This window comes from Coregonus clupeaformis, chromosome 6, assembly GCF_020615455.1.
Source record: "Coregonus clupeaformis isolate EN_2021a chromosome 6, ASM2061545v1, whole genome shotgun sequence".
NCBI classification, from domain to species: Eukaryota; Metazoa; Chordata; class Actinopteri; order Salmoniformes; family Salmonidae; genus Coregonus; species Coregonus clupeaformis.
This window is the reverse complement of record NC_059197.1, coordinates 40,577,447-40,649,535: the sequence shown is the minus strand read 5'-3', so window position 1 is coordinate 40,649,535 and position 72,089 is coordinate 40,577,447. Positions and strand designations below refer to the sequence as shown.

Below are 72,089 nucleotides of genomic sequence, written 5' to 3'. Positions count from 1 at the left end.
AGAACTACACGGCAGGACCTGGTAAATGACCTGAAGAGAGCTGGGACCACAGTCTCAAAGAAAACCATTAGTAACACACTACGCCATCATGGATTAAAATCCTGCAGCACACGCAAGGTCCCCCTGCTCAAGCCAGCGCATGTCCAGGCCCGTCTGAAGTTTGCCAATGACCATCTGGATGATCCAGAGGAGGAATGGGAGAAGGTCATGTGGTCTGATGAGAAAAAAATTGAACTTTTTGGTCTAAACTCCACTCACCGTGTTTGGAGGAAGAAGAAGGATGAGTACAACCCCAAGAACATCATCCCAACCGTGAAGCATGGAGGTGGAAACATAATTATTTGGGGATGCTTTTCTGCAAAGGGAACAGGACGACTGCACCGTATTGAGGGGAGGATGGATGGGGCCATGTATCGCGAGATCTTGGCCAACAACCACCTTCCCTCAGTAAGAGCATTGAAGATGGGTCGTGGTTGGGTCTTCCAGCATGACAACGACACGAAACACACAGCCAGGGCAACTAAGGAGTGGCTCCGTAAGAAGCATCTCAAGGTCCTGGAGTGGCCTAGCCAGTCTCCAGACCTGAACCCAATAGAAAATCTTTGGAGGGAGCTGAAAGTCCGTATTGCCCAGCGACAGCCCCGAAACCTGAAGGATCTGGAGAAGGTCTGTATGGAGGAGTGGGCCAAAATCCCTGCTGCAGTGTGTGCAAACCTGGTCAAGACCTACAGGAAACGTATGATCTCTGTAATTGCAAACAAAGGTTTCTGTACCAAATATTAAGTTCTGCTTTTCTGATGTATCAAATACTTATGTCATGCAATAAAATGCAAATTAATTACTTAAAAATCATACAATGTGATTTTCTGGATTTTTGTTTTAAATTCCGTCTCTCACAGTTGAAGTGTACCTATGATAAAAATTACAGACCTCTACATGCTTTGTAAGTAGGAAAACCTGCAAAATCGGCAGTGTATCAAATACTTGTTCTCCCCACTGTATAATGTAGCGTTTGACTGGCACCACTGTACTGTGTGGCGGCCTGCTTTCTGCTCCCTACAGAATGGAAAGCCTGAACCTCTGTGTGCAATTTACATGCATAGTTTTCTGAGAAGTCCATGTGAACAACTACCTCATTGTCACCAATGTTTTCCTTAAGATTTTGGCACTTCTCAACTTGATGAAGCCATATGAAATGGTGCTTGGCAAGCAGGTTGAGTTTTTAATTCAGGATTCTGTTCAGATCCTGCCATGTTCCTGTCTTAGTTCTTTATTTTTTATTATTTCCTTCATCGCTGGTCTTCTCTCTTTCCCATTGGTGCCATGTGGTGTTCACTTCAGGCAGAGCTAGTTATACCTCACTGTAACAACAACTTTGAGAAGGACTCCTCTCTGAACTTTCTCTTTGTGCCTCGTTACGGTGTCTTTCTTCCCAGGCAGAAGTCTGCTATTTTCATCCCTACACAGGAATTGAGTGACCTGTGCCTTCTTTTCTGCTGCCAGTTTCTTTCTCCCTCTTTGCTTGTATTTCTTACTGACAGTTCTCTTTTTCCCTTCTTTGCATATTCTCTCATTTTCTCACATTTTCTTTTTGACTGTGCAAGTTGCATTTTAAGTCTGATAATTTGTTGCTTCAACTGTGCCTTTTCTTTACCCAACTGCGTGCATCGCCTGGATATCTTCTCTACATCACTTATCTTTGGGGTTGATTAAGTACAGTGGGGGAAAAAAGTATTTAGTCAGCCACCAATTGTGCAAGTTCTCCCACTTAAAAAGATGAGAGGCCTGTAATTGTCATCATAGGTACACGTCAACTATGACAGACAAAATGAGGAAAAAAAATCCAGAAATTCACATTGTAGGATTTTTATTGAATTTATTTGCAAATTATGGTGGAAAATAAGTATTTGGTCAATAACAAAAGTTTCTCAATACTGTGTTATATACCCTTTGTTGGCAATGACACAGGTCAAACGTTTTCTGTAAGTCTTCACAAGGTTTTCACACACTGTTGCTGGTATTTTGGCCCATTCCTCCATGCAGATCTCCTCTAGAGCAGTGATGTTTTGGGGCTGTCGCTGGGCAACACGGACTTTCAACTCCCTCCAAAGATTTTCTATGGGGTTGAGATCTGGAGACTGGCTAGGCCAATCCAGGACCTTGAAATGCTTCTTACGAAGCCACTCCTTCTTTGCCTGGGCGGTGTGTTTGGGATCATTGTCATGCTGAAAGACCCAGCCACGTTTCATCTTCAATGCTCTTGCTGATGGAAGGAGGTTTTCACTCAAAATCTCACGATACATGGCCCCATTCATTCTTTCCTTTACACGGATCAGTCGTCCTGGTCCCTTTGCCGAAAAACAGCCCCAAAGCATGATGTTTCCACCCCCATGCTTCACAGTAGGTATGGTGTTCTTTGGATGCAACTCAGCATTCTTTGTCCTCCAAACACGACGAGTTGAGTTTTTACCAAAAACTTATATTTTGGTTTCATCTGACCATATGACATTCTCCCAATCCTCTTCTGGATCATCCAAATGCACTCTAGCAAACTTCAGACGGGCCTGGACATGTACTGGCTTAAGCAGGGGGACACGTCTTGCACTGCAGGATTTGAGTCCCTGGCGGCGTAGTGTGTTACTGATGGTAGGCTTTGTTACTTTGGTCCCAGCTCTCTGCAGGTCATTCACTAGGTCCCCCCGTGTGGTTCTGGGATTTTTGCTCACCGTTCTTGTGATCATTTTGACCCCACGGGGTGAGATCTTGCGTGGAGCCCCAGATCGAGGGAGATTATCAGTGGTCTTGTATGTCATCCATTTCCTAATAATTGCTCCCACAGTTGATTTCTTCAAACCAAGCTGCTTACCTATTGCAGATTCAGTCTTCCCAGCCTGGTGCAGGTCTACAATTTTGTTTCTGGTGTCCTTTGACAGCTCTTTGGTCTTGGCCATAGTGGAGTTTGGAGTGTGACTGTTTGAGGTTGTGGACAGGTGTCTTTTTGTCACGCCCTGGCTCTGGGGACTCTTAATTGTTGAGCCAGGGTGTGGATTTTCTATGTTTAGTTTTCATTGGTTTTTGTTCTAGATCGTTTATATCTATGTTTGGCCAGGGTGGTTCCCAATCAGAGACGGCTGTAGCTCGTTGTCTCTGATTGGGGACCATACTTAGGCAGCCTTTTGGCAGGTTAGGAGGAAACCCAGTCCCGCTCCTCGCACCAAGCAAGTGGTGTGTGTCACCAGTCCGGTCCGGCCCGTTCCTGATTCCCGCACAAGGCCAGTGGTGTGTGTTCCCAGTACGGTCCGGCCCGTTCCAGCTCCCCGCACCAAGCCAGTGGTGCGCGTCGTCAGCCCAGTCCGGCCCGTTCCTGCTCCCCGCACCAAGCCAGTGGTGCGCATCGTCAGCCCAGTCCGGCCCGTTCCTGCTCCCCGCACCAAGCCAGTTGTGCGGCGTCGTCAGCCCAGTCCGGCCCGTTCCTGCTCCCCGCACCAGGCCAGTGGTGCGGCGTCGTCAGCCCAGTCCGGCCGTTCCTGCTCCCCGCGCAAGCCAGTGGTGCGCGTCGTCAGCCCGGTCCGGCCCGTTCCTGCTCCCCGCACCAGGCCAGTGGTGCGCGTCGTCAGCCCAATCCGGCCCGTTCCTGCTCCCGCACCAAGCCAGTGGTGCATGTCGTCAGCCCGGTCCGGCCCGTTCCTGCGTCCCGCACCAAGCCAGTGGTGCGCGTCGTCAGCCCAGTCCGGCCCGTTTCTGCTCCCCGCACCAAGCCAGTGGTGCGCGTCGTCAGCCCGGCACGCGCCATGCCTGTTCCACCGGTGTCTGGTCCGCACCGGTCAGCTGCTCCACTCCGGCGCCAGAGCAATCCGCTCCACCGGTGTCCAGTCCAGCTCCGGCCAGCGGGGCCAGACCAGACCAGGGGCGCAACGGGGGGGTAGAGAGAGAGTGGTGGTCACGCCCGGAGCCGGATCCGCCTCCGAGGCGGAATGCCCACCCGGCCCCTACTCTGTTGTGTTGGTGTGGCGCGGTCGCAGTCCGCGCCTTTGGGGGGGGGGTACTGTCACGCCCTGGCTCTGGGGACTCTTAATTGTTGAGCCAGGGTGTGGATTTTCTATGTTTAGTTTTAATTGGTTTTTGTTCTAGATCGTTTATATCTATGTTTGACCAGGGTGGTTCCCAATCAGAGACGGCTGTAGCTCGTTGTCTCTGATTGGGGACCATACTTAGGCAGCCTTTTGGCAGGTTAGGTTGTGGGATCTTGTTCCGTTAAGGTTTGTGTTATTAACCTAGGACTTCACGTATCGTTTGTTGATTGTTTTGGTTCGTGGGTGTACGCAATAAAGAATGTACGCTTATCACGCTGCGCCTTGGTCCGCTTCATCTCATAACGATCGTGACAGAAGATCCCACCTCGACTGGATCAAGCAGCGTGACGAGGAGAGAGGATGGACTTGGGAGGAGAGGAGAGAGAGTCTGGCGAGAGGGATGGAGGCTATGATCACGGGGGAGAGACAAGCCCAATAATTTTTTAGGGGGGGGCTCACGCCGTGGACGACGAGGCAGCAGGAGGCCGCGATAGAGCGGTTCAGCCGGTTAGCAGAGGAGGCCGCCAGATTAAGGGGTTCATTGGTGCAGAGGGAGCAGAAGGAGAGTGTAGAGGCACGGCGAGAGGAACTGGTTAGGCAGCAGAGGGAGCGGAGGTTTAGAAGGAAACCCAGTCCCGCTCCTCGCACCAAGCAAGTGGTGTGTGTCACCAGTCCGGTCCGGCCCGTTCCTGATTCCCGCACAAGGCCAGTGGTGTGTGTTCCCAGTACGGTCCGGCCCGTTCCAGCTCCCCGCACCAAGCCAGTGGTGCGCGTCGTCAGCCCAGTCCGGCCCGTTCCTGCTCCCCGCACCAAGCCAGTGGTGCGCGTCGTCAGCCCAGTCCGGCCCGTTCCTGCTCCCCGCACCAAGCCAGTTGTGCGCGTCTTCAGCCCAGTCAGGCCCGTTCCTGCTCCCCGCACCAGGCCAGTGGTGCGCGTCGTCAGCCCAGTCCGGCCGTTCCTGCTCCCCGCACCAAGCCAGTGGTGCGCGTCGTCAGCCCGGTCCGGCCCGTTCCTGCTCCCCGCACCAGGCCAGTGGTGCGCGTCGTCAGCCCAATCCGGCCCGTTCCTGCTCCCCGCACCAAGCCAGTGGTGCACGTCGTCAGCCCGGTCCGGCCCGTTCCTGCGTCCCGCACCAAGCCAGTGGTGCGCGTCGTCAGCCCAGTCCGGCCCGTTTCTGCTCCCCGCACCAAGCCAGTGGTGCGCGTCGTCAGCCCGGCACGGCCCATGCCTGTTCCACCGGTGTCTGGTCCGGCACCAGTCAGCTGCTCCACTCCGGCGCCAGAGCAATCCGCTCCACCGGTGTCCAGTCCAGCTCCGGCCAGCGGGACCAGACCAGGGGCGCAACGGGGGGGTAGAGAGAGAGTGGTGGTCACGCCCGGAGCCGGATCCGCCTCCGAGGCGGAATGCCCACCCGGCCCCTACTCTGTTGTGTTGGTGTGGCGCGGTCGCAGTCCGCGCCTTTGGGGGGGGGGGTACTGTCACGCCCTGGCTCTGGGGACTCTTAATTGTTGAGCCAGGGTGTGGATTTTCTATGTTTAGTTTTCATTGGTTTTTGTTCTAGATCGTTTATATCTATGTTTGGCCAGGGTGGTTCCCAATCAGAGACGGCTGTAGCTCGTTGTCTCTGATTGGGGACCATACTTAGGCAGCCTTTTGGCAGGTTAGGTTGTGGGATCTTGTTCCGTTAAGGTTTGTGTTATTAACCTAGGACTTCACGTATCGTTTGTGTATTGTTTTGGTTCGTGGGTGTACGCAATAAAGAATGTACGCTTATCACGCTGCGCCTTGGTCTGCTTCATCTCATAACGATCGTGACAGAAGATCCCACCTCGACTGGATCAAGCAGCGTGACGAGGAGAGAGGATGGACTTGGGAGGAGAGGAGAGAGAGTCTGGCGAGAGGGATGGAGGCTATGATCACGGGGGAGAGACAAGCCCAATAATTTTTTAGGGGGGGGCTCACGCCGTGGACGACGAGGCAGCAGGAGGCCGCGATAGAGCGGTTCAGCCGGTTAGCAGAGGAGGCCGCCAGATTAAGGGGTTCATTGGTGCAGAGGGAGCAGAAGGAGAGTGTAGAGGCACGGCGAGAGGAACTGGTTAGGCAGCAGAGGGAGCGGAGGTTTAGAAGGAAACCCAGTCCCGCTCCTCGCACCAAACAAGTGGTGTGTGTCACCAGTCCGGTCCGGCCCGTTCCTGATTCCCGCACAAGGCCAGTGGTGTGTGTTCCCAGTACGGTCCGGCCCGTTCCAGCTCCCCGCACCAAGCCAGTGGTGCGCGTCGTCAGCCCAGTCCGGCCCGTTCCTGCTCCCCGCACCAAGCCAGTGGTGCGCGTCGTCAGCCCAGTCCGGCCCGTTCCTGCTCCCCGCACCAAGCCAGTTGTGCGCGTCGTCAGCCCAGTCCGGCCCGTTCCTGCTCCCCGCACCAGGCCAGTGGTGCGCGTCGTCAGCCCAGTCCGGCTGTTCCTGCTCCCCGCACCAAGCCAGTGGTGCGCGTCGTCAGCCCGGTCCGGCCCGTTCCTGCTCCCCGCACCAGGCCAGTGGTGCGCGTCGTCAGCCCAATCCGGCCCGTTCCTGCTCCCCGCACCAAGCCAGTGGTGCACGTCGTCAGCCCGGTCCGGCCCGTTCCTGCTCCCCGCACCAAGCCAGTGGTGCGCGTCGTCAGCCCGGCACGGCCCATGCCTGTTCCACCGGTGTCTGGTCCGGCACCGGTCAGCTGCTCCACTCCGGCGCCAGAGCAATCCGCTCCACCGGTGTCCAGTCCAGCTCCGGCCAGCGGGGCCAGACCAGACCAGGGGCGCAACGGGGGGGTAGAGAGAGAGTGGTGGTCACGCCCGGAGCCGGATCCGCCTCCGAGGCGGAATGCCCACCCGGCCCCTACTCTGTTGTGTTGGTGTGGCGCGGTCGCAGTCCGCGCCTTTGGGGGGGGTACTGTCACGCCCTGGCTCTGGGGACTCTTAATTGTTGAGCCAGGGTGTGGATTTTCTATGTTTAGTTTTCATTGGTTTTTGTTCTAGATCGTTTATATCTATGTTTGGCCAGGGTGGTTCCCAATCAGAGACGGCTGTAGCTCGTTGTCTCTGATTGGGGACCATACTTAGGCAGCCTTTTGGCAGGTTAGGTTGTGGGATCTTGTTCCGTTAAGGTTTGTGTTATTAACCTAGGACTTCACGTATCGTTTGTTTATTGTTTTGGTTCATGGGTGTACGCAATAAAGAATGTACGCTTATCACGCTGCGCCTTGGTCCGCTTCATCTCATAATGATCGTGACACTTTTATACTGATAACAAGTTCAAACAGGTGCCATTAATACAGGTAACGAGTGGAGGACAGAGGAGCCTCTTAAAGAAGAAGTTACAGGTCTGTGAGAGCCAGAAATCTTGTTTGTAGGTGACCAAATACTTATTTTCCACCATAATTTGCAAATAAATTCATTAAAAATCCTACAATGTGATTTTCTGGATTTTTTTTTCTCAATTTGTCTGTCATAGTTGACGTGTACCTATGATAAAAATTACAGGCCTCTCTCATATTTTTAAGTGGGAGAACTTGCACAATTGGTGGCTGACTAAATACTTTTTTCCCAACTAAGTGGTTGTCCCTGCTCTGTTGGTGGCTTCTCAGGTGGGTGCTGTGAAGGTTGTTGGCTTTGCTGTGGAGTTGAGGAATGAGGTGGGTGCTGTGAAGGTTGTTGGCTTGGCTGTGGAGTTAAGGGCTGAGGTGGGTGCTGCTGTTGAGCTTGTGGCTCTTGTAGATGTTGCTCAGGGTGCTCCTCAAGATGGTCACCATCCATGGACACTGGAGTGAGGTTCATCACAGCATGCATCTGCCTCAATTTTTCCCTCCGACTCCTCTGGTTTTCCCTCCATTTATCCCTTCTCTTTTCAGCTGCAGAGGTCGTCATCTCCCTAACTGGGCGATGGTCTATATGCCCATCCTCCTTAAGTCTGTGGTAGCTAAACACAAGACTAATATAATTATAGAGATATAGTGCAGGCTATAGTCAAAATTACTTCCATTACATGAATATTTCCTAAATGCTATTGAAACAAACTTTGAGTAAATCGCCCACAGCTTAGCCTGACACTCATACATTGTATTGATTACCTAAAAGATCTAGCCTTCTGAAAATGAGTGTGCACCTAATTGAACTTAGTCTTAATTCAGGTTTGCTGGTTACTGAACTGCACTTGTCACTTAGCTAACTGAATGACCACTATAATTCCTTGCTTTTCTGCTCAGAAGCCACTCTTCCCTAACTAGAGGATCTGAGTTCTTCTGGGCCCTGAACCTTGCAGCCCTCTCTTTGTTGGATAGAGGCATCTATAAGGACAGATATTCCCTCAACATCAAAACTGTACTGATAAAGCATTAATAAAACATTATGATAATAACTATGTGCTTATGACTTGAATAATCACAAATAGGTTGTAATATGGCTTTTTGTTTCTGGCTTGGCTTCCCAAGTGATTTTACACACACAACACTACTGATAATCCATGCTTTCTGGGAATGCTATAAAGTCCAAAAGTTATGGGCAGAGCTAGAAAGTTGGCTGTCAGAAGTATTACAATATAAACGTACTTTTAATCCATCTGTCTGCATATTTCAAGACATGGCATATGGGGGTGTAGTGAGATACCCAATGAGCTGGACGATTCTCTTCTCATCACTCATCTTTAAAAAATGTATACTAAAAACGTGGATATCAATCAATCTGCCATCATTAACACAATGGAAAAATCTAATGAGTTATTATTGAAATAGCATAGGCAACCAAGAAAAACTAATTGGTACAATTTAAGGCCAAGGGCCAAGTCAAGCACTTCCAACATCTTTCATGCCCCTTGGAGCACTGGGCCAGTTGCTCTTAAAAACGAACGACTGACTAACGAGGTGACAATCAGGGCAAGCCCACCCAAACAGCACCAACCTTGAAATCAAAAGCAAAAAACGAAATCGAGCAAAACCCCAAAGCCTATAACAAACTAGAAAATGACATTTCCACAAGCTGTAGTGGTAGTGACTGCAGTAGTAAAGGCAGTAGTAGCAGTAATGGCAGTAATAGGGTTTTCATAGTTAGGGTTAGTGACCTATGTTGGGGTGGTTTGTAGGAGTTATCATACTGGGTTATAGTGGGATAATAGTAATGTATGGTAGCAGTCAGTCCCTCCAGGATTCCGCGATTTTTGTAAAATCAACAATTCCCCGTATGTTATGTGAGGGCTTGCAAATTTGACCAATCACCACACTATTTCCACATAAAACAGTCAAATCATTACAATATCGCATGAAACTGATCCATCACCACAGTACAAAAAGAGGGCTGCAAAATCACCGCACCTTTACCGCATAAATCAAACCTTTTCCCTCTTCAATGCATTTTCATGACAAAATCATCACATATTGCCATGCATAATGTTAGAATTGCCTCAGCAAATCAAGCATTTTTGCCAAGCTGGATCAAAGATAGTGCAGACCCGAACTAGTGCAGACCAGATTTAGCCAGTTACTAGCTATGCCCTGGACTAGAGCTTGTTAGTGCGGACCAGAGCTAGACCAGAGCTAATGTGCACCAGAGCTAAATAGCTAGATACTAGCTACACCCTGGACCAGAGCTAGCTACTAGGTACGCCCTTGACAAGAGCTAGACAAATGCTAGCATTATCAGATCTAACTAGCTACTAGCTACACCCTGTACCAGAGCTAGTTAGTGCAGATCAGAGCTTGACCACAGTTAGTGCAGACCAGAGCTAGCTAGCTATTATATACGCCCTGGACCAGAGCTAGTTAGTGCAGACCAGAGCTAGACCGCACTAGTGCGGATCAGAGCTAGTTAGACACGCCCAGGATCAGAGCTGGAACAGAGCTAGTGCAGTGGTCAGTAGTTGTGGTCAGTAGTTGTGTGGTTGTGGTCTGTAGTTGTGGTCAGTAGTTGTTGTGGTCAGTGGTTGTGGTCAGTAGTTGTGGTCAGTAGTTGTGTGGTTGTGGTCAGTAGTTGTGGTCAGTAGTTGTGGACGATAGTTGTGGTCAGTAGTTGTTGTGGTCAGTGGTTGTGGTCAGTAGTTGTGGTCGATAGTTGTGGTCAGTAGTTGTGTGGTTGTGGTCAGTAGTTGTGGTCAGTAGTTGTGTGGTTGTGGTCAGTAGTTGTGTGGTTGTGGTCAGTAGTTATGGTCAGTAGTTTTGGTCAGTAGTTGTGGTCAATAGTTTTGTGCTTGTGTTGCAGGCTCTTTGGGCCCTACAGTATGGACATGGTCAATAATTGTGGTTGTTGTTGTAGTAGTGTGAAAAGTATAAGTAGTATCCAAAATAATTTCTAGCAACCTGTGGATGGTCAGCCTGCACGTTTTAAAGTTGTTTTGGTCTTGGTAGCTTTTACAGTTTTGGTCCTACAGGTGGCAGCGGAAGGCAAATAATAATAATAATAATAATAAGAAGAAGGATGCTAAGTATGCTAAGACGTATGCTTTCAGCAAGCACATCTAAATAGTCATTTTGGCTGAAATGTAATACAACAAAGAAGTGATGGGACTCACAGTAGCAGATCAATCAGGAGGAAAATGCTCAGTGTGTTTGAAATATAAATGGTCAATTATAGAGACATTATCAGCTAAACAGCCTGTAATTTAAGGAAATATGCTATGTTTTCTCAAGAAATAAATGAACAACACTATCTACAAAGCAGGTCCTACAGGCTATAGTTCTGTCGCACCTGGACTACTGTTCAGTCGAGTGGTCAGGTTCCACAAAGAGGGACCTCGGAAAATTAAAATTGGCTCAGAACAGGGCAGCACAGCTGTCCCTTAAATGTACACGGAGAGCTAACATTAATAATATGCATGTCAGTCTCTCATGGCTCAAAGTGGAGGAGAGATTGACTTCATCATTACTTGTTTTTGTAAGAAGTGTTGACATGCTGAATGCAGCGAGCTGTCTGTTTAAACTACTAGCACACAGCTCGGACACCCATGCATAGCCCACAAGACATGCCACCAAAGGTTTCTTCACAATCCCCAAGTCAAGAACAGACTATGGGAGGCGTGTAGTACTATATAGAGCCATGGCTACATGGAACTCTATTCCACATCAGGTAACTGATGCAAGCAGTAGAATCGGATTTAAAAAACAGATAAAAGGACACCTTATGGAACAACGGGGACTGTGAAGAGACACACACAGGCACAGACACACATACACATGATAAGACACGCCCTCTACACACACGTACACATGGATGTTGTATTGTAAATATATGATAGTGGAGTAGTGGCCTGAGGGAACACACTAAATGTATTGGGTAAAGTGTTATGAAATGTAATGTCGTAATATTTTAAACTGTATATAACTTTCTTAATGTTGCTGGACCCCAGGATCAGTAGCTGCTGCCTGCCTTGGCAGCAGCTAATGAGTATCCTTAATAAATACAAATAGGAAAGAGAGGAACATTTTCATTTTATCAAAGCTAGGCTTACCCCACTACGTGGTGAAGAAACTACTGAATTAGACACATGATTTTGAAATTCAACTACTTCTTTCTAAGAGTATCAAATGTTCGAAATATGTCACTGACTCTTACTAAACTAGAGACTGCCATTCTCTTTCTATAACGTATCAGCAAGTCATATTATTTGATTTGATATTATGAGTGCCTTTTAATCACGTGTGCTGTGTATTTGGTATTTGGTATTTTATTAGGATCCCCATTAGCTGTTGCAAAAGCAGCAGCTACTTTTCCTGTGGTCCACACAAAACATGAAACATGACATAATACAGAACATTAATAGACAACAGCTCAAGGACAGAACTACATAAATGTAAAAATAAATACAAAAGGCACACGTAGCCTACATATCAATACATACACACAAACTATCTAGGTCAAATAGGGGAGAGGCGTTGTGCCGTGAGGTGTTGCTTTATCTGTTTTTTGAAACCAGGTTTGCTGTTTATTTGAGCAATATGAGATGGAACGGAGTTCCATGCAATAATGGCTCTATATAATACTGTATGCTTTCTTGAATTTGTTCTGGATTTGGGGACTGTGAAAAGATCCCTGGTGGCATGTCTGGTGAGGTAAGTGTGTGTGTCAGAGCTGTGTGTAGATTGACTATGCAAACAATTTGGGATTTTCAACACATTAATGTTTCTTATAAAAAGAAGAAGTGATGCAGTCAGTCTCTCCTCAACTCTTAGCCAAGAGACACTGGCATGCATAGTATTTATATAAGCCCTCTGATTACAATGAAGAGCAAGATGTGCTGCTCTGTTCTGGGCCAGCTGCAGCTTAACTAGGTCTTTCCTTGCTACACTCCACCACACAACTGGACAATAGGGAAGATAAGACAAAACTAGAGCCTGCAGGACTTGCTTTTTGGAGTGTGGTGTCAAAAAAGCAGATCATCTCATTATTATGGACAGACCTCTCCCAATCTTTACAACCATTGCATCTATATGTTTTGACCATGACAGTTTTGTTTACAACGACTGTGTGTCGTATACAACGATTGCCTTTCACTTACTGTAATTCCTTACATTCTCACGTGTGAAATCTAATTGAATCGCATGGACTATTTTGCTTGCTTGTATGGTGTGCAGTGATTCCACAGATTGGCATGGACTAAAGTGACATTGAGACAGCAGTTGCCAATTTCCTATCACCTCCTCCCTCCCCAAACAAATTGCTAAACGCCCCAGAACTAGTCAAAAGGAACTGGAATTTACCTTCATGACGGCATTCGGACCGGCGGACCCCTCGACTGACCGACGTCCACCTGCTGTGGGAAAAAGACACAAATCACAACGCTATCAAGGAAAGTGCTTATTTCCAGCGTGTGACTCCAATTGTTGGCCAGTACATGCTGTAATCGTATGTTTTGTGTCCCCCACGACTACAGACATGGGGGACACGCCCGATGCAGCTGCCAGAGGCTACACCCAACGCTACCACCCAGCAAGCCCGACGTAGAGCGAGCGACAGCCCAGCAATCGACAACCAATCTGCCATTGATGACCGAACCAGCCGTCAACTAATGAACCCTGTTCAGGTAGAGCTGATGACGAGCCGGACGAACGAATAAACTGTTGTGTAAATTTGTCCCGGTGTTCATAGTTAGCCTATAGCCCTAAATCCTAGCCCTTTTTAAATGTTTCTAATCGGGCCATAGTGATACTGTGTATTGTCATTGTTGTAAAAGCTGAATTTATAATAAAGAACTTTTGATTGTACTTTGGCCTGCCTCTTTGGTTGTTTGCCGTGGGATCTTAGAACTCTGCTTTTGACATATACATTTCTATCACATGTGGCAGGTAACGCTTCGTAATGGTCTGTCAAAAGCCACTAAAATCGTGTTCCTTTACAGCTGTCTGTATCTGATTGACAAAGTTGACCATAACAGTGAACTTTGCAACATCTTATATTTTTTAAATTTAGGAAGTGAAATACTCAAACATAATTTATTTATGCTGTATCTTGAGCACACTAAAATGCCATTGGATGATTCATGATATTGTTAAGTTGCGTCAAATCTGGTATAGGAACAAAAAGAGGTCAATACACGTCTTCTAAAATAGACTAGTATTTTAATTAATGCAGACACTTGAATGGTAAATATGATGTTCGTATATACGGGCCCACTGAAAAACCACGCAGGGCAGTCAGAGAACTGAGCCATTGTTATAAGTTCTTCTTTAAATACTCTGACAGAGTTCCCGCTCCCTGCTGGCCTATCAGAGTAGAGACTGAGCGCGGTTTAGACTTACTCAGCCTATCGTTGGCGCACAGGCTGGTCCCAGCCCCTTGGCGCTTCACTGTTGCCAGGCATTAGTTGTTATCTCCACAACTTGTCTTGAGTCAGCAACCTCAGACATCTTTGTAGCAGAACACATGTCCTTGAGCGGTTTAACAAAGAGGCAGTGTGTGTGTATGTGAGACACAAGTCTTATCTCATCCTACCCCCTAACAGTTCCCCACATTAATCACAGCTTGTTATATTAAACAATCTATCAGTACAGTACAAACCTATTATGTTTAATCATTAATGTATTCTTTCTAAGCTAGGCATCACATCTAGTTATGAGAAAATAGAACCCCACAATATCCCAACATGATATAGGAAAATGTCACCCTGTTATGTTTATGCAAAAAGGAAAACTTCACAATCTATGATGTTATCAATACATTGCATTTAATGGAAAAATACGTATTGACGACAACGTCAATGGGACATTGTATTTAATAGGAAAAAATTGAGCTTCACATTTTATTCAATGGGAAAAGATGGTCCATGATGTCCTTAAATCCCTTCTCCAGATTGGTGCTACCAGTCCCAGGTTACATGTGGTGGCAACTGCATAGGTAAACTATACACATACAGTACATATTCTAAAATACCTATTGGAATCAAAGTTCTTTAAACATAACCAATGTGCTGTCTCGTTACTCATGTGAAGGACCTGATGGTTGGGCAACTGTTGCTGGGGCATGTGGGAGAAGAACCCAGTCCCCCATTAACATTGTGACGAGAAGAACTCTACCAGACAGACGCCTTACACCATTCACATTCACTGGGTACCAAGAGGCCTTCCACAGTTTCATCACAAACAAAGGTCGCACTGGTAAGTTTCTATATACACTACCGGTCAAAAGTTTTAGAACACCTACTCATTCAAGGGTTTTTCTTTATTTTTACTATTTTCTACAGTGTAGAATAATAGTGAAGACACCAAAACTATGAAATAACACATGGAATCATGTAGTAACCAAAAAAGTGTTAAACAAATCAAAATATATTTTATATTTGAGATTCTTCAAATAGCCACCCTTTGCCTTGATGACAGCTTTGCACACTCTTGGCATTCTCTCAACCAGCTTCACCTGGAATGCTTTTACAACAGTCTTGAAAGAGTTCCCACATATGCTGAGCACTTGTTGGCTGCTTTTCCTTCACTCTGCGGTCCGACTCATCCCAAACCATCTCAATTTGGTTGAGGTCGGGGAATTGTGGAGGCCAGGTCATCTGATTCAGCGCTCCATCACTCTCCTTCTTGGTAAAATAGCCCTTACACAGCCTGGATGTGTGTTGGGTCATTGTCCTGTTGAAAAACAAATGATAGTCCCACTAAGCCCAAACCAGATGTGATGGCGTATCGCTGCAGAATGCTGTGGTAGCCATGCTGGTTAAGTGTGCCTTGAATTCTAAATAAATCACAGACAGTGTCACCAGCAATGCACCATAACACCTCCTCCTCCATGCTTTACGGTGGCAAATACACATGCGGAGATCATCCGTTCAGCCACACCGCGTCTCACAAAGAACCAAAAATCTTCAATTTGGACTCCAGACCAAAGGACACATTTCCACCAGTCTAATGTCCATTGCTTGTGTTTCTTGCCCCAAGCAAGTCTCTTATTATTGGTGTCCTTTAGTAGTGGTTTCTTTGCAGCAATTCGACCATGAAGGCCTGATTCACATAGTCTCCTCTGAACAGTTGATGTTGAGATGTGTCTGTTACTTGAACTCTGTGAAGCATTTATTTGGGCTGCAATTTATGAGGCTGGTAACTCTAATGAACTTATCCTCTGCAGCAGAGGTAACTCAGGGGAAATACAAAAACATTAGACAGATGAATGAGTGACCGAATCAGTGGATTCAGAGGAAATAATTATTCGTGGAGAGAGTCTTTCAAAAGCTAAGCATGCCCCCTTCCCTCAGCTGTGCATGTTTCTAACAGAAAACAGCATCAGTAAGTGTCCCACACAAGTGGGATCACCTCCAACGCTTGGAAGAGCACCTTGGGACCTACTTCCCAATCCGTTTGACTGTGTGATCCTGGCTCAGTTGAAATGTCGGTAAGGGAAATTGAACAGCTGATCGAGCTGTCATGTGACCGAATGCTGCAGACGACGCATTCACAAGTCACTATGAAGGAACTTTTGGTTCCTGACTCAAAGGGAATACCCTGCCGTCTCCCTCTGAACATTAAAACTCATGGTACCTTTCGCCAGCTCATATGTGTGAAGCTGGATTCATTGCTCTCGTCTGCATTAAAACCAAATATCGATCCAGATTGGATGTGACAGCAGAGATGAGGTGCGTACTGTCGACCACGCCCCATGACTTTGAGAAGCTCCGATGCGACATGCCTCAAGCACACCCATCTCATTAGTGGTGGTGAGGTAAGAGACATTATGTCAGACTCATTTGCAATTGACTGTCATAGCCCCACATTAAAATTATGTGATGGTGAGTTGAGAAGACAATCATAAATACTGTTACAATGTTTTTCTATTGACTGCCATAGCCCCAAATAAAAAAGTAAACATTGACTGTTATTTACATAATATTTTTCACATGGTTAGGGTGGCGAGAATTTTCAGATTTCAAAATGGGGTCGTAGGCCAAAAAAGTTTGGGAACCCCTGATATAGATGCTGCATGTACATTTACAGTACAGAACCCCCCTGCAAATGATACAGTATATCAGCATGGTGTATTGTAGTTGTATTGAACATGAATAGCAAGGCCTATTCACTCACTCAATGCCTTGATATTTCACAGATCTGATCTAAGCTCAAAGCTCCATAACATTTGCTTAACATTACAATAGTACAGTACATGCAAGGTCCTTGGACTCCACATATATCCTCTTACACGGACTAAAGCTTTCATCTCTCTGCAGTTCAAGTGGACCTGCCTGCCACAGCGAAGGTTCAGGGTGGAGATCTGGCCATGCCATACAAGGCAGTACAGCTCCACCTGCACTTGGGCAAGGATGGAGGCCTTGGATCAGAACATACCATCGATGGAGAACGATATCCCATGGAGGTATGATGACCAAATGAAAGGAAACATTCCCATAATAAACAATGTATTTTCATACTCCTGATATTTATGATTATCACATAGTTTTAGGTCTTTTAGATACAGTTCAATTTGAGTACAGGCTTATCTGAATGGACAACAAAGACAGAATGCAATATAACATTTTATTGAATAGTTTGGGGATTGCTCCTCGGAGCCAGATGCTGATGACAGGTAGACCTATGTTAGGCAGCTGGCATCGAAAGGAGTTACAATGACGGGCCTTAAGGTTATTATTAATCCGCACATGGCTAATAGGAAAGAAAAGAAGAAGCAAGATGCTATGCTGATGATGATACGTATCACGGCTCAGGAAAAGACCCAGATGCAGACAGTTCAAATTATTTTTATATAAACAGGGGGCAGGCAAAGGACAGGTCAAGGGCAGGCAGAGGTCGGTAGTCCAGGGCAGAGTCCGTAAGGTACAGAGCGGCAGGCAGGCTCAGGGTCGGGGAAGGCAGAGGTCAGTAGTCCAGGGCCGTTTCAAACGGTACAGAACGGCAGGCAGGCTCAGGGTCAGGGCAGGCAGAATGATAACTGGGAAAACTAGGAAACGGCTCAAGAAAACAGGAGTACGAAAAACACGCTGGTAAGCTTGACAAGACGAACTGGCAACAGACAAACAGAGAACACAGGTATAAATGCACAGGGGATAATGGGGAAGATGGGCGACACCTGGAGGGGGGTGGAGACGAGCACAAAGACAGGTGAAACAGATCAGGGTGTGACAATATGTTTGTGTTCATTCCCACTATGCTTGTAGAATAGGAAACAAAGTGAATTGTGTTCTACTTACTTGATGAATTTAAATTAGCATTCAGACCAGCCTTTCTGATTTAACTTTTGTAAACTACATTATGTGTACAGTAATTATACATCAATCACATTTACGTACACTTTTTCCTGTTCACATGCATTGCAATCTTTAATATATTTGTCAATGATATGTCTTGATGTCCTCAGCTTCATATAGTAAATATAAAAGAGGAATACAACTCTTTGGCTGATGCTCTGAAAGACCCTGCAGGGGTTGGAGTTCTTGGATTCTTTTATGAGGTATTTTTCAGCTTAATCTTATCAAACTTTCTACAACATGAGAAAATGGGGTTTAATGGCATTTGATAGATGATACTCTCTGATAATACTGATAATGTCTCTTATATTTTCAGCAATCAGGAAGCTCCAACAAAAAATACGACTCCATCATAAATGCTCTGAACACAATCAATAAGCCCAGTAAGTCAGCTAATAAACAACAACTATTGTTTTGTATCTTTTATAGCATGGATCCAGGTCCTAAATGATCCATGTTCCGGATCGTACAGGGATAGGCCTATGTGAAAGTGCTGGTAGTTTATAGTCACGTTGGTATAAGTGCCAAGAGACTAAAGTACAACTGGCACGTGATGAATACAAAGTAATAAAACCCTTATTTTTTAACTACAGTGTATTCGATAAAGCTATTAGCAATCACTAGTAGAATGAACAGTAGCTTATTTTGTAGACCAATTAAGGCCAGGGACTTTAGTGCAGGCAAACTTAAATCAGTTTTACCTCATTTCTACCAGCATGTCACGTGCAACCAGAGGAAAAAAAACTCTAGACCACCTTTACTCCACACACAGAGACGCATACAAAGCTCTCCCTCGCCCTCCATTTGGCAAATCTGACCATAATTCTATCCTCCTGATTCCTGCTTACAAGCAAAAACTAAAGCAGGAAGTACCAGTGACTCGCTCAATACGGAAGTGGTCAGATGATGCGGATGCTACGCTACAGGACTGTTTTGCTAGCACAGACTGGAATATGTTCCGTGATTCATCCAATGGCATTGAGGAGTATACCACCTCAGTCACCGGCTTCATCAATAAGTGCATTGACGACGTCGTCCCCACAGTCACTGTACGTACATATCCCAACCAGAAGCAGTGGATTACAGGCAACATCCGCACCGAGCTAAAAGCTAGAGCTGCCGCTTTCAAGGAGCGGGACACTAATCCGGATGCTTATAAGAAATCCCGCTATGCCCTCAAACGAACCATTAAACAGGCAAAGCGTCAATGCAGGACTAAGATTGAATCCTACTACACTGGCTCTGACACTGGTCGGATGTGGCAGGGTTTGCAAACTATTATGGACTGCAAAGGGAAACCCAGCCTCGAGCTGCCCAGTGATGCGAGCCTACCAGACGAGTGAAATGCCTTTTATGCTCGATTCGAGGCAAGCAACACTGAAGCATGCATGAGAGCACCAGCTGTTCCGGACGACTGTGTGATCACGCTCTCCATAGCCGATGTGAGAAAGACCTTTAAACAGGTCAACATTCACAAGGCCGCGGGGCCAGACGGATTACCAGGGCGTGAGCTCAGGGTCCCCTGTAGCTCACTTGGTAGAGCATGGCGCTTGCAACGCCAGGGTTGTGGGTTCGTTTCCCACGGGGGGCCAGAATGAAAAATGTATGCACTCACTAACTGTAAGTCGCTCTGGATAAGAGCGTCTGCTAAATGACTAAAATGTTAAATGTGTACTCAGAGCATGCGTAGACCAACTGGCAAGTGTCTTCCCTGACATTTTCAACCTCTCCCTGACCGAGTCTGTAATACCCACATGTTTCAAGCAGACCACCATAGTCCCTGTGCCCAAGAATGCGAAGATAACCTGCCTAAATGACTACCGCCCCGTAGCACTCACGTCAGTAGCCATGAAGTGCTTTGAAAGGCTGGTCATGGCTCACATCAACACCATCATCCCGGAAACCCTAAACCCACTCCAATTCACATACCGCCCAACTGATCCACAGATGACACAATCTCAATCGCACTCCACACTGCCCTTTCCCACCTGGACAAAAGGAACACCTATGTGAGAATGCTGTTCATTGACTACAGCTCAGCGTTCAACACCATAGTGCCCTCAAAGCTCATCACTAAGCTAAGGACCCTGGGACTAAACACCTCCCTCTGCAACTGGATCCTGGACTTACTGACGGGCCGCCCCCAGGTGGTAAGGGTAGGCAACAACACATCTGCCACGCTGATCCTCAACACTGGGGCCCTCATGGGTGCATGCTTAGTCCCCTCCTGTACTCCCTGTTCTCCCATGACCGCATGGTCAAGCACGACTCCAACACCATCATTAAGTTTGCTGACGACACAACAGTGGTAGGCCTGATCACCGACAACGATGAGACAGCCTATAGGGAGGAGGTCAGAGACCTGGCAGTGTGGTGCCAGGACAACAACCTCTCCCTGAAAGTGAGCAAGACAAAGGAGATGATTGTGGACTACAGTAAAAGGAGGGCCGAACAGGCCCCCATTAACATCAACGGGGCTGTAGTGGAGCGTGTCGAGAGTTTCAAGTTCGTTGGTGTCCACATCACCAACAAACTATCATGGTCCAAACACACGAAGACAGTCGTGAAGAGGGCACGACAACACCTTTTCCCCCTCAGGGTCCCCAGATCCTCAAAAAGTTCTACAGCTGCACCATCGAGAGCATCCTGACCGGTTGCATCACCGCCTGGTATGGCAACTGCTAGGCATCCAACTGTAAGGCGCTACAGAGGGTAGTGCGTACGACCCAATACATCACTGGGGCCAAGCTTCCTGCCATCCAGGACCTACAGTTGAAGTCGGAAGTTTACATACACTTAGGTTGGAGTCATTAAAACTCGTTTTTCAACCACTCCACAAATTTCTTGTTAACAAACTATAGTTTTGGCAAGTCGGTTAGGACATCTACTTGTGCAATCAACAATTGTTTACAGACAGATTATTTCACTTATAATTCACTGTATCACAATTCCAGTGGGTCAGAAGTTTACATACATTAAGTTGACTGTGCCTTTAAACAGCTTGGACAATTCCAGAAAAGCTTTAGAAGCTTCTGATAGGCTAATTGACATAATTTGAGTCAATTGGAGGTGTACCTGTGGATGTATTTCAAGGCCTACCTTCAAACTCAGTGCCTCTTTGCTTGACATCATGGGAAAATCAAAAGAAATCAGCCTAGACCTCAGAAAAAAATGGTAGACCTCCACAAGTCTGGTTCATCTTTGGGAGCAATTTCCAAACGCCTGAAGGTACCATATTCATCTGAACAAACAATAGTACGCAAGTATAAACACCATGGGCCGCCATACCGCTCAGGAAGGAGACGCGTTCTGTCTCCTAGAGATGAACGTACTTTGGTGCGAATAGTGCAAATCAATCCCAGAACAACAGCAAAGGACCTTGTCAAGATGCTGGAGGAAACAGGTACAAAAGTATCCATATCCACAGTAAAACGAGTCCTATATCGAGATAACCTGAAAGGCCGCTCAGCAAGGAAGAAGCCACTGCTCCATAAAAAAGCCAGACTACGGTTTGCAACTGCACATGGGGACAAAGATTGTACTTTTTGGAGAAATGTCCTCTGGTCTGAAGCTGAAGAACACCATCCCAACCGTGAAGCATGGGGTTGGCAGCATCATGCTGTGGGGGTGCTTTGCTGCAGGAGGGACTGGTGCACTTCACAAAATAGATGGCAACATGAGGAAGGGAAATTATGTGGATATATTGAAGCAACATCTCAAGACATCAGTCAGGAAGTTAAAGCTTGGTCGCAAATGGGTCTTCCAAATGGACAATGACCCCAAGCATACTTCAAAAGTTGTGGCAAAATGGCTTAAGGACAACAAAGTCAAGGTATTGGAGTGGCCATCACAAAGCCCTGACCTCAATCCTATAGAAAATGTGTGGCCAGAACTGAAAAAGCGTGTGCGAGCAAGGAGGCCTACAAACCTGACTCAGTTACACCAGCTCTGTCAGGAGGAATGGGCCAAAATTCACCCAACTTATTGTGGGAAGCTTGTGGAAGGCTAACCGAAACGTTTGACCTAAGTTAAACAATCTTAAGGCAATGCTACCAAATACTAATTGAGTGTATGTAAACTTCTGACTCACTGGGAATGTGATGAAAGAAATAAAAGCTGAAATAAATAATTCTCTCTACTATTATTCTGACATTTCACATTCTTAAAATAAAGTGGTGATCCTAACAGACCTAAAACAGTGAATATTTACTAGGATTAAATGTCAGGAATTGTGAAAAACTGAGTTTAAATGTATTTGGCTAAGGTGTATGTAAACTTCCGACTTCAACTGTATATACTAGGCGGTGTCAGAGGAAAGCCCAAAAAATTGTAAAAGACTCCAGTCACCCAAGTCATAGACTGTTCTCTCTGCTACCGCATGGCAAGCGGTACCGGAGCACCAAGTCTAGGTCCAAAAGGCTCCTTAACAGCTTCTACCCCCAAGCTATAAGACTGCTGAACAATTAATCAAATGGCCCCCTCCCTTTGTTTTTACACTGCTGCTACTCGCTGTTTATTATCTATGCATAGTCACATTACCCCAACCTACATGTACAAACTACCTCGACTAACCTGTACCCATGCACATTGACTCGGTACCGGTACCCCCTGTATATAGCCTCGTTATTGTTATGTTAATTTTATTGTGTAACTTTTTTTTACTTTAGTTTGTTTAGTAAATATTTTCTTAACTCTATTTCTTGAACTGCATTGTTGGTTAAGGACTAGTAAGTAAGCATTTCACGGTAATACCTGTTGTATTCGACGCATGTGACAAATACTTTTTTTGAAACTGCATTGGGCAACACTTTACCTTAAGTTATTACTGTGTAGTTACATAGAGGCAACTTAAGATAGTTTTACCCTGTATTTTTTCCATTGTCTTTATTGTGTCCACCTCTAGGCTCCAACACTACACTGAGTGGTGTGTCCCTGGACATGTTCATCCCCTCTCAGTGTAATATGACCAGCTATTTCCGCTACCAGGGCTCTCTTACCACACCTCCCTGTGCAGAAGCTGTCGTCTGGACAATATTCGAAAATACCATTCCTCTCAGCAGGCAACAGGTGTATAATGCCATTATACCTCACCTCACCTAGGTCACTTTTATACCTGACATTATACCTATGAAATCACCTGCTGTCGTAAATGTATTGTAAAAAAAAGTTGTTATTTGTATGACTTTACTGAGTTGTATTTTCATACTGTATGTCTAACATGCTTTTTTTTGTCTCCTACAGCTTGCTGCATTTTCTCAGCTTCAGTTTGCTGATGGAAAGCCTATGGTGGGAACCTATCGCCCAAACCAGCCATTGAATGGTCGCCAGGTGTATCGCTCTGGAAATCAAGTTGTCTTAGTCAGCACTCTGCTACTCATCACCTCTGTGATTTTACATTTTACATTTTAGTCATTTAGCAGACGCTCTTATCCAGAGCGACTTACAGTTAGTGAGTGCATACATTTTCATACTGTGATATCAGCCAATGGACTCCCACTGCCCAAATAAACTGCCCAAATAAATACTAACATCTTTGGATATGTGTATCAGGGAACCAGAGAGTGACCAATATTATCATAATCTCAAATGCTACACTCTAAAAAATGCTGGGTTAAAAACAACCCAATTCGGGTTCTTTGGTTACCCAGCACTGGGTAAATATTGGACAGAACTCAAGCCGGGGTATTTTGACCCAGCCAGTGGGGTTGCGTGAATAACCCAACATGTTGGGTGGTTGGGATTACCCAAACATGATTTTATTTAACCTTCAGTTTGGTATTTTTTACTTTCATGCTGGGTTGACCTAGAAGCTGGGTCTTTTTGAATGTAATCCTTAGGTTATTTTCAGGAGGCGTGGCTTATTATGGGAATGGCTTTCAGATAGATCTTTATTGGACACCCGTGAGAGTAAATGTCAGTCCTGTTCATCATGTTAAGTTTACATACTGCACATTTAATTTTTCCTTAATGTTTTGCATTTTACACATTCTTGTAGAATATTAATTAATTATTTATTACATATTATAATAAGGTGGTATCCTTTTACATAGGCTTTTAAGGAACTCATACACTTCTGTAAGCCTCAGTGAAGCTACAAAAATGTCAATGTTCAACCTTAACATGTGATAACTGTACGACAGAACAGATGAACAGGAATGATATTTACTCTCACGGGTGTCTAAAAATAACTATCTGAAAGCCACGCTCCTACTAAACTATGCCTCCAGTCTCAATTACCCAGAACCAATAACCCAGCATCAACAACCCAACCTTGCTCTTTTAAAAGAAAACAACCCAACTAACTGACCACCTGCAACCCAGCAGTTGAGTCAACCAAACAACCCAGAATATGTTTGTGTATGACGGCAATGCAGTTGTTTTCATTAAAGTTCACTTTACTTGGCAAATTATAGTTGTTACAGTTTATTTAAGGGGGTAATGTGTTTAAGGACACATCATTACATTTTGCACCAAGACATTTTATCTTGTTTTTGTTATGTGTTTAAATAATACTTGAGAGGGCATTACTCCATGCATTGCCATCACCCTGTTATTAGCACACTTCTTATCATTATTGTTAATATTTGATTCACCTCATAAACTTCCTATTTTTATTGAACAGTCTGTGTCATTATTTGACCTAGTAACACAACTGGTGAGAATCACTATCAAAGCACTGGACTCTGATCTACACCGAGTACAGTGCCTTCAAAAAGTATTCATTGTCACGGTTTACTAAGCCAGAACCCAGAAGCAGACCAGGACAAGGTAAGTGGTGTCAAAGGTGAGTGTTTATTTAACTGATCCACGAGTGCAGCTGAATAATCCAGGGAACAGAGCGGGCGGCGTGGATGAGTTGTTGAGGGTGCAGTAGTTGGTCCAATGATGGCTCGGCAGCCGCCGACCATCAGGCAGAGGTTGGGTGAAGGTTCCGGACGAGTGACTGCAGGGAGAACAAACGAGGTAAGCATACAACACGCAAACAAGGTGCAAAACAACAAAACTAATGCTCTAAGCTCTAAGACTAGATCCGCTGATAAACATACTGTTCATGGCTAACGATCCGGCAGGGAATGGATGTTAGGCCAGAGCCTAAGAAGGGTGATGATCAGGACCAGGTGTGCAGATTGCTGATGGGATGCAGGTGCGGAAATCAAGAGAGCTCCCGCCTAGCAACGTTGCCCGGCAACCAGGCAGGGAGCGTTCCAGAACCCTCGGGAAACTGGAGATCACGAGCAGAAAGACTAGTACACAGACAGGACCCGACTCAGACTGCCGGGATCGTTACAGTACCCCCCTCCGGCGAACGCCACCGGGCGGACTCCCGGAGCGCCAGGATGGAGGCGGTAGAAGTCACGAATGAGGTCAGCATCTAGGATCTGTCGCCGCGGAATCCAACTCCTCTCTTCAGGACCATACCCCTCCCAGTCCACGAGATACTGGAAACCCCGGCCCCGCCGTCTGGAATCCATGATGCGTCGCACCGTGTAGGCAGGACCACCTCCGATCATCCGAGGAGGAGGAGGAGGAGGCGGAGGAGGCAACAGAGGACTGAGGAAAACAGGCTTGAGGCAGGAGACATGAAAGGTGGGATGGACTCTGAGCGTCCTCGGTAGTTTGAGTCGAACTGCCACCGGATTGATCACCTTCTCCACCACAAACGGACCAATGAACTTCGGTAACAACTTCCTAGACTCAGTCCGTAAAGGAAGATCCCGTGTGGCCAACCAGACCCTATCTCCGATGGTATAGGTGGGAGCGGGGATCCGGCGACGATTCGCCTGGAGCTGATACCGGTCCGAAACTCTAAGGAGTGCCTTTCTGGCCCGATGCCAGGTCCGGTGGCAACGACGAATATGGGCCTGAACAGAAGGCACTGAGAGCTCCTTCTCCTGAGAAGGGAACAAGGGAGGTTGGTAGCCATACAGGCACTGGAAGGGAGACATCCCAGTGGCAGATGTAGGGAGAGTATTGTGGGCATACTCAACCCAAGGCAACTGAGAGACCCAGGAGGTGGGGTTGGAAGAGACCAGGCAGCGTAGCGTGGATTCCATCTTCTGGTTGGCTCTCTCCGCCTGACCATTAGATTGGGGGTGAAAACCAGATGTGAGACTGACTGTAGCTCCAATGGCCAAACAGAAGGACTTCCAGACAGCAGAGGTAAACTGAGGGCCACGGTCGGAAACGATATCACTGGGCAAACCGTGGACCCTGAAAACCTCCCTAACCAGGATCTCGGACGTCTCCGAGGCAGAGGGAAGCTTGGCAATAGGCACAAAGTGGGCGAACTTGCTGAATCTGTCCACGATAGTCAGAACGACCGTGTTCCCCTCAGAAGCGGGCAACCCAGTGACAAAGTCCAGGGCCAGATGCGACCATGGTCGCCGGGGAATAGGAAGGGGGTGAAGTAGTCCAGAGCTGGGCCGATTGGTACTCTTATTCTGCGCACACACTGGACAGGCAGCAACAAAACCCCCGAGTATCCTCGGCCATGGCAGGCCACCAAAAACGTCTGCGAAGAAACGCCATCGTCCGAGCCACGCCAGGGTGACAAGCCATCTTGCTGGCGTGGGACCATTTGAGGACAGCAGGACGAACCGACTCAGGCACAAACAACCGACCGGGTGGACCGTTACGGGGACCGGGCTGCGTCCGAAGGGCCGCCATCACCTCCTCCTCAATCTTCCACATAACTGCTCCCACGACGCAGTTCCGGGGGAGAATTGTCTCGGTCTTGGACCCACTCTCTTCCGTCTTGGAGAACATCCGGGACAAGGCGTCCGCCTTGCCGTTCTTAGATCCAGGTCGGAACGTCAGGGAAAACTTGAATCGTCCGAAAAACAACGCCCACCTGGCCTGACGGGAGTTGAGACGTCTAGCCGATTGCACGTAAGCAAGATTCTTGTGGTCAGTCCAGACAATAAACGGTTGCTCCGCCCCCTCCAACCAGTGGCGCCACTCCTCCAAGGCAAGTTTCACCGCGAGAAGCTCCCGGTTACCCACATCGTAATTCCTCTCCGCAGGCGAAAGGCGACGAGAGTAGTAGGCGCAGGGATGGAGTTTACTGTCCGTGGAGCATCGCTGCGACAGGATGGCGCCAACTCCCACATCAGACGCGTCCACTTCAACGACGAACTGACGGGCCGTGTCCGGTTGAGAGAGAATCGGTGCGTTGGTGAATCGCCTCTTCAAATCCAGAAACGCTCGATCCGCCTCCGGATTCCACTTGAAGGTCCTGATACTGGAAGTCAAGGCAGTTAACGGAGCGGCCACACGGCTGTAATCCCGGATGAATCTGCGGTAGAAATTCGCAAACCCCAAAAATCTCTGGAGCTGCAATCTCGTACCGGGCTGGGCCCATTCCAGAACCGCTCTAACCTTCTCCTGGTCCATCCTAATCTCTCCCCTGGAGATGATGTACCCGAGAAAGGATGTCGTGTGGGCGTGAAACTCGCACTTCTCGGCCTTCCACGAACAGGCGATTCTCCAACAATCGCTGCAGAACCTGCCGGACATGCTGGACGTGGTCGGAAGGTTCTTTCGAGAAGATCAGAATGTCATCCAGGTAAACAAACACAAAGAGACCGATCATATCTCTCAGGACGCCGTTCACCATACTCTGGAATACCGCTGGAGCATTGGTCAGTCCAAACGGCATCACCTGATACCCAAGTGACCCATCGGTGTATTGAAACCCGTCAACCACTCGTCCCCCTCTCTGATCCGGACCATGTGATACGCATTGCGTAGGTCTAGCTTGGTGAACACCGTAGCACCCTGTAAGGAGTCGAAGGCAGAACTCATCAAGGGCAGGGGATACTTGTTCTTGACCGTGATGTCATTCAACCCCCGATAATCAATACACGGTCGAAGAGAGCCATCCTTCTTACCCACAAAGAAGAATCCTGCCCCCCAGGGGTGATGACGAGGGACGAACGAGACCAGCAGCTAGGGACTCCTTGATGTAGGTCTCCAAAGCCTCACGTTCAGGTCGGGAGATACTGTATAACCTTCCCTTAGGGTAGACAGCTCCAGGGAACAGGTTGATGGCACAATCATATGGTCGGTGGGGAGGGAGTGACAGAGCCTTCTGCTTACTGAACACTTCCCCCAAATCGTGATATGTCTCGGGAACCAGGGACAAATCTGGGGGTTTAGCCTCAATCACCTGACTGGGAACCGAATGGGGACAGGCAGTCTTGAGACAGTTAGCATGACAATCAAGGCTCCAACTCGTTACCTTGCCCGTCACCCAATCGAACGTGGGATTGTGTTCCTTCAGCCAGGGGTATCCAAGGACCAGAGGAACATGGGAAGACGGCAGAATGAAGAATGAAATCATCTCAGAATGATTCCCCGACAACAGCATCTTAACCGGTTCAGTCCTCATCGTGATACGTGCCAGACTACTGCCGTCCAGAGTGGTAGCTTCAATGGCTTCCGGCAATTGCTCCTTGGAAAGCCCCAGCTGTTCCACCAACTCGGCATCAAGAAAGCTTCCATCGGCACCTGAATCGATAAAAGCGTTAATCGCTAAGCTCTGATTCCTGTTCATAAGGGTAGCCGGGAAACGGGGTCTGACAGAGGTATTGAGAGGTCGAAACTGGCTCGCTAAAAGTCCTCCCAACTTTAGCGAGCCGCGCAGTTTGACGACCGCCGGGAACCAGTGGCGAGGTAATGTCCCGAACCACCACAGTAGAGGCAACAGTTAGTCCTACGTCTGTGTTGGCGCTCCTCCTTGGTTAACCCGTGCTGCCCCACTTGCATGGGTTCAGAATCGGGAGACAGGACCTCTCCACTAATCCTGTGTGGTGGACGATGATCGACGTATTCTGGTCCAATCCCCGACCCGACTGGCACCTGAGAAGCTGATCGGTTGGACGGGACCCATTGCTTCTCCCTCCTTCGCTCTCGGACTCGATTATCCACCCGAATAGACAAGGCTACCAAGCTGTCCAGGTCACTAGGCTCGGATAGGAGATCAACTCATCCTTGAGCTGCTCCGACAGACCCTGGTAAAAGGCCGCTTGCAGAGACTCCTCATTCCACCCACTCTCCACAGCCAACGTCTTGAACTCGATCACGAAGTCGGCCACGCTGCGAGTTCCTTGGCGAAGCGAAAACAGGCGCCTAGCTGCGTCCCTCCCTCGGACGGAATGGTCGAAGAGCTTCCTCATCTCGGCCGTGAACCCCTGGTATGAAGCCATGCAGGGATCCTGTCGTTCCCAAACGGCTGAAGCCCACTCCAGCGCTCGACCACGCAGCAACTCAATCACAAAGGCTATCCTAGCTTTGTCTGTGGCATAAGAGTAGGGCTGTAGATCGAACACTAATCCACACTGCATAAGGAAGGAACGGCATCTTCCCAGCTCCCCCTCATATTTATCCGGCGTCGGAACCTTGGGCTCACGGAAGGGCACAGCTCCAGACGCGGCAGGCGAGATGGGTGAAACCGGTAGTGGATCCTCCACCGGAAACTTGCGCTGGTTCTGGACCTCCGTCAGACCGGTAGAAAGGTTCCGAACTGACAACGCGATCTCCTGTAGTACCGTGCTATGATGGCCCAACATCTTCTCCTGATGGGTAATGGCATGGCGAACAGAGTCCAGGTCCGCTGGGTTCATTACTGGCCGGATCGTTCTGTCACGGTTTACTAAGCCAGAACCCAGAAGCAGACCAGGACAAGGTAAGTGGTGTCAAAGGTGAGTGTTTATTTAACTGATCCACGAGTGCAGCTGAATAATCCAGGGAACAGAGCGGGCGGCGTGGATGAGTTGTTGAGGGTGCAGTAGTTGGTCCAATGATGGCTCGGCAGCCGCCGACCATCAGGCAGAGGTTGGGTGAAGGTTCGGACGAGTGACTGCAGGGAGAACAAAACGGAGGTAAGCATACAACAAGCAAACAAGGTGCAAAACAACAAAACTAATGCTCTAAGCTCTAAGACTAGATCCGCTGATAAACATACTGTTCATGGCTAACGATCCGGCAGGGAATGGATGTTAGGCCAGAGCCTAAGAAGGGTGATGATCAGGACCAGGTGTGCAGATTGCTGATGGGATGCAGGTGCGGAAATCAAGAGAGCTCCCGCCTAGCAACGTTGCCCGGCAACCAGGCAGGGAGCGTTCCAGAACCCTCGGGAAACTGGAGATCACGAGCAGAAAGACTAGTACACAGACAGGACCCGACTCAGACTGCCGGGATCGTTACATTCATACCCCCTTGACTTATTCCACATTTTGTTGTGTTACAGCCTGAATTCAAATTTTATTATATAGATTGTTTTTCTCTCACCCGTCTACACACAATACCCCTGTCTGCACATTTATTGAAAATGAAATACAAAATTATCTCATTTCCATAAGTATTCACACCTCTGAGTCAATACATGTTAGACTCACCTTTGGCAATGATTACAGCTGTGAGTCTTTCTGGGTAAGTCTCTAAGAGCTTTGCACACCTGGCTTGTACAATATCTGCCCATTATTCATTTCAAAATTCTTCAATAACGCATCAAAAACACTCCAGTGCGCAAAACAGGCGCACTGGAAAATACAATGAACACAGGGAAATATCCCGGCGATACAAAATACAAGGAGCTCCACTATCCTCCACAATAAACAATCACACACAAAGACAAGGGGGCAGAGGGAACACTTATACAGGTACTGATGAGGGGACATGAACCAGGTGTGTGTAATAAACAAGACAAAACAAATGGAATGAGGAGCGGCAGTGGCTAGAAGGCCGGTGACGATGAACGCCGAAGCCTGCCCAAACAAGGAGAGGTGGCAGCTTCAGAGGAAGTCGTGACACATGGATTGTGTACTGTATGTGTGCCATTCAGAGGTTGAATGGGCAAGACAAAAGATTGAAGTGCCTTTGAACGGGGTATGGCAGTACACAGCAAATTGGCCAGTGTAAACAAGTGTTCATTTTCTTGGTGTTAAATTTGTAGTGTTGAGGTGTTGATTTAAGAGTTGTTTTTACACGCTCTGTGCTAATATAACTCCCAGGTGAGAGGTTGGGCGGTGGCACTGAGCAGTGTTGATTGAGCTTCCGGTTTTAACTTGAAACGTCCTTTTCATCTAATTACTGACAGTGTAAGGGAAGCTGGAATTGCGCAGCAGTGAAAGGTAAGTAATATGTTCATGTTTTAATATACAGTACCAGTCAAAAGTTTGGACACATGTAGTATCGAGTCAATGCTGGCAATTATTGCTGATAAACAAAGGAGTCCGCTCATACTGAACCTTTGATCATAAGTTTTATTCATATCACAAGCTTTCAGCATAAGTTTTACAGATGTCATGACACCCGGAGAACGGCGTCCCAGATTGCAATGGCCGCTCTAACCTCTTCGTCGTTTTTACCCAGTATATATAATCTTCCCAAGATATGGGTGGCTCCCTCTACTGTCCAATCCCCTGTCTACAACACACAGACTTCTCTGTCCTATCCGGGGTGTCACACTAAAACCGGCTCTCTTTCTGCTAAATAAACATCATTTCAGGTTCCACTTAAAAACATTAACAAAGTCATAATCTTCATATACGACACACACCTACTCATTCAAGGGTTTTTCTTTATTTTTACTATTTTCTAGATTGTAGAATAATAGTGAAGACATCAAAACTATGAAATAACACATATGGAATCATGTAGTAACCAAAAAAGTGTTAAACAAATGAAAATATATATTAGATTCTTCAAAGTAGCCACCCTTTGCCTTGATGACAGCTTTGCACTCTTGGCATTCTCTGAACCAGCTTCATGAGGTAGTCACCTGGAATGCATTTCAATTAACCGGTGTGCTTTGTTAAAAGTTCATTTGTGGAAGATACTTATGAAGACATTTGTGATGGAAGTTACTTTAAGACTCATCCCTTTTCTCAAAACATAGAAATGCTTTACAGATCCAATTGTACTATGATGACTTTGAAACTGCCAACCCACTTGGATCCGAGCATGGTGTTCACAAGATAGGCGCCATTTATTTTGTCCTCAGGAATCTGCCACCCAAGTTGAACTCTGCTGTGATGAATATTCATTTAGTGTCATTATTTCATTATCAAGATCTAAAGAAATGTGTCTGAGGATGACCGTAAGATTTTCTTGCGTGATAAAGATACATTTGAAATGCATTTGAATCAGTTGCAATCAGACCCACAGCTCCCATCCGTGTGTGGTGTAAAGAAAAATTCTAAACTAAACAGTTTGCAGCACTCCCAATGTTTGTAGTAATTTTTCTGTGGACATAATGCATGACATTCTTGAAGGGGTGGCTCAGTTTGAGTTAAAATTGTTGTTTGAATATGTCTCTGAACATTATATTTTGAAACGTGCACTTCTCTCTAGAATCTACTCGTTTGACTATGGGTACTTGGAGCACAAAAACCGTCCAACTAAAGTCAACCTAGAGAACAGTGGAAATAGCATAGCACTTAATTCTATTCAAACTCTCTGTCTTGTGAGAAACGTTCCCTTGATTTTGGGTGATGTTGTTCCACCAGGAAATGAGAACTGGAATTTGCTGCTCATCTTACTGCAAATAATCAACATTGTTTTTTCCCCTTTTCTTAGCCAGGGCATGACTGTGTATATGAAGCATTTGATAATCGAACATCACACACTTTTCAAACAGTACCCACATAAAAACGTAATAACCAAAAATCACTTTATGATACATTACCCAGCATGCATAAGACAAATTGGTCCTTTATTACATATGTGGAGCATGAGGTTTGAGGCCAAGCACAAACTCTTTAAGAACACCCTCAAAAACTTCAAGAACATTACTAAGTCCCTTGCCAAAAAACACACATTTTCTAAAGGCCATCACTGGGAGACATCACCATTGAGACCTATTGAGTATGGACCGATGAAAGCATTTTCCCTGAGTGATTTTACTGGTGGTGAGGAGTTGGCAGTGTCACCTCAGGTCACTATGCAGAAAGCCATTTACTCTACCAGCTGGGTTAAGATGGATGGCATGGAGTACAGAGAGGGACTGTTAGTTTGCAGTAAGATGGAGCATGAAATGCCAGTCTTTTGTAAAATAACTAAGATCATTGTGGTTGACAATATTGTATACCTATTGCTGGACAAGTTGCATCCTGATAATTTCAGTGAACATTACCATGCATTCACTGTGTTTGATGGTGTTGATGACCAAGTTATTGTCAAAGTTGATGATCTGAAATTGTATAAGCCTTTTGTCCTTCAAAGTGCTTATGGTGCTGATGAGAGCCTTTATGTTGTTCCTTTGTTTGACATGATTGAGTAATAGTCAAAATTATTGGCAACTTTGTCAAGAAAATTGCATACCTAGTCTTAGGAGGACTTCCACTTGTGTTAAATAGCAACTCGGCAAATACTCTTGCTCTCATATAGTACATGTACTGAGGCGCCTGTGATGCAATTATTTCATTCTGATGCGCCTGTGATGCATTGATTTCATTCTGATGCGCCTGTCATGCACTGATTTCATTCTGATGCGCCTGTGATGCACTGATTTCATTCGGATGCACCTGTCATGCACTGATTTCATTTTAATGTGCCTGTGATGCACCATTTTCATTTTAATGTGCCTGTGATGTACCTTTTTCATTTTAATGTGCCTGTGATGCACTGTTTTCACTGTGATGCGCCTGTGATGCACTGATTTCATTCTGATGCGCCTGTGATGCACTGATTCCATTCTGATGTGCCTGTCATGCACTGATTTCATTTTAATGTGCCTGTGATTCACCATTTTTATTTTAATGTGCCTGTGATGTGCCTTTTTCATTTTAATGTGCCTGTAATGCACTGTTTTCACTGGTGCACCATCTCTTTGTGGCCTAAATAAATGAAACAAACCAGAGTCACTACTCTTGTAACGAATCCTTTATTGCTCCATTTTAACTCACCTTCAACTTGCAGGCTTGATTTATGAGTGGGAGAGAACCAGATATTTTTTTAGTTATTTTCTTAGTGTGAATATTTAGCACTTCCTGGTGTCAATTCAGCTACAGGACGCATTCTCTAGAGTTGATCCTCAACACTGAAAGGTGTTGCTGCTTAATACTGAGGGTGTTGAAAAAACACTCCCATGGGTCATTTGAACAGCATCTGAAGTGTTATATTTGAACACTCAGAGTGTTTCAATATTAACACTACAAAAAGTGTTAAATTAACACTGATGAGAGTGGACCTATATAAACACTGGACGAGTGTTAAAATTAACACGCCTGGTGTTAAATTAACACTTTCAAATTTGCTGTGTAGGTGCCAGGTGTACCGGTTAGTGTCAATAACTGCAACGCTGCTGGGTTTTTCACACTCAACAGTTTCCTGTGTATATCAAGAATGGTCCACCACCCAAAAGACATCCAGCCAACTTGACACTACTGTGGGAAGCATTGGAGTGAACATGGGCCAGAATCCCCGTCGAACACTTTCAACTCCTTGTAGAGTCCATTTCCTGATGAATTGAGGCTGTTCTGAGGGTAAATATTAGGAAGTTGTTCCTAATGTTTGGTATATGTGCGGTTTGAGCCTTCTTCAAGGAGTAGGCATGTCCTTAAAAGGAGGACGACTGTCTCTGCCTGTGTCCCAAATGGCACCCTATTCCCTATTTATGCAACGGGTGGGTCTAATCCATTCCAGCCGGGGTCTATTCCACAAGTTACCACCGGCTAAATATATGACGTTGAAATGCCTATTTCCTCTGTTCCATCTGACTGCGCAATCCATTGTCTCATCAGCTCAGCCAGGCAACGTGTATATACTAGATCTACACTGTAAAAACAATCTACACATTATCTCCCATTTCTTTTAGACTAGCATTTGGTTTTCAACAGAGGAGATTTGTAATAACCTTGTGGTTTGTCTCTCCGACATTTGAAACATTGCTTCAATATTGAAATTCTCCAGCTGTCCTATGGTAATGAATGTGTCGGAAGTCGGGACGAGACAGATAGCCTGGCAGCTTTTCTCAGCCAGTCGAAATCATGAATCAGCATCATTTTTATGGATATATACAAAAAAATGTCAATAGAAAAACACAAAATGCAGCTAGTTTGCAATCATTCCATCTTCAGTTTGAAGTGTTTGTGTTAGCTGCAGTTGGTTATCTCTTCTGAACAGTGGCCTGGCGAGAGAACAAATGTTCTATGCCAGGAGAACTCGCACATCATTAGCTCATCGTTATGGATGTATCAACAACAAACAAATCACTAGAAAACAGCTTAAACAAATGCAAATGCAGCAACTTTGCTGTTATTCTGGTTCCACTTTTTGACATGACTGTGTTAGCCAAAGTTGGCTAGCTAGCTAGCAAGCAAGGGATAAGAACGTTGCCAGCCATCATGGCAACGAAACATTTAGAACGAACGACTGGGTCGCATCCATAGATTTAGAACAAAAATACTTAACAACTGGGTCGCATCTCTGGCAACCGAACCGATAGAATGAACGACCAGCCGGCTTGGGTAGCAACCCTAGATTTGTGTCGAGACTATATCTCGTGGAAGGATGAAATAGTATGAATAAATTAATGAAATTAACGTTTCTAATGAAAACATGTCAATCATTATTTGAATATGTTGGTAACCCGTTGTATAAAAGTGATAATGCCCTCAAAGCCGGTGTTTGGAGGACATATTGTTGTGGTTTGCCGGCCTGAAACAACACCCGTCTCAGATGTGCGAGTGTCTTTTGAATTTTGATTCAGAATTTACAAATTGAAAGCAGTCTCCCTTTTATTCACCATTTCAATAAGGAAAGAGCAACAGTCAGTTTCCCATCCCGTATTAAATCACGGTTAAATATTACCAGAAGGCTAAGACAATATCCATGGCTATAGAGGGTACAAACACTTAAAGACGTCATAGTGAGTAAAGGAATCCAGGTTTCTGAGTGTTTTAAATCTAATTTTATTTGCCACATGCGCTGATTACAACAGGTGTAGACCTTACAGTGAAATGCTAACTTACAAGCCCTTAACCAACAATGCAGTTTTTAAGAAGAAACAAAAAAGTAAAAAAGAGCAAATAATTAAAGAGCAGCAGTAAAATAAAATAACAGTAGGGAGGCTATATACAGTGGGTACCGGTACAGAGTCAATGTGCGGGGGCACCGGTTAGTCGAGGTAATTGAGGTAATATGTACAGTGGCTTGAAATCTTTCCTATTTTGTTGCCTTACAGCCTGGAATTAATTTGATTTACACAGCATGCCTACCACTTTGAAGATGCAAAATCTTTTTTATTTTGAAACAAACAAGAAATAAGACAAAACAAAAGAGAACTTGAGTGTGCATAACTATTTACCCCCCCCAGAGCCACCTTTTGCAGCAATTACAGCTGCAACTCTCTTGGGGTATGTCTCTATAAGCTTGGCACATCTAGCCACTGGAATTTCTGTCCATTCTTCAAGGCAAAACTGCTCCAGCTCCTTCAAGTTGGACGGGTTCCGCTGGTGTACAGCAATCTTTAAGTCATACCACAGATTCTCAATTGGATTGACGTCTGGGCATTCACTAGGCCATTCCAAGACATTTAAATGTTTCCCCTTAAACCAATAAAGTGTTGCTTTAGCAGTATGCTTAGGGTCATTGTCCTGCTGGAAGGTCAACCTCCGTCCCAGTCTCAAATCTCTGGGAGACTGAAATGGGTTTCCCTCTAGAATTTCCCTGTATTTAGCGCCATCCATCATTCCTTCAATTCTGACCAGCTTCCCAGTCCCTGCCGATGAAAAACATCCCCACAGCATGATGTTGCCACCACCATGCTTCACCGTGGGGGTGGTGTTCTCGGGGTGATGAGAGGTGTTGGGTTTGCGCCAGACATAGCATTTTCCTTGATGGCCAAAAAGCTCACTTTTAGTCTCATCTGACCAGTGTACCTTCTTCCATATGTTTGGGGAGTCTCCCACATGCCTTTTGGCGAACACCAAACGTGTTTGCTTATTTTTTTCTTTAAGCAATGGCTTTTCTGGCCACTCTTCCGTAAAGGCTAAGTCTGGAGTGTAAGGCTTAAAGTTGTCCTATGGACAGATACTCCAATCTATCTTTGGTCTCTTTGTTGCCTCTCTGATTAATGCCCTCCTTGCTTGGTCTGTGAGTTTTGGTGGGTGGCCCTCTCTTGGCAGGTTTGTTGTGGTGTCATATTCTTTCCATTTTTTAATAATGGATTTAATGGTGCTCCATGGGATGTTCAAAGTTACGGATACTTTTTTATAACCCAACCCTGATCTGTACTTCTCCACAACTTTGTCCCTGACCTGTTTGGAGAGCTCCTTGGTCTTACATTTACATTTACGTCATTTAGCAGACGCTCTTATCCAGAGCGACTTACAAATTGGTGCATTCACCTTATAGCCAGTGGGATAACCACTTTACAATATGTTTATTTATTTATTTTGGGGGGTAAGGGGGGGTAGAAGGATTACTTTATCCTATCCCAGGTATTCCTTAAAGAGGTGGGGTTTCAAGTGTCTCCGGAAGGTGGTGAGTGACTCCGCTGTCCTGGTGTCGTGAGGGAGCTTGTTCCACCATTGGGGTGCCAGAGCAGCGAACAGTTTTGACTGGGCTGAGCGGGAACTGTGCTTCCGCAGAGGTAGGGGGGCCAGCAGGCCAGAGGTGGATGAACGCAATGCCCTCGTTTGGGTGTAGGGACTGATCAGAGCCTGAAGGTACGGAGGTGCCGTTCCCCTCACAGCTCCGTAGGCAAGCACCATGGTCTTGTAGCAGATGAGAGCTTCAACTGGAAGCCAGTGGAGTGTGCGGAGGAGCGGGGTGACGTGAGAGAACTTGGGAAGGTTGGATGAGTTGTAGGGGTTTAATGGCACAGGCAGGGAGCCCAGCCAACAGCGAGTTGCAGTAATCCAGACGGGAGATGACAAGTGCCTGGATTAGGACCTGTGCCGTTTCCTGTGTAAGGTAGGGTCGTACTCTCCGAATGTTGTAGAGCATGAACCTACAGAATCGGGTCACCACCTTGATGTTAGCGGTGGACGACAGGGTGTTGTCCAGGGTCACGCCAATGCTCTTCGCACTCTGGGAGGAGGACACAACGGAGTTGTCAACCGTGATGGCGAGATCATGGAACGGGCAGTCCTTCCCCGGGAGGAAGAGCAGCTCCGTCTTGCCGAGGTTCAGCTTGAGGTGGTGATCTGTCATCCACACTGATACGGTGAGGGAAAAAAGTATTTGATCCCCTGCTGATTTTGTACGTTTGCCCACTGACAAAGACATGATCAGTCTATAATTTTAATGGTAGGTTTATTTGAACAGTGAGAGACAGAATAACAACAACAAAAATCCAGAAAAACGCATGTCAAAAATGTTATAAATTGATTTGCATTTTAATGAGGGAAATAAGTATTTGACCCCTCTGCAAAACATGACTTAGTACTTGGTGGCAAAACCCTTGTTGGCAATCACAGAGGTCAGACGTTTCTTGTAGTTGGCCACCAGGTTTGCACACATCTCAGGAGGGATTTTGTTCCACTCCTCTTTGCAGATCTTCTCCAAGTCATTAAGGTTTTGAGGCTGACGTTTGGCAACTCGAACCTTCAGCACCCTCCACAGATTTTCTATGGGATTAAGGTCTGGAGACTGGCTAGGCCACTCCAGGACATTAATGTGCTTCTTCTTGAGCCACTCCTTTGTTGCCTTGGCCGTGTGTTTTGGGTCATTGTCATGCTGGAATACCCATCCACGACCCATTTTCAATGCCCTGGCTGAGGGAAGGAGGTTCTCACCCAAGATTTGACGGTACATGGCCCCGTCCATCGTCCCTTTGATGCGGTGAAGTTGTCCTGTCAGGAGACAACTTCATTGGTTTTGTTCCACTCCCCCTTAGCAGAAAAACACCCCCAAAGCATAATGTTTCCACCTCCATGTTTGACGGTGAGGATGGTGTTCTTGGGGTCATAGGCAGCATTCCTCCTCCTCCAAACACGGCGAGTTGAGTTGATGCCAAAGAGCTCAATTTTGGTCTCATCTGACCACAACACTTTCACCCAGTTCTTCTCTGAATCATTCAGATGTTCATTGGCAAACTTCAGACGGGCATGTACATGTGCTTTCTTGAGCAGGGGGAACCTGCGGGCGCTGCAGGATTTCAGTCCTTCACGGCGTAGTGTGTTACCAATTCTTTTCTTGGGGACTATGGTCCCAGCTGCCTTGAGATCATTAACAAGATCCTCCCGTGTAGTTCTGGGCTGATTCCTCACCATTCTCATGAAGAACTCTACCAGACGGACACCTTACAACATTCACATTCACAAACAATGGTCACACTGGTAAGTTTCTATATTGACGCTGCATTACTTTTACAGTACAATGTCCTCCTGCTAATGATACAGTATATCAGCATGCTGTATTGTAGTTGTATTGAACATGAATAGCAAGGACTATTCACCCTTCTAATGCCTTGATATTTCACAGATCTGATCTAAGATCAAAGCTCCATAACATACACTGAACATTACAATAGTACAGTACATGCTAGGTCCATGGACTCCACATATCTCCTCTTACACGGACTAAAGCGTTCATCTCGCTGCAGTTCAAGTGGACCTGCCTGCCACAGTGAAGGTTCGGGGTGGAGATCTGACCGTGCCATACCAGGCAATACAGCTCCACCTGCATTCGGGCAAGGATGGAGCCCCAGGATCAGAACACACCATCGATGGAGAAAGATATCCCAAGGAGGTATGATGATCAAAAGAAAGGAAACAGTTCCATAATAATTGATTTATGATTATCACATAGTTTTAGATATTTTAAGTACAGTATGTGTACAATTTTTATACATCAATCACATTTACATACACTTTTTCATGTTCACATGTATTGCAATCTTTAATTAATTGTTTAATTATATCTATTGACGTCCTCAGCTTCATAAAGTAAATATAAAAGAGGAATACAACTCTTTGGCTGATGCCCTGCAGGGGTTGGAGTTCTTGGATTCTTTTATGAGGTATTTTTCTGCTTAATCTTATCCAACTTTCTACAACATGATAAATAGATTAGCCTCGATTTGGGTTGTTATGAAATTTGATAAATTATAGTCTCTGAAAATACTGATATCTCTTACATTTTCAGGAATTGGGAAGCTCCAACAAAAAATATGGCTCCATCATGAATGAACAATATCAATATAAACAACAACTATTGTTTTGTATCTTTTATAGCATGGATCCAGGTCCTAAATGATCCATGTTCCGGATCGTACAGGGATAGGCCTATGTGAAAGTGCTGGTAGTTTATAGTCACGTTGGTATAAGTGCCAAGAGACTAAAGTACAACTGGCACGTGATGAATACAAAGTAATAAAACCCTTATTTTTTAACCACAGTGTCTTCGATAAAGCTATTAGCAATCACTAGTAGAATGAACAGTAGCTTATTTTGTAGACAAATTACAGCTCTCATCATAAACTGTATTTGGCAACATTTTACCTTATGTTATTACTGTGTAGTTCCATAGAGGCAACTTAAGATAGTTTTAACCTGTATTTTTTCCATTGTCTTTATTGTGTCCACCTCTAGGCTCCAACACTACACTGAGTGGTGTGTCCCTGGACATGTTCATCCCCTCTCAGTGTAATATGACCAGCTATTTCCGCTACCAGGGCTCTCACCACACCTCCCTGTACAGAAGCTGTAGTTTGGACCGTGTTCAAAAACACCATTCCTCTCAGCAAGCAACAGCATTCCTCTCAGCAAGCAACAGGTACTTCAAAGGGGCAATCAGCAGATGATACATCCATTTTTGGATTGATAAATAATTTATATTTACCCATTGATTCTTGAAGAATATACTGTAACTTATAAATGCCTCATGAGTTTAGTTCAACTGTCATACTCAAAATATAAGTGTGTTTTTTGTGAACAAAGTAAATGTAAGCAAACAATATATTGCCTCAAAACATGGATGGTCAGTCCTTGCATCCATAGCTCTGTCTGTGAATTTGAGGGTGCTTACATTTGTCCAGCCCCATCCCTCAGCTTTTTACTGCAACAGGGGCGGGGAGTGGGTTTGTTATTTCTACTGCTGATTTCCATTTTAAAGAATTACCTTTGGCATTACCTCACCTCACCTATGTCACTAGTATACCTGACATTATACTTGTACAATCATACCTGCTGTGTCACTGAGAATGTAAATGTATTGTAAACAAGTTAAGTTGTTCTCTATATTACTTTATTGAGTTGTATTTTGTACTGTATGTTAGTTTCATCTTTGTGTCCTACAGCTTGCTGCATTTCCTCAGCTTCAGTTTGCTGGTGAAGAGCCTATGGTGGGAACCTATCACCCAGTCCAGCTGTTGACTGGTCGCCTGGTGTATCGCTCTGGAAGTCAAGTTGTCTTAGTCAGCACTCTGCTACTCATCACTTCTGTGATATACCTCCTGAGTGGCGCAGTGGTCTAAGGCACTGCATCGCAGTGCTAGCTGTGCCACTAGAGATCCTGGTTCGAATCCAGGCTCTGTCGTAGCCAGCCGCGACCGAGAGACCCATGGGGCGGAGCACAATTGGCCCAGCATCGTCCAGGGTAGGGGAGGGAATGGCCTGCAGGGATGTAGCTCAGTTGGTTGAGCATGGAGTTTGCAACGCCAGGGTTGTGGGTTCGATTCCCATGGGGGGACAGTATGAAAAAATAAAATAATGTATGCACTCACTAACTGTAAGTCACTCTGGAGTGTCTGCTAAATGACTAAAATGTAAATGCAAAATATCAGTCATTGGACTTTCACTGCCCAACTAAATACCAGCATCTTTGGATTTGGGTGTCAGTGAATTAGAGAGTGCCCAATATTGTACAAATCTAAAATGCTTATATTTCGCTCTGCTATGACGATAATGCAGTTATTCTCTTTCAAGTTCACTTTACTTGCCAAATTAGAGTTGTTACAGTTTATTCAAGGGGGTAATGTGTTTAAGGAGACAGCATGAATAATGCACAGAGATTTGATTTTATCTTATTTTTGTTATGTATTAAAATAATACTTGAGGCATTACGCCAAGCATTGTTATTACCCTCTTATTATTCCTCTAATAATTTTTTTGTTATTGAACAGTCTGTGTCATCATTTGACCTGTGCTTTTCCACAGAACCAACAACACAACTGGTGAGAATCAGTATCAAAGCACTGGAATTCTGATCTATATTGTCCGGTAACAAAGCACATCCATGTCATTTTTATATTAGGTGTACCCAATCAGTTAAAGCTATAAATACATTGTTTCTTCTTCACTTTATTTACACTAAGAAGCACAGGACAGCACAAATAATATTTGTGATTTAATCTTCTATGTCATTTCTTCTACAATCCACCAAGTGGCAGTAATGGGGAACAGCACACACTCCATTCCTCTCTTCATCCTGTTTGACCAACTTCACACTGCACAAAGCAATGCAATGCAAGTTGTACAACCCCTCATAAAGTAAGTACTTACTTATCTCCAACCAAATGTCCCCCCCCACTTCTCAGATTATTGATACAATAGAAATGTCTGAATATCAGATTCAGCGGTTACATAAGGGAAAATGTGGTCATATAATCATGTGTTTTGACTGAAAATATAATTTCCACTCTGTAGACTTTATATTTCTCATATCCAGGTCAGGTTAGTCAGGACACCACACACCTAACAATTTCACACTGGTATAATTCAATCAATCCCTAGTCAACAACCTGTGGATAATAGCCACTGATTTCATTTAGGGCACTTCTTGTTTAGGTACTGGTAGGCTACACTATCCATTTCCCCTTAAGTAGTCCCATGTTACACAGAAATAACACTACAGTGCGTTGAGCCAAGGGAATAATCTCCTAGCTGCACAGTCATGTTTGGCAAATTGCTATAGGACTCCTTCAAGGAGGCTAAAGCCACACGTAACGCCCTGGACCAGAGCTACTCAAGGACCATAACTTTACCATGTGTCTGTAATATCTATGTTATTACATGGTAGTTAAATAGGCAGGTACAGTGTAATTACAGTGTAGGGAGGTTGAAATACTAGTAGTGATGCCCATTGAAATCATTCAATGTGAGAGAATTGGTAGGTCTTCAAGTGTTTTCAACTGAACAAAGAAAAGGTAGAGTGTAGGTTTGGAACGTATCGCGGTGTGTTGTCAACGTTTCACAAACATCTCTTGCACAGTTGCACACACAGTTTCCACCCATCCTCACTTCCTCCTCTCTCGCTTGACTTGACTCTGAGGTTTAGGTTGTCTTGACAACAGAGGACATATCTCACTTAAAAATCATCTCACAAGTTTCAGTTGTGCCTATTACATATAGCACATGTTCTGCTACCGTAAACTGGGTAGAGGTGTGTCTTTAGTGTTCCTGTCTGTTAGCAAAGTGTATTAGAAGACAAGAGAACAAGCAGTAGTGTAACCTATACTATCAAATATTTTAAAGCAATGAAAAGCTGATATCTGCACCAAACAGGTTATGAATCAATTAATTATAGCATGTCTGAGATACACCCTCATATATACCCATGCTTCACTCCTTTAATAGTGGATCTATTCTATTATAAGCCTAAAACAATTTTTACTGTGAATCCCATAACAGGTTCAACACATCCTAAGCTGTTGATCTCTTCTCTAGGCTATAGTCAACATGGACAGTGCGTCAGTACGTCAAATCAATTTGAAAAGGTATCAATAAAATATATATCAATTTCACAATATCTAAGTAGCTCATTTTTAATAGGTGATGTTATCTTCTGTTTGCATGTCCTTAAAAGGGGGGACCACAGTCTCTGGCTGTGTCCCAAATGGTACCCTATTCCCTATATAGTGCACTACTTTTGGACAGAGCACGATCGGCTCTGTTCAAAAGTAGTGCACTGTAAAGGGAAAAGGGTGCCATTCGGGACACATACTCTGTCAGCAGTGAAGCTGTCTGTCTATTTGTGCCGTATGGGCGTGGGTTGGGTGGTGTATCTCAGAGACAGAAGGAGAGATCGCTGTAGAGAGACTGTTAGACCTCTTCCTGTGGTTTACACCACGTGACTACGAGGCTTCATAAGAACACCACTGTTAGTTCACACTTCTGTTTCTGCTGGGATAGAGGAGAGAAAGCTGGTAAGACCTTGTGATATACTGATTGATGTAGCTCAATAGATTCATTGAATATCATTTTGTATAAAACATAGGAGAGGTTTACTGTCTGGTGACAGTAAAGACAATGTATTACAAAACTATTGTAACATTTTACTGGTTCTACTGGTTGAGATGATTTTAGTATACTTTTATAAATTATTAGATCATTTTGTTACACATCCGCAATGTATTACAAAAACATTATGTTTTTGTGATGATTTAGTTAGTTTCTGTCTTGAATTTGCTGTGATAATTGGACTGAGGAGGAGTTCTGAGCAGCACCAAACATGAAGCTCCCACAGCAACGAGAAGATACTGATGTACAGTGCAGTCATCCATAAAGTAGAGAGTACTACTAAACTCCTCTGCACAGTGTAGTGTTTCCTACTTTATGGATGAGTGTACTGTTGGCTACGGAGGAAAACACTACAGGGACTCCATTGACATCAATGATAGATTCTGAAAAGCTTGGAGACCAAAGTCTATTTTTAAGTTGTATTTAATTTTGTACTAGAAATGCAGTCCTCTGAATATATTTTCCCGTTAAGTATTTGATCATGTTTCTCAAATAAAAGTGGATGTGATTGCAATATTGTACTAATGAAAATAAATAAATAGTGTTTCTTCATGGTTTGCTTTCCATGGTTTATGGTCATTCTAAAATTGTAGATATTTGTATAACAATCTCAGTGCAGTTTATAGTAAAATAAGTTGTACAGTTACAGTTGTTTCAGTGATCAGCATCTGGTTTTGATGAAGATCCTGCCCTGTATAATTCTAAACCCGCTAACGAGGTACAGAGGAACAAGGGAATGAAACATATTTTCAGAAAATGAACAGTTTAATAGTACTGCTAAATTCTGCATACTGTAGATATCTTAATTCAATGTGCTCAATGTTCCGTCATAATCTCAGTTGGTCATTACCAAAAATGTACAAAAGCTAATTGTATATAAACATGCAAATAGTACTAAGGAAGAAAATGATTTCTCTGACAGGAAAGATTGCTCACAGCCTTTCTAAACCGAAAGATCTGGTAAGGCAAATATAGGCATAACTACAACATACATCCCGGTCAGCAAAGTGAGAATAAAAATAATATTTTTAAGGCCGCAATACCCTAGCTGCTGACAAAGGTACTCCTGGAAATCATTATGTAATACGATAACCATGATTTCATTATTTTGGCCAATCTTACTGCACCTTAAAATATCCAACAAAAGGTTTGTAGTTCATAGGATTTCTTTGGACAGAGCGAAATCTGTCTACTGCGTTACTCTACTGCGTTACACGGCTCAAAAAAAAAACTATCCCATGATCATTACAAATTATGGAGGACATTTCTGTGGTCATAAGTATTTATGCAGAAGAAAGAATATGACAAAATCTTGATATTTGACACAGTATCCGATGCTCCTTGTTAATCCTATTCCCATGGTAGTGGTTCCAGGTAGTTGGATGGCACCAGGCCTCTCAGCCCATGAAGGTCCCCCTGGATGGAGATTAGACATTGGCAAAGCAGTCGTCATTTAGATATACAACCAATGGAAAACAAGGTAACATTTCTCCAAAGACTACTTAACCAGCACTCACATAATAGAATCCATCTTCATCCATATCACCAAACACATATATTATGTCCCCTGCACGGAAGGCGAGCTCAGCCTACAAGAAAATGTTTTTGGGGAAAAGTTACTGTTCATTTGGTGTAGCTGTAATATGCACAGTGAGGCCCTATAACTGTGATTACCTCAGAAATGGAGTTCACTAAATTCAAAAGACCAAAATAAGAAAGTTAAAGTGGATTTGGACATCCATGTGGAGGTTCCACACTCACGTTGCTGTCCATGTTGGGGGAACTTTCCCAAGGGTCATACTCAAAGATGGCCACCATCCTGCGGACGACCAAGTCATCTAGCACGCTAGACTCCTCACTGGGATCTGATGGGAAACACAGAGTTCAAGAGTTGAAGGATTAGATCATAGTCTAGGACTGCATCCCAAATGGCACCCTATTCCCTATATAATGTGCTACTTATCCCCAGGGCCCTAGTGTATATAGGGAATAGGGTGCGTTTGGGAGGCACACCAGATCTCATTTGTCATCATTAAGAAATCTCTGATTCTTTTTAATATACATTATTTCAGAGAGAGCAAAAGAGAGTGTGAGAGAGAGTGAGAGAAAGAGATACCTGTACAGGTGTGGTCGACAGGCAGGAAACCCTGCTGCATTAGCTGATGCTTGAGGTAGTCATCATCCACTGGGATCTCAGATACCATGTTACTAGGCACGACACCAGACAGACCACCAGACTCCCCATGGTAGAAACCATCATCGTCTTTATCTCCAAACACCTGGCAGAGACAGAGACAGGAGTCAGCCATTTTGCTATCATGAGATTTGTTTGGTAATGATACAGCTCTACTGTGCATGTCTAAAATAAAGGAACATGAGTGGAAAGTTATCAGGTCAACATCAACCAGTTGCAAATGATGACAGGAAATGAGGAAACCACAGCTTTTGCACATCAAGTAGGCCTACGCATTAACAGAGAACAAACAGGAAACACCAGCATCTAGGACTGATAAAAAATAAAATCCAATATACTGTATAACTGATTATAATCTGCCTACCTCATATTAACTTGGTTTGATCATATATACCCCCTTTAAAATGGGAGGTAACTCTTTACATAAGGTATACAAAAAAGTAGTATTTAAAAAGGAGTTTATACGTTGTTTACAAACTGTCAATCATTAGTTTATAGACAGTTTAAACACCTGGTATAAACAGTTATAACACAACATTTACATTTGAGTCATTTAGCAGACGCTCTTATCCAGAGCGACTTACAGTTAGTGAGTGCATACATTTTCATACTGGCCCCCCTGGACCCCCGTGGGAAACGAACCAAAAAACCTTGGCGTTGCAAGCGCCATGCTCTACCAACTGAGCACAACGGTTGATATGCTATAGTAGAGATAAACTACTCAGTACATTACCTTGATGATCTGTCCTGGCACAAAAGGGAGCTCCTCGGCGGCGGTCTCAGGGTTTGGGGACATCGCAGCAGGGTTGTATGGGAAAAGAGCCACAAAGAGCCGGACGGGGGGTTCCTGAGACACCTGACTTGACACCTGGCTGGCGGTCTCCAGCTCCCATTGCCTAATATCCTCTGGTGTAGCAATTCTCAGTCCATCAGGGTACAGAAACACATCCACTCCTAGCATCCCCTCCATTAGCCCTTATGTGAGTGAGAGCAACCCTGATGAAGGTTAAGGACCAGAATGTTTTGGTTTTAACAATAAAGAAGCATTTTAATCAACTTCCACTGTCCTCCAAGAGTTGCTGAATTCCCGCTTAACTTCAGTGAGAGCAACCCCTCTCAGCTCTACACTGGGCAGACAGATGGCTGCTGGAGACAACAGGGCTCTCCTTACCCTCACCCTTTATGAAGATAAGCTGCCTGAGGCTGTAATCCTCTTTGAGGAAAGTGGATAACATTCTCGTCCCAACCCTCTATACCTGCGGGACACAGTCTGCCTGTAGAAGTGTAGCAACAAGAGAAGAATGCTCAACTTTGCATGCGCTAAAGATGTGCATTGTTGTGGGAAGTTGAAATGAAAAGATGATAGTGTATGGCACTACAGAACATGCAGATGTCATTTTTTCAGCCAACTACATATGGGTGGTCAATGAGATACTATAAAGTGAATGTATGCGGGCCCGGATCCACAAGGGGGCCCCCTCAGTTGAAACTTGTGCACCCTCAGTTTTAGTTTTATGTACCTATATAAAAATAGCAAGAAAGTTCAAATGATGAGTGCCAGGTTGGTGCAAAATCTGCATCTCTGCTGTGCTGTGTCGGCACAATGGACAGAGTGTGTCGCAGTGTGTGTAGGAGGGCTATGGAAAGCCACTGGGGTGCTACAGACTCCTATGGGTTTCCATAAAAAGTGGGAAAAATGCTTCTCATCTGTGGTAGGCTAAGTGAATATTGTGATATGCCTCTGCCTGTAATATTTGATTTTGATTTATAAAAAGTTTACCATTGAAGCACACAACTCTGCCTCACGCCCCACCACTACAGAGTTTAGTTAGCGTCTTAGCTAGCTGTAAAAAGTGTTAGTGTTATAAGCATTAGCCTATTTAGCTAGCTCGAACCAGCTAATATGCTACTGCCACGATGGATATCAGAAATTGGCTTTGCCAAAGTACCCAAACAAAGCCAAAAGGAGAAGGAGAGTAATGAGCAACAGCAGCATCAAACCACCGAGCCCACCGCCAAGCCCAGCAGCGATGATGCTGCCGAGCTCCAGATAGCTCCGCATACAGAGCCTACCCACCCTTCCACAAGTGCCGCCAGGATAATGTCTCCACAGCCCCCTCCACCTCCTACTGTTCCTGATGATCTTGGAACAGAGGAGCCAGCCCAGGTTAGCCTAGAATCCTACCCTAGCCGCGGGTTTTTGTTAAAAGATGTTCATGTAATAGCAACTGGTTCATTGGAAGAGAGTGGCTGCAGAATTCAATTTAATTCCAATGCAAGAACCCAAATGACACCCCTGGGTGTAGCTACATATCGGTATGTTTCATCATAGAAATAAATACATTCTATTATGATTTTCTTGGAAGCCTATTGGTTTTTGTGGTTGTAAATGGAACTGTACGTATTGGAAACGTGTTTATGGTAGGCTGGCATTGCTTAACTGATTAAGTGGGTGGAATTTAATCCACAGAAGTGTATTGTGTCATATCACGTGTTGCTGTACTCATGAGCAGCATGGTTTTCCATGTTTGAAGTGGGCCTATAGGCCTATTTGTTTGGCAAGACAGCTGTGCATGGCTACATCTCACTGCAATAGGCTGTAGGCTATGTTTTGGTTATTTGGATCTCCATTTGCTTTTTGTTTAGTGCGTTTATTTACTGTTAATGTAACTAGCCTAAATATAGATTGTTTCATATTGATCTGACATTTTGTTTACTAGGCCTACTTTGTACCGCTGTTTTGTTCCATTCGCATTAATTCGTTCACATTCACAGTAGTGTTGGTATTCTAAGCCAAACTGCTATTCAGTATAATTTTTTGTTTGCATGCATGAATAATAATAACTAGGCTACTACTTTCAGCATTTGCATTACTTTGGTAAAACAGCTGCGTGTACGGGTGCATTCACATAGGCTGTTTGTAATAGGTGAATTACCCTCTCTATCTTGTAGCTTATATTCATTACCAAAAAATTTTTTTTTACATAATTCCTGGAAGCTGAAAATGTCCCAGTTCTTTCATGGCCTGCATACTCACCAGACATGTCACCCATTGAGCATGTTTGGGATGCTCTGGTTCGACGTGTACGACAGCGTGTTCTAGTTCCTGCAAAATCCAGCAACTTTTCACAGCCATTGAATAGGAGTGGGACAACATTCCACAAGCCACAATCAACTGCCTGATCAACTCTATGCGAAGGAGAGGCATGAGGCATGAGGCAAATGGTGGTCACACCAGATACTGACTGGTTTTCTGATCCACGTGTCTACCATTTTTTAAGGTATCTATGACCAACAGATTCATATCTGTATTCCGAGTCATATGAAATCCATAGATTAGGGCCTAATGAATTCATTTCGATTGACTAATTTCCTTACATGAACTGTAACTGTAAGTAGTTAGGACCCCTTTAAGTATAAAACAAATATATATACAGTGCCTTCGGAAAGTATTCAGACCCCTTGACTTTTCCACATTTTGTTACGTTACAGCCTTATTCTAAAATGGATAAAAAATATTTAAAAAACATCTGCAATCTACACACAATACCCCTTAATGACAAAGTGAAAACAGGTCTTTAGAAATGTTTGCACATTTATTAAAAATAAAAAAACAGAAATATCTTATTCAGACCCTTTGCTATGAGACTCTAAATTGAGCTCAGGTACATCCTGTTTCCACCTGGGTATGACGCTACAAGCTTGGCACACCTGTATTTGGGGAGTTTCTCCCATTATTCTCTGCAGATCCTCTCAAGCACTGTCAGGTTGGATGGGGAGCATTGCTGCACAGCTATTTTCAGGTCTCTCCAGAGATGTTCAATGGGGTTCAAGTCCGGGCTCTGGCTGGGCCACTCAAGGACATTCAGAGACTTGTCCCGAAGCCACTCCTGCGTTGTCTTGGCTGTGTGCTTAGGGTTGTTGTCCTGCTCAGTCTGAGGTCCTGAACGTTCTGGAGCAGGTTTTCATCAAGGATCTCTCTGTACTTTGCTCCGTGTTGTGGATGGATGGTTGGATGGATGGTGGTGTATTAAGCGCTTAAATCTGTACAATCTTGTTCATGTTCTCTGAGTGTGGACAGTTGTCAAGGTGTATGGAAATAGACAACAATAGTGCTCATGGCCGGGCCTGTATGTCGGACCAGACATGCGTCCCTCCTTTTTATTTATGTATTTACTACAGTCAGTGGCACATATAGCAACTGGTTGCTCCACTTCACATGCATGTTTCTAGAAAATCGCTCATGGCTTGCCAACAGCTTAGCTGTTTGGAGCAACTGGACCTTTGAAATGCATTCCTCTTTCTATTTGATATTTTAACCACAAGGCACTGTATTTTAGGGACTGCAATAAGTAGCCCAATGAGATGGAGTTGCACTATATGATTTCTGAAAGCCCATAAAACTGGCATCCAGGTATCTGCATTTATCAAACATTAGAAGATCACAAGATTGAATGTATCTGTAAGCATTGTAGTGACATGATATGCCTGATTGATTGATGACAAATTTGTTTTTACGTTTGTCAAGATCATGTTCCCATGTTCCCATATTTATGAATGTACAGTACATGTTGAGTGATATTTAGTCTCCATCACAAAACAATCCACTGTCATCTATAGTGATAATTTTCCTACAGTATACAGTATGTGCACATACAGCATCCTATGTTAGAAAAACTTAATGTGACTCCCAGCCAGGTCAGCTCATGTTCATGTATGTACAGTCTGGGCAGACAAATGGTCACACAAGTCATCTGATCATGCAGAGAGTATGTGGAGCCTACAGCCAAAAGATAGCTGCCAAAGGTGCTTCAACAAAGTACTGAGTATAGGGTCTGAACACTTATGTAAATGTGATATTTCAGTGTTTTATTTTTAATCAATTAGCAAACATTTCTAAAAACCTGTTTTTGTTTTGTCATTATGGGGTCTTGTGTGTAGATTGATGAGGGGAAAAAACAATTTAATCAATTTTAGAATAAGGCTGTAACCTAACAAAATGTGGAAAAAGTCAAGGGATCTGAATACTTTCCGAAGGCACTGTACAAAAATTATTTGCTGAAACATTGAATTTGGCTTTACTTCTATTAGCCAATAGAAGGGAAAGGGAAGTGAAAGGGGATACCTAGTCAGTTGTACAACTGAATGCATTCAACTGAAATGTGTCTTCTGCCTTTAACCCAACCGCATAACACATTCATACAAGGAAAAACAGATAGTCCCCACTCCCCCCAAAAAAAATATAAAGGAAGTTTGTTTTGAAGTGTATGTCCTATATCTGAGAGATATAAGAAAGATCAGGAAAGTATTTCTTTTTTTTATAACACTTTTATAGGCACTAAACTACTTCCATATACAGTGGGGAAAAAAAGTATTTAGTCAGCCACCAATTGTGCAAGTTCTCCCACTTAAAAAGATGAGAGAGGCCTGTCATTTTCATCATAGGTACATGTCAACTATGACAGACAAAATGAGAAAAAATTTTCCAGAAAATCACATTGTAGGATTTTTTATGAATTTATTTTCAAATTATGGTGGAAAATAAGTATTTGGTCAATAACAAAAGTTTCTCAAAACTTTGTTATATACCCTTTGTTGGCAATGACACAGGTCAAACGTTTTCTGTAAGTCTTGACAAGGTTTTCATACACTGTTGCTGGTATTTTGGCCCATTCCTCCATGCAGATCTCCTCTAGAGCAGTGATGTTTTGGGGCTGTCGCTGGGCAACACAGACTTTCAACTCCCTCCAAAGATTTTCTATGGGGTTGAGATCTGGAGACTGGCTAGGCCACTCCAGGACCTTGAAATGCTTCTTACGAAGCCACTCCTTCGTTGCCCGGGCGGTGTGTTTGGGATCATTGTCATGCTGAAAGACCCAGCCACGTTTCATCTTCAATGCCCTTGCTGATGGAAGGAGGTTTTCACTCAAAATCTCACGATACATGGCCCCATTCATTCTTTCCTTTACACGGATCAGTCGTCCTGGTCCCTTTGCAGAAAAACAGCCCCAAAGCATGATGTTTCCACCCCCATGCTTCACAGTAGGTATGGTGTTCTTTGGATGCAACTCAGCATTCTTTGTCCTCCAAACACGACGAGTTGAGTTTTTACCAAAAAGTTCTATTTTGGTTTCATCTGACCATATGACATTCTCCCAATCCTCTTCTGGATCATCCAAATGCACTCTAGCAAACTTCAGACATGTACTGGCTTAAGCAGGGGGGACACGTCTGGCACTGCAGGATTTGAGTCCCTGGCGGCGTAGTGTGTTACTGATGGTAGGCTTTGTTACTTTGGTCCCAGCTCTCTGCAGGTCATTCACTAGGTCCCCCGTGTGGTTCTGGGATTTTTGCTCACCGTTCTTGTGATCATTATGACCCTCACGGTGTGAGATCTTGCGTGGAGCCCCAGATCGAGGGAGATTATCAGTGGTCTTGTATATCTTCCATTTCCAAATAATTGCTCCCACAGTTGATTTCTTCAAACCAAGCTGCTTACCTATTGCAGATTCAGTCTTCCCAGCCTGGTGCAGGTCTACAATTTTGTTTCTGGTGTCCTTTGACAGCTCTTTGGTCTTGGCCATAGTGGAGTTTGGAGTGTGACTGTTTGAGGTTGTGGACAGGTGTATTTTATACTGATAACAAGTTCAAACAGGTGCCATTAAGACAGGTAACGAGTGGAGGACAGAGGAGCCTCTTAAAGAAGAAGTTACAGGTCTGTGAGAGCCATAAATCTAGCTTGTTTGTAGGTGACCAAATACTTATTTTCCACCATAATTTGAAAATAAATTCATAAAAAATCCTACAATGTGATTTTCTGGAATTTCTTTTCTTATTTTGTCTGTCATAGTTGACGTGTACCTATGATGAAAATTACAGGCCTCTCTCATCTTTTTAAGTGGGAGAACTTGCACAATTGGTGGCTGACTAAATACTTTTTTTCCCCACTGTATACTTCCATTCATTTTTAAACTGGTGCTGGGCTATCTTCTGGCGAGTCTTGTGGGCATCCTAGAGCAAAACAACCAACATGTATGTGTTCATGAAAGACTCACCTTTCAATAGAGTGGTCATAGACACAGCCCATGCAAAAAAACTGATATGTCTAGTTTAAACAGACATATTTTTATGGGGATTATTTTATTATGCTAATTAGATTTCTGCAGAGCAGCAGAAATTGACTCAAGAGGGTTTTCAGGTTATATTGAGACTCAACTCAACTTCTTTCTATGAATTTAGGTTAGCAGCAGATTATCTCTCTCACCACTGCCTTGAAAAATGCAAGGGGTTGAAACTAAGGTGAAGAGTGTGGAGACAGTGAGTGAGTGAGAGGAGAGAGAAAGAGAGAAAGATGGGAGAGAGGGGCGTGAGACAGGGGAGTGAGCGTGTGAGAGGGAGAGAGAGAGAAGGAGAGATGGCAGTACTCTATCTCCATAAGAGAGAGAGACAAAAGGAAAGAAAGAAAGAAAGAAAGAAAGAAAGAAAGAAAGAAAGAAAGAAAGAAAGAAAGAAAGAAAGAATGAAAGAAAGAAAGAAAGAAAGAAAGAAAGAAAGAAAGAAAGAAAGAAAGAAAGAAAGAAAGAAAGAAAGAAAGAAAGAAAGAAAGAAAGAAAGAAAGAGGAGTGAGAGAGTGAGAGAAAGAAAGAAAGAAAGAAAGAAAGAGGAGTGAGAGAGTGAGAGAAAGAAAGAAAGAAAGAAAGAAAGAAAGAGTGAGAGAAAGGCAGGCAGAGAGAAGAAAGACGGTAAGCGTTGGTGCCTATGCAGCCATCCTACATTGAAGGTCTGAGAGACAGAAAATAATCATCTGACGTTTGTGATACCTTAATCTGCTTGGAACATCTTTACTAATTAGCTGATCTGTCCCTCCAACTGGAGCCAGGTGTGAACCAACAATGTCCTGATTCTGCAGAATGCATGTTCGCCATTGTCCCCACTACAACAATACATGTAGGACTCCTTTCCAGCTAATATTCAGACTTGTGTGACTGACAAACACATTCTACCTGGACCTACAGTCCTCTGAAACTATGTCAAAAAAGACCAAATAAATTACGTTTAGGGGTGAATCCTAAACTTCCACTTAGGTTGAATTTACACTTAGTTATGCATTAATGTCAACGGGAAGTTAGGATTCACCCCTTAGTGATTCGCAAATGCAAGGAGTTAGCACAGGCGGTGATGATTCATCCATCCTTTGCACTGAGTCATGACGTTATACCATGCTGTACCAGCAGAGGGGGTTCTGAATGACTCATTGGATTGGTGCCGCTGGACTAAATGTACAGAAAGCAGGCGGTCCCTTCTCCATCACTCCATCTCCCTGCAGTAACTTGATTTTAATGCACTGACATTGTGTGTGATATAGTGCACTACTTGGTCAACAGTGGTGCACTATATAGGGAATAGGGTTCCATTTGGGACTTCCCAGACCCATTGAATATGAATAAGGATATCTGACCTTTGAAAAATGTTTGGCAAGACTTCCAGTTGTGTTGCAAGGATTGCATCTGATTTTCTCAGAGGAAACAGGCAGCCCAATCAAGTTGTGACACTAGTATATGACAAATAGTTGTATTAAACTTATCTTGCCAGGAGAGGTCACTATTTGCATTGGTAACAGTGATTGGTTAGTTCAGTGACAGGTGTCAGGTGTTAGGTAGAGGTACGTTTAGGGTTGAGCTGGGGTGTGGACATTAAGTTAAGGTTAGGTTTAGCGTTATGGGTTAGGGTAAGGGTTAGGTTTAGAATCACTAAGGAGACCTATTGGACTCAATTTCCTACATAGTCATTGATTGCCTAGTGGGAATGAAACAGGAAATCTGATTCGCTCTCATCCCACATATGCAGGACCTCTGGATTCCCATGTAAGGACTGTTACATCAGTAGCTAGACACCCACCTTTCTGAGTGATGACGCAGCCAGGGGAAACTGTGAGGAACGAGAAAGGGTGTCCCGTCGGCACGAGCTCAGACTATACGGAACAGCTGTAGCCTAGGTTCGCATAGAATTTCACAGCATTGCGAGTAGTACACATATCATTTTATCCCAAAACCTATAGAATAACGTTCACACTAACCAAATATTAAAATGGTTGATCGCGAGCAGCTGGTGCAGAAAGCCAGGCTGGCTGAACAGGCTGAAAGATATGATGATATGGCAGCTGCCATGAAATCGGTAAGTCTCTCCTCCAAAACCATTGCATATGAATTGGCTATGAATAAGGTCTATGATATGGTGTTCAATGAAACATTGAATTATCTACAATGTAATTCTAATAAATATGAATGATCACTATTTAGATATTGGATTGCATTCCTAGAGATTTTTCATGGATGTGATGTGTATAGAACTTAAACAATTTGATATTAGATTCAGTAAAGGTTTTGCCAGCAATCCTAGACATCACTACACTGCATTGCAATAGCCTACACCAATACTAGCCTACACCATTCAGAATATCAAGTCTGTTTCATAGGGCTCAATCACTGTTTAATTATAACGAATAGAATAGCCTGCATGTGGAGCTCAAACATTCAAGAAAGGCAATCAATGTATGCTATCGAATGCTCCTTGGGCGGTGCCTTTCTCGTGCCTTTAAAATCAATGTAGTGGAGTAATATTACCACGAAATGTATTCAGAGGCACCAAAGAACATTGATTTCTCTGTCAAACGTGTCCCTCACATTACAACATTTGAAAAATGTTTTATGCCACTGGGCACAGACGTCGATTCAACGTCTATTCCACGTTGGTTTTAACGTAATTTCATTGAAATTACGTAGAAACAACTTTGATTCAACCAGTGTATGCCCAGTGGGACTTAATTCCCCATGTGATCTATTAAATTCAGATCATTTAGAATTTGGTCTTTAGGATTGTGCCATGTGAGGTTGCTCGAATATTGATAGATTTTTCCTGTAATATCTAGATTGAATTAAATAATAGCCTAGTAATAATAGTAATATTTGTTAAATTATATTGGTGAGTTAAATGTCTCCTCTTGATAATATATATATATATATATATATATATATATATATATATATATATATATATATATATATATATATATGTATGTATATATGTATATATATGTATGTGTGTATATATATATATATATATATATATATATATATATATATATATATATATATATATGTGTGTGTGTGTATTTGTTCATATAGGCTACAGATGTTCTCTGGATGAGGATCTATTCCTGCATAAATGGTTGTTCAGTTTCCAGTTCTTTACATAAAACAAATGTAGGAGACAGCATAATTTTGTCGTATTGCAGTGAGTCAATGATCAGATTGGATATTGATCCTTTAGTGTTCAGTCGTTGAGCTACATTAAGTTACTTGATCACATTATCATTCTGCATTGCACCTGTATGTCGCATTGTGTGTCACTGTCAACGTGTGCAGTAGCCTCTAGACATACTATATGTTTGGATATGGATGAGCTGTGTGTTCTTTAAAGTAATTGAATGACATTTAGATTATTGTTTGGTTTATTGATACAGGTCTCACACTGTGTGAAAAATGCGTTGTCATTAGGCCCTAAACCTATATGCCCAGTCTCCTCCAATCATTATGTAGCCTAGCCTAGTGCTTTAGAATTAAAACTATACTCAACAACTGTTTTTTCACCCTGTAATGAAAGAAAATCTTAAGCATTATTATTACTACCTAATAATACTTTCTGTCTCAGATTTCTGGTTGCAAGCAACATAATTTTAGTGATATGTGCATGTGGGATTCCTTTCCCTTTAAGCAATCTGCTGTGTCAGTGCATGCAGTCAGAACTGGGCCTTTTGCAGTGTAGGGGTGTGTACTCATTCCCCTCTCCTATGGGAAATTCCTTGCCACTGCAGCCAGGGTTCACTTGATGGCAGGAAAAAGCAATGAGAAGTATACTTTTATGTTGAGATCTCACCTTGACCAGTACAGTACAATATTACCCTGCATGCATTGGTTCCTTAATGCATCAATGCAGTAAGATGCAACTATAGGCAGTGCTGCTTTGTCAGTTAATGCATTGAATGTCATTGAAGGCATTTTTATTTTTTAAATATGTAATGCATTTACAGTAGCATAATGTGTTCAGGATAGTCGTGACAGATTTTTACCCAGCCCATCAATAATTGTTCGGCCTGGCAATTAGGTATTCAGATCAGTATGGTAGGCTGCCTCTCTATATTTATATTTACTGACATCAGCATTTTGGTACAATGATGATTCACTGGCAAGAATTGCATATGATGGGCTTTTCCAACATCACTTGTGTTCTTTTGCACTCTCTGTTCATTATGTTTCTTACGGATCCATCACAATCAGATGGACTAACAATTAGATAGTAATTGAACATTTGCTTAGTAATGCCATGGCATTTGAGCTGTGAATTGTATGTTCTTGCATTTCAAGCTGGGAAGGAAAAAGGCCTGTTTAGAAATATTCTGTCATCCATGCACACGATGGCTGTGATGTCACCTATCAGCCGCATCCTTTGTGCTCCTCTATCAGGCTGGGAGGGGAATGTCACATCAGCTCACCAGAAAGGAGCAACGTTAGCTTCTCAATGAGAGAGAGCACTTTGCTAGAATGGGCCACTCATTAAGCTGTATTTTCTCTGTAGCTGTATTTAAACTGTAGCATTTTGCTGTCTGCATCTTCCCTCTCTATAGTTCTAATCTAGATAATCTAATTATTTTGCAGATATTGATTTAGGTGGAGATAAAAACTTGTGTTTTATCGATGTAAGGTAATCTGGAAGTGGACTGGAAGTGATATTGATCGTCTCAGGTCTTTTCAGTTGCTCTTAATGTGATATTCAACACAGATAGGGGGGTCGTTCCACAAAATACGTGTCTTTTGCATCCCTTTGGTATTTAAAGTAGAAATGTTGCACCAATATTGCATTTTAAAAGCCTGTTTAAATGAAGTACCCTTTAATATAGACCACATGGATAATTCAATAAATCAGATTTCTAATATGAATAAAGATTCAGCATTTTGACATGTCACTCTGTGCACCCTCTGTGAATTCCAAAAATACTTTAACCTACTTAACCCCAGAATTTCATCATCATTCTAAAGCCCTAGTTATTTAGTTGTTTTGAAAAAGTCATTTCTTAATACTATTATTTATTTCATGTGATTATTGATTCATTTTAAGGTAAAAAAAAAAAAAAAAAAACTTGTCCCTCATTTTAAGGTCTACCCTGTTACGTGAACTGAAATCTCATTTTAATATGTTGAAACTATTCCTTTTCAAAAAAAGGTTTCAAAAGAAACAAATCAAATGTTATTTGTCACATGCTTCGTAGACAACATATGTAGACTAACAGTGAAATGCTTACTGACGGGTCCTTTTACAACAATGCAGAGTTAAAGAGAAGATACAAAATAAAATAAACATTGAACATCTAATAGTCAAATCATAGTGTAAAAGCAGGTGAGCTGGTTCTTTGGCAATTTTCTGTTTTTTTTGTGGTGGAAAACTGAGTGGGTCGAGCATATCACATCAACCCTGTTACCCATAGATAGACAGGCTAGAAATGTTTTAACAATTTCATTTAGTTTTTTGAAGCTTGCATTCAATTGTCCCTTCCTGTTGCACACAAACTTCCATTCCCCGTCACAAGGGAATTTATGGTAGATGTATGATGTTAACCGTGTTATTTTATATTTAACCTCTTGAGATTTGAAAACATGTTTTTTATTAAGTTTTTATTAAATCAAACCTTTTTTTTCACCAAGTTACATATCTCAAAAGGCACCAAATTGTTGGAATGACCCAGGGAAGATACTGTATATGTGACATTTGTGTGTGGGTTAAACTGTTGAGAATATTTAATTTTACCTATTGTAATTTGCTACCCAATGTCTTTCAGTCAGAGACACTAAATACCTTGTAGGTTAGTAGAACGAGGTCAGGATTTACAACGTTAAAAGTTCAAAGGTTACTGTTGTGCTTTTTACAGTACACTATTTGACATTCCCGGGATTAACACGTTACCTCCTACCTTTTACGTATAGAGTCAAGTAGTAGGTGAAAAGCATGTCCAGGGTGACAGCATTACAAGGGGTTTTAGACAGGTGAAAAGGTCAGTTTAAAGCAGAGGAGAAGGTCAGGGAGACACAGGAACTGCCTGTGCGATGATCGACTGACCGTCTACACTTACACTGCAGCTGCCCCTGGATTCCTCGTGGGAACATAGCTACCTCCAACCCTCTGCCCCCTCTCCAGTCCCAACCCCCACTCTCTCTCAATATCTTCAATATGGTTCTCCACTTGCTAGCATTAGCTGTCCACATGGCAGCTGGAGCTACTGGTGCACTAAGTGAGCTGATTGCCATGGAAACTAATTGAATCTTGCTCATTCCCAATGCAGTGCCGTATGTGCATCCAGTTAGAATAATAACAGAACATACTGTACAGTAGATATGATAGGTATGATATTGTATAGGGCTGTGACATAGAGTACAATAAATGCTCTGGTATGATTTCATGTAAAACCATACCTTCTGTCCGTGATATTGTTGAAAAAAAAAAAACTGTTTACATTCATGAATGCATAACATAGGGGTTTATTGGCTGTCTTACACAGGATAGTGCATTTATGACCACTGCTCTGTCCCCTCCCCAGGTAACAGAGCTCAATGAGGCCCTATCTAACGAGGAGAGGAACCTCCTGTCTGTGGCCTATAAGAATGTGGTGGGGGCCCGCCGTTCCTCTTGGAGGGTGATCTCTAGCATCGAGCAGAAGACCTCTGCAGATGGAAATGAGAAAAAGATTGAAATGGTTCGGGCCTACAGAGAGAAGATTGAGAAGGAGCTGGAGGCTGTGTGTCAGGACGTGCTCAACCTGCTGGATAACTACCTGATCAAGAACTGCAACGAAACGCAGCACGAGAGCAAGGTGTTTTACCTGAAGATGAAGGGCGACTACTACCGCTACCTGGCCGAGGTGGCCACGGGCGAGAAGAGGGCCACCGTCATCGAGTCATCAGAGAAGGCTTACAACGAGGCCCATGAGATCAGCAAAGAGCACATGCAGCCCACCCACCCCATCCGCCTTGGCTTGGCTCTTAACTACTCTGTGTTTTACTATGAGATCCAGAATGCCCCTGAGCAGGCCTGTCATCTGGCCAAGACCGCCTTCGATGACGCTATTGCTGAGCTGGACACCCTGAATGAGGACTCCTACAAAGACTCAACTCTCATCATGCAGCTGCTCCGAGACAACTTAACACTGTGGACAAGTGACCAGCAGGATGACGAGGGAGGGGAGGGCAACAAAGATTAATAAACCACACTTAGAAAAAAAATATTATGAAGGGGCGGTGGGCTTTGGCAGCCGCTTTTGCCGATGATCGTACCGCAGCCGCAGTTCTTTATTTTTCCATGTGTTAAAAGAAAAGAATCAAAAGAAAGGTGAGAGGGGAGGTTACATCTTAGGTTAATATATATATAAATATATATAAATGGTTGAAAGGGCCTCCGTCTTCTTGATTTTCTCTTTGACATTTGCCAAAACCACTGAAATGTCAGTCAATCAGCCTGAAGTGGTTGTTGTTGGATTGGTTTGGCAGTCTCACACTGGCATAGGGACTATTGTCGTACCAAGGGAAGCTGCTTAGTTAGGTTTATGCATGATAGAAAGTCAGACACTTGAGGAAGGGGGGGGGGGGAAACACTTGAGTGAGAGTGCCTCACAAAAATAGTTTGCAATGGTCCCAGTAGTAGCCACTTTTCAACCTCATATTCATTATCTACAGCACCAAACCAGTGTCTACATATGTGAAAACAGCTCGTTTCTATGATCTGTGGTTAAAAAGATAAGAAGAAAGGTCCTAAAAAATGCTTCTCTGTGACATCACAGGGTAGGATTAAAAGTAAGAAAAACAGTGATTTTCAAAACCTGCAATGAGTTTCTAGTCAGAGGGAGGGTATTTTCTTGCTCCCCACGTCACTGCAAATATCATAGTGTTTGAAAATCACTGTTTTTAAAATGTTTTAACTTTTGATGATGTCATCGGGTAGAACATTTTAATGCTATATTTTTTTCTACTAAACGTAGAAATGCACTGTTTTCACATATGTAGACATTGGTTTGGTGCTGGAGATAATGAATATGAGGTTTCAAAAGTTGCAGAGTTGCCCTTTAAGATATAATATCACTCACTCTAGAAGGGAGTGCAGGAAAGCCAAGAAAACGCAAATACTATTAATCTGACCAAATCAACTAGAAAAAGTAAAATGCACATGTTTTGTTAAAATGTTGGATGTTTATTGTAAAGTTAATGCTAATCATGGCAATGAGGTAAGGATAAAATACTGTTATCAATTTCCTCTTTCACGACTTCTAGTTTTAGGGATAATCGGCATTAAATCCAATTTGACTGTCCTCTGACTGCTCTAGATATGATACTGGAAACATAGCTTAACCTCCAATAGAGTCTATCTAAAGGCAGAGACTTTGTTTAAAACAAAGAAATTATCTTAAAGCAGCTTCAGAGTTTGTGGTTTACTTCTGTGTTTGTTTTATTAAATGCACTTGCCTACTATACTGTTTCTTCAGTGTAAGATGATTACTACAATAATATCGATTATTCAGTATTGTGCATGCTGGTGATGTATTTAAACATACAGTAGCTTGGCTTTATTATCTTATACTGTGGGTGTTAAGTATTGATATGATTGAGAAAACATAGGCTTTTTCTGATTTATTTCTTATTTATAACTTATTCTTATTTTGTTTTTATTTGCTATACCAAAATGGTGATCGTAAAAAATGGACATGCTATGAGCATTGCTATAGTGGCATGCAATATGTGTATATCATTTGTTTAATAGAAGAAAAAAAAGTGGGGAAAAACACACCAGTGTTTGCTTAATCTTACCAGCTGGTGTTTGTCATGTTAAATTATAATAATGGCTTTGTCACATTAAAATTATAATAATGGCATTGTAAAACAAATACTTTGTTTTTTGAACTATATTTGAGTACTGATTTTGTCATGTTATTAACCAGTTTGAACAATGGTGAAGTTTTCAGAATCAGTGTTTCTGTTATCAATTCACAACATGGACCACAATTTATTTCTGACAGTATACATTTTTTGTTTGTTTTTATACCTTTTAGCTGTTCCTGAGTGACAAATATCTTGAATGTGAGTCATTATGTAGCAGTTGCACAAGAAACGAGATAACTATGCTAATAAAAAAATTATATGACAAAATTATAAATGCACCATTTCCATGGCAGTCTAGTGTATTGTTGTGATGTCACTAATAAGTCAACGTTTGTTTTTTATTGTAACCTCTTGCTGTGTGCTGCTAGGATGCTATTATTGTGTGTGCCTCCTTTGCCACTTGAAATAGTTGATTCAACATCCTCCATAGGCATCCTCCATAACCATGTATGCAAAAAGAGAATCATAACGACAGTAAAAACCCACTTGTGCTTTTAGATCTACACAAACTTGCATGACACCAGTACAGTGAGTACACGTCTGCTCATGCAATATAATGCAAACGCTAGTCAAATAATAGCTGGCTATTAGTACTTCAGGTTGAAGCAAACAGGGAGAGTCATTTGTCAAACACTGTTAACGTTATTTACCACCGAGGGCTGAATGTCCCAACTGAATGATTCCCACGAGGACAAAAGAACGGATCTAAATGATCTAGGACTTTAACAGTGTCCCAAATGCCACCCTCTTCCCTATATAGTGCACTACTTTTGACCAGAGCCCTATGGGCCTTGGTCAAAAGTAGTGCACTATAGGGAAGAGGGTGGCATTTGGGACGCCACATATAGTCTTTAACCCACTCTGTACATCTCGCATCCTCTGAGCTCGCATCCTCTGAGCTAAACATGTATCCAAATAGATATTGCTGAGGATGTTGTTCTCCATCTTGCTGCTATGCTCTCTAGATTTTATTAGATTTATAATCTCTATCATAATGGGCTAAAACTCAGCTAATTGTATTTTTAGGTCTCAGATATGATCTCTTGCCCTGGGAAACCCAAACAACTTGAGGTGTGTCAGGGTGTTACTTTATGCCATTCATCTGGTGCCATCACCAGAGAGACACTGTTATACCTTCCATTTTTGCCATGCTAATCTAAGAACAGTTAACACATGTAATTTAGTAAGTACAGTTAACACATGTAATTAAACCTGGTACTTACATAGTCCCTTCTGGGACACAAGGCCACTTTTGAACACTGTATGTTACTTTTTCCTCTGTATGTCAACGTAGATAGCGAGAGTTAACAATTCAGATGACTTTTAATCGGAAAGAAACTTTAAACTCTTTTATCATTTGTTTTGTTTAGATTTTTTGACACATCAGAAAGGATGGTTCATTCATTAAGAACAGTTCATTAATTGTTTTGATATACAGTAATGTTTGATTTTATTTAGTTTTTTTGGCTATGTTTTGTTTGTGTTTATTTATTTAATTTTACATTTGTTTGACACAGATCCTTGTGTCTGTGAGCTCAGGTAGAACACTACTGTAACATGTATGCTCTCTTTGCTCTGAAATGGAATTCAACTTCAATTGAATCAAGTAAAGGGTTGGCACTATGGCTATACAACAGAAAAAATGTAGACTGAAGTCACGTAATCTTGTCAACAAATCGATTACCATTAAAATGGAGGATAAAATAGGTTTAATGAATCATATACACTACCGGTCAAAAGTTTTAGAACACCTACTCATTCAAGGGTTTTTCTTTATTTGTACTATTTTCTACATTGTAGAATAATAGTGAAGACATCAAAACTATGAAATAATACATATGGAATCATGTAGTAACCAAAAAAGTGTTAAACAAATCAAAATATATTTTAGATTTTAGATTCTTCAAAGTAGCCACCCTTTGCCTTGATGACAGCTTTTGGCATTCTCTCAACCAGCTTCACATGGAATGCTTTTCCAACAGTCTTGAATGAGTTCCCACATATGCTGAGCACTTGTTGGCTGCTTTTCCTTCACTCTGCGGTCCGACTCATCCCAAACCATCTCAATTTGGTTGAGGTCGGGGGATTGTGGAGGCCAGGTCATCTGATGCAGCACTCCATCACTCACCTTCTTGGTCAAATAGCCCTTACACAACCTGGAGGTGTGTTGGGTCATTGTCCTGTTGAAAAACAAATGAGAGTCTCACTAAGCCCAAACCAGATGGGATGGTGTATCGCTGCAGAATGGTAGCCATGCTGGTTAGGTGTGCCTTGAATTCTAAATACATCACAGACAGTGTCACCAGCAAAGCACCCCCACACCATAACACTTCCTCCTCCATGCTTTACAGTGGGATATACACATGCAGAGATCATCCGTTCATCCACACCGCGTCTCACAAAGACACGGCGGTTGGAACCAAAAATCTCAAATTTGGACTCCAGACCAAAGGACACATTTCCACCGGTCTAATGCCCATTGCTTGTGTTTCTTGGCCCAAGCAAGTCTCTTCTTCTTATTGGTGGCCTTTAGTAGTGGTTTCGTTGCAGCAATTCGACCATGAAGGCCTGATTCACACAGTCTCCTCTGAACTGTTGATGTTGAGATGTGTCTGTTACTTGAACTCTGTGAAGCATTTATTTGGGCTGCAATTTCTGAGGCTGGTAACTCTAATGAACTTATCCTTTGCAGCAAAGGTAACTCTGGGTCTTCCATTCCTGTGGCGGTCCTCATGAGAGCCAGTTTCATCATAGCTCAATGGTTTTTGCGACTGCACTTGAAGAAACTTTCAAAGTTCTTGAAATTTTCCGGATTGACCGAACTTCATGTCTTAAAGTAATGATGGACTGTCGTTTCTCTTTGCTTATTTGAGCTGTTCTTGCCATAATATGGATTTGGTCTTTTACCAAATAGGGCTATCTTCTGTATACCCCCCTACCTTGTCACAACACAACTAATTGGCTCAAACACATTAAGAAGGAAAGAAATTCCACAAATTAAATTTTAAGAAGGCACACCTGTTAATTGAAATGCATTCCAAGTGACTACCTCATGAAGCTGGTTGAGAGAATGCCAAGAGTGTGCAAAGCTGTCATCAAGGCAAAGGGTGGCTATTTGAAGAATATAAAATATATTTTGATTTGTTTAACACTTTTTTGGTTACTACATGATTCCATATGTGTTATTTCATAGTTTTGATGTCTTCACTATTATTCTACAATGTAGAAAATAGTAATAATAAAGAAAAACCCTTGAATGAGTAGATGTTCTAAAACATTTGACCGGTAGTGTATGTTTTTAGGAAATTACATTGCTATCTGTTGCTCATTCAAGTTATTTGTTTGTCAGTATGTAGATTTAATTTCTTTTTTTATTATTGTCATTCTGAACTACCAACTCATTCACTATATTTCATCCTATAAACTCAGTGCTACAATGTTTCCTGTCCTCTCCAGTATTTTACTCAGTGCTACAATGTTTCCTGTCCTCTCCAGTATTTTACTCACATTTTACTCACATATATACATTCAAAAAAGGAGAGTGTAGTGCACCATAGACATTTAAAAAAGGAGTGTAGTGCACCATAGACATTTTAGAAAGGAGTGTAGTGCACCATAGACATATAAAAAAGGAGTGTAGTGCACCATAGACATTTTAGAAAGGAGTGTAGTGCACCATAGACATTTTAGAAAGGAGTGTAGTGCACCATAGACATTTTAAAAAGGAGAGTGTAGTGCACCATTGGACAGTGTGACAGAGAAACCCATTTGGGACACTGTGCTCTCCTTTGAAACACTCATTTTCTGTTCATGTGCTGGGTCAGAGATGCTGGGTCAGAGATCAAAGTTCAAACATGTTTGTACGTATCTGTGGAAACTGTATATGTGTGCATGTGATAGTGAGAAAGAGGAGAGAGAGAGATAAGGTGCTTTGCTCATCATCATCTACAAAATGACAATATGGATCAAAGCATACTTCTAGGCTATATCAATAAACCATGTATACTGTACTCTCTTCCTATGGGTGAAATATGATATTCTTACTCAAAACCTCAATTTCATTTACATGACAATAAATCTATGTCATGTGGATGCCATAAGCCAATGCTATCTGCCATTCCCCGACAGTAGTTTCACACACACAAATTATTCTTGCACATCTGTTTATTCCAATACGGAAACAGAACCCCACACTGACTGATAAGCTAAAGTGGCAAGCTGTTGGATTCCCCAACCCTAGACTGCAGTCTCTTGCTGCAGCCTGCTGTACTGAAGCTTTCATGAGATTAATTTCTGTGCTTAGAACGGTCTCCCTTGCCAGCCAATAGCTGATAGGCTCACCCTGCGCAGCCACCAATCCCGTTCCTGTTGCTAGGGCTATAATAAGCCTCCCGTTATTAGCCCCAGTTCCTTGCTGCACTGCTCAGACACCTATAGCATCCTGCAAAAAAGATGAAAGCTCAAGCAGCAGAGGAAGCATTAGAATTCAGCAGCACCAACCTGTCCCCCACGCTGTGTTGTAGTGCACAACATTATCTGCACCAAGGATGACAAAACCAACATTCATACAGTGGCCAATAGATTGTGAAAGTATCTATGATACAATGACAAAATAGTCAAGGAAACACATTGTTACAAAATGATTTATCTGCTGACACTGATCCTTTTTTCCTGCCTTCTGAGCATCTGATGATTTCCTGGATCGAGGCAACAGACTAGGCAGCATAGTCAACTACAATACTACAGTATAATCAAGTTAACCAGATAAGTTCTCTCTATGTATAAATCTCTGATAAGTCATGTCAAACCAATACCTATTCTATGGGCTCTATTCACATGGTAAAACTTAAGGGTATATAAAGGGTTTATATTGCATTTACAAATGATTAAATAACCAATAACGTAATTATAAACCCTTCATAAACATAAATATAAACCTTTAAGAGGATGTAAGGTCAGTGTTCTTTACTCTGATCAAAGTGTCATATCGAGGTCTGGGGTTTTAAAGCAGCCCACTAATAGCTTCAAGCAGGAGTTAAAACATTGCCAGCCAATATCCGAGCTAAAAGGCTCTCAGACCCCTGTCTTGTGTGTCTGGTATTGAGCCCATTGAGATGGTGTAGAGCTGTTTTCTTTCATCAAACTCACAGGAGGGATGTTAATGGGCTGGATACACAGGGCACGAGTGACAGCTCCATAGGTGGACACTAGATGGTTGTGTATAAGCGACCAACCGGAGGTCTACTGTACTGTTGTCAACTGAGACACTGATGAAATTGCATTACTCACAGACTCCGACTCTCTGATTCACAAACGTTGTCACTGGATATGAGCCACTCTTGTCAATTGGTAGATTTTCCAGACCAACCAATCAGAATCAGAAGCATTTACATGTACCAGGGATTTGCCCTGATGGAAATGGTGCTGACAACAATAAACTTCATGACCATCTAGTTTGGAGTTTAGTTTCAAAGGCAGCCCTGCTAAAGGTGTTGGCAGATAATAAAGGAAGATCATGTATGACTCATCACCTGAAAAAAGACCAAAGCTACAGTAATAACCAAGCTATATATAAACTTCATTCATGACAATACATGTTTTGTGTTTCATTCATCCCTGACAAACAGCTGTGTGTACAGTATATAGAGAGGAAACCTCACGGGCACGATCTGAACCATGCACTACATGTGTTAACAGTCTTTGACAGAATGAACCATGCTATTGTATTCTATTTTTACAGTAATGATATTACATAATTTGCCTGCTACGTCCACTGTGGAATCTGAAGCTAGCCTGCTGTGCTACAAAGGATTTATTTACAGTGTAAATGACTATCATAGCTTAGAGGGAGGTGGTGTGCTAAATTTGGCTCAGAGATTTTGGCTTGTTATGCAAGAGTATGTTGGTCTCTGATGAACTGACTACACAGTAGCCTAGTCTCTGTGGTGGGCTGTCACATTGATGTACCCATTCTACTCAGTGTCTACTCACAGGCTGCAGGCAGAGAGTACTGTTATTAGAACTGTTTGTGTACTCAGCTTCTACAGTACTTCTAGCTTTTTAATAGGATGATATTTCTGGAGATCCACTAGTATTCTAATTTTTTTCCCTTCACATTTTGGATCATGAATAACAAAATGCATGGTAATCTAATGCATCTACTTGTCTCCTGGCATCTTTTACATGCAGTAAGTTACGAGTACCAGGAAAAGCAGCCAACTAGTGCTCAGCATATGTGGGAACTCCTTCAAGACTGTTGGAAAAGCATTCCAGGTGAAGCTGGTTGAGAGAATGCCAAGAGTGTGCAAAGCTTTCATCAAGGGAAAGGGTGACTACTTTGAAGAATCTGTTTAACACTTTTTTGGTTACTACATGATTCCATATGTGTTATTTCATAGTTTTGATCTACAATGTAGAAAATAGTACAAATAAAGAAAAATCCTGGAATGAGTAGGTGTGTCCAAACTTTTGACTGGTACTGTATATATTCTTCAACAAGACAAAATAAAGACAAATAGTATGCATGACTGCTACAAAATGAATTATTCATTCATATTAACATTTATAGACTTTGCTGTGTATTATTTATCAAACAAACCCGATTGTTCAGCGGAAGGTTTTAAGAAACTTCCCATGACTCCAACCGCACAGAGAACTATCCTTAGCCACTCCTCTTCCTACAATTCACTGGAAATGTCCACTATATTGAAAATACATTTTAAAAAGCACCTTACAGTATATCTATTTGAAATCAGAAGATTTAAACATTATGAGACTGCAGAAGTACTGATTTCCTGGTGGAAACTTATCTCCCAACTCACTTGCATACATCATTGAGTGTACAGACATGGTCAGTTATATAAAAAGTCACGGTCACACTTTATTTGGATAGTCCATCTGTAGATGCTCTACAGATGGTCATGCTATCAACAAACTATCTGTTGATAAGCAACTGACTAAATGTTGATAAGCAACTGCTTTCTAAGGTTACAGTTGGGGTAAGGGTTAGAATAAGGGTTCGGGTAAGGGTTATCTTAGAGTTAGGGCTAGCGTTAGGGTAAGGGTTAAGTGTAGGGTTAGGATAAAGGTTAAGGTTAGGGTTAGGGCTAGGGTTATGGTTAGGGTTAGTAGATAGTTAGTTGAAATGTTACTGATAGTCTGTAAGCGCTTCTCTCCAGTTGACCAATATCCACTGCAGATTATCTGTATGCTTGGCTCTTCCTGCTATGATTGGTTGTTAGGTATTAGTCGCTAGTCCCAATCATCATCCCTGTTAATAAAAAAAACATATTAGATGTCTGTCAGTTCTCCTGTCAGTTTTTCAAAGACAACCACGAGAGGGAATAGAGAAAGGGTTGGATCTACAGGACCAATGAAATATATCAAAATGCAATTTTGCACAAACAGGCAGTACATTCAACGAGTTGATTGACAGTGACTACAAGAAGTGACACTAACAATGCAATTTACGGTATAAAATACAAGCCACTGAAGAAGATGTCAAGTATTAGCTATGAATTGCACTTGAGAACTGGTGCCTGCAAAATTACACAATGTTGGATGCTTACTCATGGGGAGTTTACTTATAGCTGATGGCCATGGAGTGGCCTCCTTCCTGGATGGGGGGCCTCGACGCTGAGCACACCTTTTGGAGAGAGAGAGGAGGTCACCTTCTCAGAGTCCACACCAGGGAGAAGGCTGTAGCCAGGAGACAGAACAAGTTTGTATCAGAGGAGAGTACTCTGGCAGAGGAGAGTATGGCAGAAGTTATTATTGTCCAGACCAACCATTATCATTCCAAATGTCACCCTATTCCCTTTATACTGTAGTGTGCTTCTTTTGACCAAGGCCTAAAGGGCTCTGATCAAAAGTTGTGCACTATATAAGGAATAGTGTGCATGGGCAACATGACTGCTAGCATGATGGAGTTGTGAGTGACTTGGAACAGACTGACAGAGTTGGAGATGGGAAATGGACTCTGAGAAACCCAAGCCCATGATGGAGCTGACTGGGTTGTAACAGCTGTAGTGGGTTTAGCTGGGCCAGGGGAGTCCCGCTGGGCCTCTGCATTGGCCTGGCTGGCTCAGCCTGTTGCTGCGGCTGTCATGGCAAGGGAGCAGAGAATGATCAGCTATACAGCATACAGTTCTCCCAAAGAAGACAGGCTGTGCTGGAGAGTTGATGGTCTCTGGAGCACACAGGTACGTACTTCACACTGGCTTAGGGAGCTAGGTTTTTTTTATCAGTTACGATTTTCTGTTTCCTGTGCAGCCTATTTTATATAAGGAATCATAACAATCAATGATCAACTGAATTGTACCTCTATCAGTAGACCAATGGGTTTTGATGTATAATGTGGAGAAACAAGTCAGTTTTATGCATTCTATTTATAAGGTGTGGTCTGATCAAAAACAGAGCACTATTGTGCTGTTGCCTGGCAACTGTTTCCACAGTAACCCTTGCTCAGAAACATTCCACTGTGGTTTTTGAGGAGTGCCATGTACAGCAATGGGAAAACAAACTGATCACAAAAACGCCAACTAATGTAAAGAATGATTAAATATGGTCCAAAGTGATGTGCATGTTTCAATACATTAATGGACATGTAATGAACATGCCTTTTTTATTTTGTTACAGCTCACATGTAGGGTGTGCATGCAGCATGTACCCCTAACACTTGTGCAGGAAGTCACTCACTTCAGAACAGGAAAACTTAACCCCTGGAGTGTTTCTTTTAGATAAAGGGACTGTGTGTCATTCCAAATCCCCTATCATAACGCATATGACTAGTATAACAGCCCCTTGAGATAAATGGCTTTATAGTACTCAATCACAGGATAAACACACCTATTTTTACCTCTTCTTGCTGAGGAGTGCATGACAGAGACGTTTGGACTTCATATGTACACCTCTTTCTTATCAAGAGTGGGCACACCTTTACGTGCATTGTGTGCCAATAAAGTGTTCCCTGACTGTTTAAATAAAAAAAGCATGGGACAAATGGCATGATGTTTCATTGTGGTCATTGGCAAGTGGTATTAGGTGTCAAATACGTTATAATATGTCTGAAACAAGGCTAATGTAGCCTCTGTATGAAGAACAATGAAGAAAAAAAACGGACCTGAGGCACAATAGATGATACAGTTAGACACAGGGGTGCCATCTAGTGGTATTTTTACAAAGAAACAGGGACATTGAACATAAGGCTTATGACTATTTGTCTGTAAATTTTGAATAAACTAACACTGATAATCAAAGTAAAAATATACCTTAGTACAACTGACCACACCCCAAACATTTATTCAAAACAGCATGGTTCTCAAAATGGTTCTCAGACAGTCTCCACCAACTTTAGGTACAAAATCTCTTACATAAACAGGTGATTGGGGCGCTTTGATACTTTTGAACTGTCCCATCATAATTAAGGTCCCAGGGGAAACACTGACCAAAACTAAGGTTCCTACCCTGTCAAAATAATACAAGTGTTATTACAGTTAGTTTTTTATAAACATATGTGGATGGTGTCAGAGAGCCATACTTGAATAGCCTACTGGGCTGTGACATAAGGGAATATCAATATGAACTATTGAACAAATAGGTGGCCATATTGTTGAAAATTATGTGGTATACTTCAGCATTTCAGAAATACCCAAGAAAAAAGTCAAACCGAAAACAAAAACAGGTAGATTTTTTTCTTCTTATTCAAGTGTTCACATTGTGATGTTCTATGACTTCAAACTTTCATGTCAGCTGAGATTATTCAGAATAAGATGCACCTTTTAGCTCCTCGCAATGCAGAATTTGTGTCAACGTAACTTGTTTCTCCCTCTTAAATCTATATGATGACCTAAAAGCTGTGGTCAGGCTATTCTGACACATGTTTCAGAAGTCCATTTGACATCTTGATGGAGTTCTAGATGAAAGATTGTTTGCACTATAGGACTTTAA

The 72,089-nt window shown here is 43.2% G+C and overlaps 3 protein-coding genes and 1 pseudogene across 3 annotated transcripts; 3 read left to right on the top strand and 1 right to left on the bottom strand.

Moving 5' to 3' along the window:
• The first annotated feature begins 12,981 nt into the window (after nucleotides 1-12,981).
• LOC121568174 (carbonic anhydrase 4-like) lies at nucleotides 12,982-23,346 on the top strand. The gene is made up of 9 exons (XM_041878746.1): nucleotides 12,982-13,030; nucleotides 14,379-14,423; nucleotides 14,519-14,683; nucleotides 16,747-16,892; nucleotides 17,892-17,984; nucleotides 18,098-18,164; nucleotides 22,685-22,848; nucleotides 23,023-23,166; nucleotides 23,332-23,346. The coding sequence occupies exons 1-9, from the start codon at nucleotides 12,982-12,984 to the stop codon at nucleotides 23,344-23,346; spliced, it is 888 nt and encodes a 295-aa protein (XP_041734680.1).
• Nucleotides 23,347-32,761: 9,415 nt separating this feature from the next.
• Nucleotides 32,762-41,206, top strand: LOC121568173 (annotated as a pseudogene).
• Nucleotides 41,207-44,559: 3,353 nt separating this feature from the next.
• LOC121567944 (RIMS-binding protein 2-like) lies at nucleotides 44,560-47,302 on the bottom strand. Its single transcript, XM_041878343.2, has 5 exons — nucleotides 46,898-47,302; nucleotides 46,087-46,249; nucleotides 45,732-45,835; nucleotides 45,488-45,559; nucleotides 44,560-45,386 (listed from the first exon to the last, which is right to left on the bottom strand). Exons 1-5 carry the CDS (start codon nucleotides 47,132-47,134, stop codon nucleotides 45,321-45,323), a joined length of 642 nt encoding a protein of 213 aa, XP_041734277.1. The 5' UTR covers nucleotides 47,135-47,302; the 3' UTR covers nucleotides 44,560-45,320.
• Nucleotides 47,303-55,076: 7,774 nt separating this feature from the next.
• On the top strand, nucleotides 55,077-60,987 carry LOC121567943 (14-3-3 protein gamma-2). The gene is made up of 2 exons (XM_041878342.2): nucleotides 55,077-55,338; nucleotides 59,813-60,987. The coding sequence occupies exons 1-2, from the start codon at nucleotides 55,252-55,254 to the stop codon at nucleotides 60,470-60,472; spliced, it is 747 nt and encodes a 248-aa protein (XP_041734276.2). The 5' UTR covers nucleotides 55,077-55,251; the 3' UTR covers nucleotides 60,473-60,987.
• The last annotated feature ends 11,102 nt before the right edge of the window (nucleotides 60,988-72,089 follow it).

Bases quoted from the DNA above. Each gene is read 5' to 3' on its own strand.
- LOC121567943 (XM_041878342.2), top strand. From the start codon at position 55,252: ATGGTTGATCGCGAGCAGCTGGTGCAGAAAGCCAGGCTGGCTGAACAG. The intron at 55,339-59,812 runs GTAAGTCTCTCC...TCCCCTCCCCAG, and splicing joins TGGCAGCTGCCATGAAATCG to GTAACAGAGCTCAATGAGGC.
- LOC121568174 (XM_041878746.1), top strand. From the start codon at position 12,982: ATGCAGCTGCCAGAGGCTACACCCAACGCTACCACCCAGCAAGCCCGA. The intron at 14,684-16,746 runs GTAAGTTTCTAT...ATCTCTCTGCAG, and splicing joins CACAAACAAAGGTCGCACTG to TTCAAGTGGACCTGCCTGCC. The intron at 17,985-18,097 runs GTATTTTTCAGC...TTATATTTTCAG, and splicing joins TTCTTGGATTCTTTTATGAG to CAATCAGGAAGCTCCAACAA.
- LOC121567944 (XM_041878343.2), bottom strand. From the start codon at position 47,134: ATGGAGGGGATGCTAGGAGTGGATGTGTTTCTGTACCCTGATGGACTG. The intron at 45,836-46,086 runs GTATCTCTTTCT...GTTTCCCATCAG, and splicing joins TGTCGACCACACCTGTACAG to ATCCCAGTGAGGAGTCTAGC. The intron at 45,560-45,731 runs GTGAGTGTGGAA...ATTTTCTTGTAG, and splicing joins CCCCCAACATGGACAGCAAC to GCTGAGCTCGCCTTCCGTGC.